At 39.3% G+C, this 61,917-nt stretch overlaps 1 protein-coding gene across 3 annotated transcripts; it reads right to left on the bottom strand.

The window, feature by feature from the left end:
- Window positions 1-25,507: 25,507 nt before the first annotated feature.
- Window positions 25,508-61,537, bottom strand: CEP78 (centrosomal protein 78). Of its 3 annotated transcripts, XM_053575743.1 has the most exons (16): window positions 61,083-61,537; window positions 58,264-58,436; window positions 58,096-58,168; window positions 56,955-57,058; window positions 51,695-51,869; window positions 48,932-49,045; window positions 47,080-47,144; window positions 46,544-46,655; window positions 42,655-42,790; window positions 41,300-41,339; window positions 38,995-39,123; window positions 30,016-30,093; window positions 28,483-28,649; window positions 27,306-27,477; window positions 26,952-26,999; window positions 25,508-26,123 (listed from the first exon to the last, which is right to left on the bottom strand). In XM_053575743.1, the coding sequence occupies exons 1-16, from the start codon at window positions 61,333-61,335 to the stop codon at window positions 25,575-25,577; spliced, it is 2,388 nt and encodes a 795-aa protein (XP_053431718.1). In that variant the 5' UTR covers window positions 61,336-61,537; the 3' UTR covers window positions 25,508-25,574. The 3 variants fall into 3 exon arrangements, with proteins under 3 accessions (XP_053431718.1, XP_053431725.1, XP_053431734.1); XM_053575750.1 differs by lacking the exon at window positions 26,952-26,999; XM_053575759.1 differs by lacking the exon at window positions 30,016-30,093.
- Window positions 61,538-61,917: the final 380 nt, after the last annotated feature.

Here is a 61,917-nt window from a genome sequence, read left to right as displayed (position 1 = left end):
GTGGCTATCGACTCATCTGCTAAGACATGCCCCACAGCCGCTCCTCACTTGTGTCCTACAATTTCCGTATTTCAGTGAGACAGGTCACACATACCCTCAGCCCCAAAACCCCAGGACCTCTGTCTCTTCCTGACAGCTCAGGGGAATCTCTTTTTCAGTCTCAAGAATCCATCTCCTTTTTTTCCACACTCTGTCCACGAACACCTTATACCACAGCCACAAACTCAAATGCCTCCCGGAGCCACTGAGGGATGTCAGACAAGTAGCAGGGACTATGGCAAGCCAAGTGCACATGCCCATTTGTGGCAGAGGTGCAAGTGTTCACCACACTCTTGTGGTCCCCTGGCCGTGGGTTAGAATTAGACAGGAAGTGGCTTCCCCGACAGGCTCCCCATTTCCTAGCTTCCTTTGCATCTGGGTGAGCCACACCACTGGGTCCTCCAGGGGAAGATGAACCAAATGAATGTGTTTCACTTTCAGGTCAAGACAATTGAGAAACGGGTGTGCTTCTCCACTTTCTTTCTCCCATTCCACAGGCCAAAAATGGAAGACTTGACCCTCGTGGATGGTGGAGATGAAGGATTACCTGCACTGGACATGGCATCTGTAAGTGAGAAATCAACTTCTTTTGTTATGCTGCTGATATCTGAGTAGCTATTTGTTACAGAGGCTCACATTATCCTAATTAATGTCATCCTCAATGCAACAGCTGCAGTTCAGCTCCAGCTGGTTTGTTGTCAAGTAGGTAAACACAGTTGCTTGAGCTATCATCACATTTTGAAAGAAAAGCCCGAAACCCAGATTATTATGTGAACTCTCCCAATTTTTAAACCTCTACAAATTTAAATTTCAGCAAAACATTATACAGATCAATATTGTGAGGGTCAAAACCCAGCTTATCTGAGGACTAGTTGAGCCTACAGGTCACAAACTCTCCTTGGGACTGTTTCCATAGTGTTCTGCCCCAAATTTCTCCCAGTTCAATAAGAAACATGCTCAGCTAAACTGTGTAAATGAAGAAATTGGAAAAGAGAAACTGTTAGGGGAAAGATAACTGAATCTCAAAATATTATTCTGTCTACCTTGCCTTTGGGCAGTGCAAATGTATAAAGACAGCCAGGGAGGCCTTGCATTTAGGGAGAGTCCCTCCGTAGATTCTCATTTAGCAGGTAAAAGAGGTTCCTTATGAACTATATATTTTGTAAAAAGGCAAAAGTTCAATTTTCACAGGTTTGTTTTATTAGAGACATGGTCTCTCTCTGTTGTCCAGGCTGGAGTGCAGTTGCAGGATCATAGCTCATCACAGCCTTGAACACCTGGGCTCAAGCAGAGAATACCTGTCTCAGCCTCCCAAGTAGTTAGGACTATAAGCATACCAACATGCTGGCTAATTTATTATTTTTATGAAGATGAGGTTTTGCTATGTTACCCAGGCTGGTTTTGAACGCCTGGCTTCAGGCAGTCCTCATGTCTCAGCCTCCCAAAGTGCTGGGATTACTGGTGTGAGCTGCACCCAGCCCACAGGTATCACTTATTGACTCTTTATTATAATGAAAGATGCCTGACCCTGCTGTGATTTTTTCAGTCAGGTTTGGCTGTTTTATTTAGACATGAGTAGGACAAAAAGATGGCCATACAGGCAGTGAAGAAAACCTATTTGGAATAAGACAAGATTATTTCTGCTGCCCTTTCTGTACTTAGAGCTAAAGATCCTTTTCCCGTATTGCTATTCCCAGAGAAAGTGAGGAGGGCGAGAGGAAATAATCATAGTTTACGTAGCCAAAAAGACACAAAAAGTCAAAATCTTATTGTATTCTTTATCTGAGCTCACCAGACAGGAAAAGATATCCATCCTACTCATTTTACCACCTCAGTTTATTTCCTTACCCTGACTCACTTCATTTTTTAAATTTGCAATAAAATATGCATAACATAAAATTTACCAGTTTCAAATATACAATTAAGTGGCATTAAATATATTCACTTTTTTGTACAACCTTCTCCGCCATCTACCTCCAGAGCTTTCATCATCCCGCAGTGAAACTTTGTACTGGTTAAATAATAACTCCTGCTTCCCCCAGTCCCAGCATGGCAACGACCATTCTCCTTTCTGTCTTAGGAAGTGGACTACCCTAAGTATCACCAGGAATCATAGAGAATTTATCTTTTTTTGACTGGCTTACTTCACTGAGCGTAATGTCTTTAGGGTTTATCCAGTCTTCTTTGTTGTTAAATCATGGGTATAGAGAGCTTTCCACTGTAAGTTTTACACAAATAAGGTCCCTACAGGGGTCTTTGAGATGACATGCTGTCTATGGACTAATGGGCAAAATTACACAGGGGACTGCCCACTGCTTCTATCTCTAAACATCCCCAAAAGATTCCAATATGGAAAAAGCATCACGATTTTCTTAAACATGAAAATATACTTTACTTTTTTCTTTTTTAAAGGAAAGGAGCACAGCTCCTGGCACCATCTGTGCAACACGCGCACCCACTGGTTTCCTCTGTCCCCAGCCCTGGTGTCCCTGCTCACATGTATTATCATATTCTGGACCAGCACTCCTCACCAGGGCTGCCTCATGGGAGGGTTCCCTGTGGAAATAGGACAGTCAGCCACAGAGTGCTTGTTTAATTATCTGTGCAAAGTCTGCACGCACTTCTTGGAGACAACCATCCAGCCTCAGCTTTAGAATGACTTTAATAAAGTTAATAATCTGTGAGCTGTGTAGTTCTTTCCTGTTCTTTGTGGGACCAGAGAAAATACTAAGGCAAAGGAAGGAGATAGAACAAATCCAGGGACAACAAGGGCAGAAGCCAGTTCAGAACTTGAAAATTCCTGCTTCTTCCTCTTATTTTTCCTACAACCCAAGCTAAGTTCCAAATCCAAAACCACACACATTGCTTCAGAGATAAGCAATTGCTTCAGTGATTGCTATTTGATTTTATTGTTTGGCTTACGTTTGGTACAGAAAGTCAGCAAGATTAATTAAAAAAAAAATACTCAACATCGTCACCATAGAAACAAATTGGGGAAGGGGAGGGGAGCTGAGTGGCTGGAGGGCAGCAATTGGGGTCAGGGGAGGCTGGCTTGGTATGTGGTGTGTGAGTATCAGGCATTTCCACACACTATTGACATGGGAATATGCTCCATAAGAAATACCAGAATGAAAATAAAAGCTGCTTCTCATCACCACAGCAATTAACCATCTCTGCACACAGCCAAAAATAACAATGATTCCCCCCCTAAAAACTTAAGCCCACTTCCTTGGAGTCACAATTCCTACTCAGACAGTAATTCACAGTCCCAGCCCAGAACATGAACCAATGTATTCAGATTCATTCATTCAACATTCATTCATTCACCAAAGACAGGCATGTGTTGCTTAACAATGGGTGTGTTGCTTAACAACGGGATTGGCTTCTGAGAAAGGGGTCCTTCGGCAACTTCATCTTTGTGTGAATATCAGAGTATACTTACACAAACCTAGATGGCGTGACCTACTGCACACCTAGGCTATACGGTATGCCCTGTTGCTCCTAGGCTACACACCTGACAGCAGGTTACTGTACTGAATACTGTAGGTAATTGGAACGTAATGTATTTGTGTAACCTAAAGAAAAGGGACCTAAAGAAAAGGGACCGTACAATATGGTGTTATAATCTTATGAGACCATTGGAGTTATGTGGTTTTTCATTGACTGAAATGTGACTGTATTGCACTCCTGCGATGTGGGATGAAGAAAGCAGCCATGCCCCCTGCCCTCCTGAAGCTGGTATATTATATAGAATTATTTCCTATTTTACAAATGCCATCCATTCAATGAGGCCTCCCCCGACTCTCTATTTAATACCACAACCTCCACCTCTAAACCTGGTCCTCTGGATTCCTCTTATCTGCTAACATTTTTCTTTCTTCCAAAGCATGAATCACCTTCTAACATGTTAATGATTAGTTCATGCATTACATGTATTATATGGTAGGTAGAATGGAAACTCTATGCTTTTTCCCACTTGGTTTGCTGATAATACCAAGAACAATGCCTAAGCCCAGCAAAGGCTTGTTGAATGAAAGCGTGAAGTTATAAATACTGTACGTATTGTGAAAATTTACCTAAAACAAAGAGAGGTCTGTCCCAAAGTTGAAGTCTTCACCTGTAGAGGCAGAAAACTGCTTGCCATTAGGTATTCTCCCTCTACCCCTTTGAGCAATGTTTCAAAAGAAATTTCTTTTTTTTTTTTTTTTTATTGTTGGGGATTCATTGAGGGTACAATAAGCCAGGTTACACTGATTGCAATTGTTAGGTAAAGTCCCTCTTGCAATCATGTCTTGCCCCCATAAAGTGTGACACACACCAAGGCCCTACCCCCTTCCCTCCGTCCCTCTTTCTGCTTTTCCTCCCCCCCCATAACCTTAATCAGAGGAAGTTTCATCTCTCATCATCATTATATCCAGTCTGTCCTACCCCAGAGCTTTCCTCCAATCCATCCATCCTCTTTCCATGATACCTGCCTTGTGGGAGCTCCTGAGACCCCTTCCTGACTCCGGGGCCTGGTCTCCTTGCATTGCCTTTCCCCCCCTTAGAATTCATTCTTCAAACAGCAACCACAGTCAACTTTTTGAAACATATGTAAAGTAGATCTTGGAAGACCTCTACTAAAGCCCTCTAACAGCTTCCTGTTATATTCAGAACAACCACCAAACTCCTAATGAGCCCACTAGACCATCCTCGCCCAGGTTCTTGGTCACCTCCTGGCTCAGCCCTGAACTATTTCTCATTACCTACCAGTCTCTGCAATGCAGCGTATTTATTGTCCATTTCCTCACTAGCACGTAAGTTCTCCATGAAACTGAGACTGTGTCTGCCTTGGTCACTGCTGTCTCCCCAGCATTGAGCATATTAAGTGCTAGTGAATGTACAGGGCAAGAAGAAGGAAATCAATGAAAATGCAAACAGTCTGTCACCCGGTCGCTAATTTTGAGAGTGGAGTAAAACCCTGAAGATCCAGGGATGCTGCTTTGCAACCTCAGTGAGCCTATGCCTGCCGAGGCCCTCTCCCAGCAAGACCTTTCTGCAAAAACTGAAGGCCTCATCAAGTACTAACATGTCATCATGTGATTAGAATTCTAGGTCAGTGCTTTTACTGACAAGTAATGCTACACATGGGAGCTTATCCAATCATCACTTCTATTCCACTCGCACTGGATCCAGTCACACTCCTCTGAATTTGCACAACCACTCAAAGTTTATAGCAGACCTTGGTGTTTACATGGTGGCATCTGTTTTGTGGAGGGAGAAGAGGTAGTTAGAGGGCCAGGGTGAAAGGGTTGTGTATGTTTGTTTCCCAGACTCACAGAGCTAAAAGCAATCTTGGAATATCATCTAGAATCTTCTACCCACACATTCCAGCCTCTCCCAGTATTGTCCTAAGGCAGTGGGGAGGAAAAATTACATTGCCTTGTAAATCACAGAAAGCCATTCCTGGATGACTGCCCAAGGACTCGGGTAGAGGCTTGCAGAAATAAGGAGTGGGATGAAATAATTTTTTAGATAATAATATGTATGCTGATTATATATCTTAGAATCCATTAACTTGCATCACCAAAACAGAACTCATAGATAATATAGAATGACTCAATGTCCCCAGACTGGCCCCATGTGTCTGAAATCTCTAAATGTGAATAAACTTCCTTGGACAGCTAAAGATGATGAATGAATTATAGTCAGATATTCCGACCATGTGGAAGTTTAGGAACCCAAAAACACTCTGCGTACATTCTGAACTCTAAGGGTAGAGATGGGAGAAAACCATAGAGTGCACTTATTCGAGAATGAAGTCAAAAGCACCCACTCTCTTTCAAACAATATAGGGTCCTTTTCATGTATCAAAATATAAAGTGTTTTCAATGTGTTTTACATGTATTTGGGGGTATTATGGAATTATTGAATTCACATCACAAATCTCAGGAATTCGGGGTCACGCCTTCACTTTCTGATGAAGAAAGTGGCCCAAGATGAATAAAAATGATGCTACCAGGATGGACTCTTCCATTTGGAGCTTCACAGGTATATCTCCTTTGCCCTTTTGGGAACATAGTTTCCCATTACATAGAAGGACAAACTGAAACCCACATCAAGGATTTGTTAGGGTCACCAAGAATTTGGAGGGAACCCCAAATCACTGTGTTTCTATTCCAGAGGATATAAGCCTTCCTGTTATGCACGCTGCCCTGTTTTCTTAATGTGATTTAAAGTTGTCCATAAGGTCATTTAAGTTGCCCCAGAAGAGAGTAAGCTCACAAGAATACAAGCTGAACCTGAGCAATCACATAAGATCTAGAAAGTAAAGGGTGTGAGCAGAGGGAGCCCTGCACAAGTGTGTGACATGCCCTCCCTTGCCCCGCTGCCTTAGAGGGATGCTGCCATTCCCTCAGAATGTTGTATCCCCGGCTCGGCACCTTGTAACTCAGTGGTTAGGGAGCCAGCCACATACATCTGGACTGGGCCAGTGGACACAGAGGCTCATGCTTGCAATCCTAGCACTCTGAGAGACCAAGGCAGGAGGATCCCTTGAGCTCTGGAGTTTAAGACCAGCTAAGCAAGAGCAAGACTTCATCTCTGCTTAAAAAATACAAAACAAATCAGTGGGGTGTCGTGGTGGGCACCTGTAGTCTCAGCTACTCAGAAGGCTGAGGCAAGAGGATTGCCTGAACCTAGGAGTGTGAGGTTGCTGTGATCTAGACTGACACCACAGCACTCTAGCCTGGGCAACCGTGTGAGACTCTGTCAAAAAGTTTGGAAGGAAGGAAGGGAGGGAGGGAGAGAAAGAGAAGGAAAAGTCCCTATTTCTGATAGATGAGAAGATCTTGTTTGAGAGATAGTAGCAGAAGGGGGGGGGCAGGTGAGCCCAACTCAGAGCCACACCAGCTCAGATGTGTGCCTTGTTTGTTCAGAAGACACCATGAGACCCGATTTTTTTTAGGGTCAACCAAAATTTGAGGTGTCTTTCCTCTTGAAGAAACTCTATCCTTTGATTCTTTCATCACAAGGAAACAGAAATCACAGCATACCAAGAGACAGAAATTTTCGTAACTATTAAATATAGTGTCAATACAAATAAAAAGAACTCACCCTCTGTCTGAGAATAAAACTTTTCAACAGTCCAGATCGTCCCAGGCTACCAAGCTAATGAAGTTCATTTCCCAGCCAACCATGAGTTTTGCTAAGAAGTTTAGCTGAACTTCTGAAAGCACAATTGTCCTGAGATATCTGACCCATTTCGTTATTTCTCTCAACATAAAAATTAAAAGTCCACTATATCAAGCAATCATAATCTTCTTAAGCTTCTTTTGGACTCATATACATGCCCCTTTCCAAGGAATAAGCAAGTATATTTTTCAAAGGAACTTAGTCCTTTCAAAAGATACCACATTATTCTCCGTCCCCACAACACAGACAAGATATTTTCTGAAAGGAACACAGAAACCCTGGTGTCTTTTCCTTAAGAGCAATAGTTCCAATCTTTGGATAGGATCTTACATGGTTATGTTAGAGGAACTCAGACTTACACAGGGCATTTTTCCCCAAGGTCTTCCATAACAGCAGCTCAAACCAACTCCTGACTACATCTCCCTTCTATCTTTGGCCACTTCTACCTCGTGGTAAAATATCATCCATCACAACATCCAAGCTTGAGACCAGAATATGCCAAGGACTATTGGACATCTGTTTATTTTGCCTTCTTTATGCTCTAGTATGCCAATAAATAGATATGTTTTCCTTATTAAATAGCTGAATGTTCAATTTAACTGGGGAGATATAGGGTTTGCTATGTTTTTCCTGTCTTTCCTCAACTAGTCAACTCAGGAAGGACAAAAGTTAAACCCTGTTGAAGGAATGAGGCCAGGTGTAGTGGCTTACACCTGTAATACCAGCACTTTGGGAGGCTGAAGCAGGAAGATTGCTTGAGACAAGGAGTGTGAGACCAGCCTGAGCAACATAATGAGATCCTGTCTATTAAAAAAAAAAAAAAATTAGCCTGCCTGTAGTCCCAGCTACTCAGGAGTCTGAAGCAGGATTGCTTGAGCTCAGGAGTCTGAGGTTGCTATGAACTATGACCTCTGCCAACTGTACTCCAGTTTGGGCAACAGAGCAAGACCCTCAAAAAAGTGTGGTGAGCAAGACTTGAGCAAAGAACTGAAAGCAAAGTTGGAGTAAAAACTAAGGGAAGACATGGGCAGCACCTGTGGCTCAAAGGAGTAGGGGACTGCCCCCATATGCTGGAGGTGGCAGGTTCAAGCCCAGCCCCAGCCAAAAACTGCAAAACAAAAAATAATAAAATAACTAAGGCAGGACTCAACAGCAAAAATCAAGTTGACATTTAAGTATTCAAAAGAATATCAGAGCTGAAAGTCCCCCTCAGATATTATCATTTAATTCCTCACTTTATAAGGGACTAGAAAGTAACTCACTCAAGATCAACCACACATTAACAGTAGGAGCAGAAACCAGATCTCTCTCCTTTTCTCTGTGCTTCTGCTACTCCGTGTTTTCTCATGAAGGGAAGGCAGCCACATAATTCTGTCACTACTCCATCTCCAGAGGGCCATCTCCCCTATACTGTTGGAATGCTGAGTGCCTGGTGCTTAATGTCCTGACCTGCACCCCTATACTCTTTTGATTGAAAGTAACAGAAATTCAACTCCAGCTAGCTCAGAGATAAATGGTTCCATTCATGGAACTTGGAACCAAACATCAGGACAAGGATAAGGCTACACTTTGGAGCCAACCAGAACTAAACACCCAGATGCTGGGAGGGGTGCATCCCCGCATGTCTTTCTTTTCTATCTTTGCTTTCCTTATCACATTATTTTATTCACTAGAACCAGCAGTCCCTTCAGCCCATAACCATAGCCAGCAGCTGTATCATCTTTGCCTTGAGAAGAGACCCTCTTCCCTTGCTTTGAGGTTGAAAACCACCTTGGAAGGACTCCAGTGCCTTTGGGTTGCACACCCACTCCTGCCCTCAGGGGTGAGAGCAGTAGGAGGGGCAGCACCTCCTGAACCAACTAACATGAGACAGAAATAGTTCAACCCCCATGGGAGGGGCTCTGAGGGAAGAAAGGCAGAGGACTGGGAAGGCAAATTCCAGACATCCACCCCACCTTTTTGCTCACCTCACTTTTTTTTGAAACAGAGTCTCACTATGTCACCCTTGGTAGACATAGCTGTGGCATCACAGCTTATAGCAACTTCTAACTCTTGGGCTTAAGCAATTCTCTTGCCTCAGCATCCCAAGTAGGTGGGACTACAGGCACCTGCCACAATGCCCAGCTTTTTTTTTTTTTTCGATGCAAAAGCAAAAGAGCCATTTTATTACAAGCTCGAGCTTGGGCTCCCAGGGACTCCGCTACAACAGATCCAAGCCAGGAGCCCCAAGCTCTGTAATAGGGGTATTTTATAGTGTAGCACAGCAAAGTGGTGTATACAATTTTAAAAAAGGGACTGCTTCTGGATTGGCTGCCACTGGTCCTGCCATATGGCCCACTCCAGAAGGCAGTTTCTGATTGGAGGCCGATGACTCAAGGTGAAAAACTGGCGACTCACGGTGACTCATCAATTTTGAACAAAAAGGCTGACAAAATGGCTGAACCCTTAAGATGGCGTTGATCTGGTTCTCTCACATGGTACCCAGTTTCTCTCTGAGAATGCCCAGCTATTTTTTTGTTGTTGTTGCAGTTGTCATTGTTGTTCAGCTGGCCCGGGCTGGGTTCAAACCTGCTAGCCTTGATATATGTGGCTGACACCCTAACCACTGTGCTGAGCCTCACCTCACTTTTGGGTGCTGAGCCTCACCTCACTTTTTTGAGAGTCTTGCTCTGTTGCCCAAGCTGGAGTACAGTGGCAGAGGTCATAGTTCACAGCTTTGTCCAGTGACCTCACCTCAATTTTTGTCAGCAATCAGAATCCTGAGATGTACCACTGATATATACTGTCTCCCAGACTTTCCAGCTCATCAGCCATGCAGGGAGACTACTTAGCATGAGTTACTATTGCAGCAGAAATCCTAGTTGCAACATAAAATCAATGATTAACATTGTATCCCAAACCAAATTGCTTGATGACATTACAAAAGCAAGAAATTTTTATATTAAAATTACTGAATTCTTATTGCTCTGGAATGCATATGACCTTAAAAGGCTGAACTCTGAAGACCATGTATCATTGAAAAATATTTACCATGCAAGAACACTCTGTCCTAGAGCTGCAGAAAAAAAAAAAGTCTGTCTTTCCTGCATTCCCTGTTCTGCCATTTCCCATTGAACCTCTGAGATTTATTAGTTTCATTTTTCTGACTGGTTTAGCTCAAAAAGGATAAATATTCCACCTTTTCTCTTTGTAAGAAAACCTCAGAATTGTTTCTCTGGCAAAAATCTCAATGGCTCTTCAGTTCCGTTTATGAATTTTATTGTCAAAGGTATTTTTCAGTCACAGGATTCCAGAGCTTTCCAGCTCACTAGTTTCAAATTCTATGAAGGCCAGCAGCAGTGGGCCGGATGCTCCTGTGTTCAGAGCTGACTCTTCCCATGGGCAACAAATGATTGCTTCAGGATCAGTCCCCTGATCCACATGGGCTATTTAAAAATCTTTCCCAGGATTTAAAAAAAAATTGTTGTAAAACACTAAATATTTATCATCTTAACCATTTTTAAGTGTATTGTTTACATTTCAGTAGTATTAAGCACATTTCCCTTTGTTGTGCTAGAACATTTTCATCTTGCAAAACTGAAACTCTTTACCCTTTAAACAATTCCCCATCTGTTCTTCCCCCAGTCCCTGCCAACCACCTTCTACTTTCTGTCTCTATGAATTTGACTACTCTAGGTACTTCCTATAAGTGTCTTTTGTGACTGTCTTATTTCAGTTGGCATAAGGGCCCCAAGGCTCATCCATGTAGCATGTGTCGGGACATCTTTCCTGTAAAGGCTGAATAACATTCCATTTGTATGTATAGACCACATAGAGTTTGTCCATTCATGCATCGGGGGACGCTTGGATTACTTCCACCTTTTGGCTATTGTGAATAATGATGCCATCAATATGAGTGTACAAATACTTCTTGAAGACCCTGATTTCACTTCTTTTGGATATGTACCCAGAGGTGGTATTGCAAAATCAAATAGTAATTCTATTTTTTAATTTTGAGGAAACCCCGTACTGTTTTCCACATGGCTGTACCATTTTACATTCCTATCAGCAGTGCACAAGTATACCAATTTCTTCATTTCTTTGTTATTTTCCGTTTTGTTTTGTTTTTGTTTATACCCAATACGTGTAAAGTTGTTTCCCCAGGCTTTTTAATTGGAACTAAGGGAGTCAAGTCTTTCCTATGGCAGAGCGATGCTGTGGAGGTGGAACTCCAGAGTTGTTTCTTATCAAGTGACAGTCTGCCTTGGGCTTTGGGGTACTAATTAACTCTATTCTTCTCCCTGCCCAAGTTCTGAACCCAGCTGAAGCCTGTTTGTGGAAGCCCAGTGGATTCTAATCAGGAAGGAACCAGCAGCTTCAGTACTTTTCAAGGTGGATGGCTGTCTATGACTGGAAGCCAAGTCCAGGCTCATCTTCCCGTTTCTCTCCCCCCAGCAAAAGGATTCACTCATGAGGGAATGGCAGAGCTGCTATGCCCCACCTTGCAACAGAGGCAGAGAGGCCCTGATGAATTCACTGCACAAAAAGGACAAGAGGGAAGACTGCATGCTGCCTGGGGACAGGCAAGATCCCACAGAGAACCAGAGGGGAGACCAGCATGCCTGGTAAACCTTTGCCAGTCTCACCAGCCTGAAGGATGTGTGTGTGCGTGGGGGCGGGGGGCGAATGTCCCTCTCCCTTGCTCCCTGATACCTCTAGCATTCGGCTTTCTTAACTCCCAGGGTGCAGCATGGCACACATTGGGAGGGAAGCTGAGGGTATGTGAGTGGTTCCTATGAGGCTGCGCCCAACGTCTTCTCAATTCCTTCAGAAGTCCCCCGAGGTCTGTGACTGGATCCTGAAGGTTCTGAAATGAGCCCAAATAGAACATTGGTTGAATTTACCGAAGGCCACACATGCCCTAGCCTGAAAGTTCACTCCCCGACTGTTTTCCATTTTGTCAGTTACGACATTCAATAGAGCTCATTGAAGATTATACGGTGAACTCAAATGAAGGCATAAAACTACTCCAAATAACAAATGCTAGCAATATTAAAATGCCCTGAGCTGAACTATATGAAATACTTTACAGTATTAAATTCTCAGCGAGGTATTAACGTCTAAAGAAAAATGACCTTTTTCTTGAGAGTTGAGGTCTAAAGAAATTAAAAGTCCAAATTCATTTCCTCTCCAATTTTTCATGATTCAGTCACAGGGGTCTCACGGCCTCTGCAGAAAAATCTTGGCTCAGGTTCTCCAGATGTCATTCTCTCAGGCAGTTGCAGAGTCCATGACTTGTGAACTTAACTGGGAGAAATCCAGTCTTGGAAGGTTAGCCCTGCCACTGTGCAGCCCTCCCCAAATCTGGCAGAAGTCCAAGCCTGCCTGTGGCCTGTGTTGCTTTTGTGACTGTCCTCTGCGACTCTCCTCTGGAGCTGCTTCTGCTCAAAACCATTTAAAGGAAACCCACCTCTAAGAGCATCTCTGCTGCTTGGAGGTAAGACTTTCCCAGCTCTAGCTGCACCTTACCTCTTCCACATGGTCTCTCAAGTCACCCATGAGGTGAAGCTATTTCTCATTTCCCTGTAGTCTCTCATGCTGGGGCTCCCAAGAAGAATGGCCAGTGCTTTCCAAAGAAAGGCCAAAGGCATGAGGCTCTTCTTCTAGAGAGAATGAGTGAGATGCTAGTCAGAGGGAGAAGAATCTTTGTACTGGAGAGGAATCATAGGTTTCTAACATTTGACCAAATCTGAGAAGCCTCTAAATGATTATAGATTTTGTGAATTGTGGAAAATTTGATCGTGGTCCTTTTTTAAAAAGCAATCAGTTGAAAAGCATGGGAAACTTATGGGCAATTGAAGGTCTTCAACCTGAAACTGTATTTTAACTTCCAGCAAGAGGTCTACTACGTTAACCTCCAGTACAGGATTCCGTGTAAATCTATTCCTGTTAGTGAGACACAACACCGAACAGTATCTGATCTGTTGTATGCAAAATCCAGACCCTTCAGACAGATGAGATGTCTCAACAAAAATTATAACAGACAAAAACTTTAGAAAAAATCTAGCCCTTAAGAACCATGGACCTCACTCGATAAGTGATTTCAGCAAAAAGTTATTTAGTTCAAAATTTTAAATATTTAACTTTTTTTTTTGTAGAGACATAGTCTCACTTTATGGCCCTTGGTAGAGTGCCATGGCATCACACAGCTCACAGCAACCTCCAGCTCCTGGGCTTAAGCGATTCTCTTGCCTCAGCCTCCCGAGTAAATATTTAACTTTTTAAAGACAAAAGCTAACGGAATGGAAGACTATACAAAAAATTTCAAGGCTTTCGCCAATTTAAACTCATAGTAATTGTATCAACTAAGTTAAGAAAGAAACTTTCCCAGCTTAAACAAAGTGACATAAGCCCAAGTTTCCATAAAGAACAGAAAGTCAGAAAAACATGTTTCTTAGCCTCACTTGCTATTCTAACCACACATAACGAAAATTGCCTGTAATTTACTGTAAGCACCAACACAGTCCAAGGTACGATTCCCAGCTGCAGCCCCTCTAGTGCACAGTTCCATCCTTTTCTTACAATCAGCAACAACAAATATTTGTGCAGCCCACACAGCCTGGGAAGAAAAACAGGTTTAGAAGTCAAACAAATTCTGTTTCCACCTCGTGCTACCTAAAGCCCCCCTAACCGAGTTAATCAATACTTTTTGGGCCTCATTTCTTCTTCTTAAAAATAACGATAACACCTTTTACACCTTATAAGTTTGCAAGACTTGAGATAATGTATGAAAGTGTCTCCTGTCTAGTATATGATAAAGCACTTGATTCTTAGGAAAGATTTAGGTAAAACTTGGGTTTGATATACAGGAATTAGAGCTAGTTAGCAAATTGATTTTAGTGTTTTCAAAACCTGCTCAAATCTTATCATTTAAGATATTGAACTAGGATTATCTAGCTTTAAGATTTTATGGCGTTTTATTGATTTTTTAAACAGATGAAAGCCTCCTCCACCTTTCAAGGACTTTGAGGACTATCTTTCTAAGACATTAAATAAACCAACTAATCTTCACTGGTCTCTCAGGAATGATGTTAATGATTGTTTAACCTATAGGCAATGTCTTCTTTATTTCTAACTGATCATTTTTTTTTTTTTTTTTTTGTAGAGACAGAGTCTCACTTTATGGCCCCGGTAGAGTGCTGTGGCCTCACACAGCTCACAGCAACCTCCAACTCCTAGGCTTAAGCCATTCTCTTGCCTTAGCCTCCCAAGTAGCTGGGACTACAGGAGCCCGCCACAACGCCCGGCTATTTTTTGGTTGCAGTTTGGCCAGGGCCGGGTTTGAACCCGCCACCCTTGGTATATGGGGCCGGCGCCTTACCGACTGAGCCACAGGCGCTGCCCTTTCTTTATTTCTAAATCACTTGGGTTTTGTGTTTTTAAATCCACACTGTTTTAAAATTGACATGGGCGTTCTCTGGCCCTTCTACCCCATCAGTCATGCATTTTGTGCCTCTGTGAGCAGCCAAGCTTACCAAGTGAGTACCTTCTGTCACAGGGCAACATCTTGTTTTCAACTTTTTAATCAAATGACATTTGAAAATTCTCAGGTAGATGTATCAGTTTTAAAACTCAGGGCCAGGCGCAGTGACTCATGCCTGTAATCCTAGCACTCTGGGAGGCCAAGGCAGGAGGATCGCTTGAACCCAAGAGCTTGAGGTTGCTGTGAGTTATGATGATCCCATGGCACTCTACCCAGGGAGACCGAGTGAGACGCTGTCTCAAAGAAATAAAATGAAATGAAAATTCAGGCTTTCAATGTCACTAAAGCATTTTTAAAAGGGAAATTTAATGCAAATCACCAGGGAACTATTGAGAGTTAAAGAGGTCAAGAAAGCTAGACTTTGGAAATAATGCTCTAATGTAGAAATGACTTTCAGCCAAAAAATAAAGCAAATGTGGGAATAGCAGCTTTGTTAGGGGTAGATGAAGCAAATATTTGAAACAAGTGTTTCCAAACAGTAGGGCATGACCCATTACTGGATTGTGAAACATACTTAGTGGGTTGAAGACAGAATTTTCTTTGAAGTAGCCATCCCTGGGAACCAGTTTCATGGAAGACAATTTTTCCTTGGATAGGGGGACAAGGAGGCAGAGCTCAGGTTGTGATGTAAGCAATTGAGTGGTGGCGGTTGGCTGTAAATACAGATGAAGCTTTACTTGCCCACCCACGGCTCACCTCCTGCCGGGTGGCCCAGTTCCTAACAGGCTTTGAATAATCTTTCTGGCACCAGAGACTAATTTCATGGAAGACAATTTTTCCATGGATAGGGGGTGGGAGTTGAGAGTGGGGAGGATGGGACAAGACAGAACTCGGGCAGCAATGCTGTGCACCTGTCTGTGGATAGGGCACTGGGGACTACACCTCTACAGGAGTGTAATAGAACAAAACGTGAGTCACTAGAAGTACAGTAAGAGTTGTTTGATGAAATTTTCCATTCCTTGTATGTACACAAAAGGAGGGTGGGGCCAGAACGATTATCTTTTACTTTGAAGAAAATACAATTTTTACTGCGGATTGTGGTTAAAAAAAAAATTGAATATGCTAGTAGGTGACTCGAACACTTCAGGAGTACAAAGGTCTGAGAGGAGGTTCCGTAGTGAAGCACATTTCCATTTACATAGAAAAGGAAATAGGAAAGACACATTTCAAAGAAAAAGTATGGACACAGATCGTACATTCTTTTTTTTTTTTTTTTTGTAGAGACAGAGTCTCACTTTCTGGCCCTTGGTAGAGTGCCGTGGCCTCACACAGCTCACAGCAACCTCCAGCTCCCGGGCTTAAGCGATTCTCTTGCCTCAGCCTCCCGAGTAGCTGGGACTACAGGCACCCGCCACAACGCCCAGCTATTTTTTGGTTGCAGTTTGGCCGGGGCCGGGTTTGAACCCGCCACCCTCGGTATATGGGGCCGGCGCCTTACCGACTGAGCCACAGGCGCCGCCCAGATTGTACATTCTTATTTTCTAAGTTTTCTATGACAAAGAGGAATTTAGAAAATTGCTTATTTATATATACTACATATATAAATAAGGTTTAACTATGCAAACGTAAAGAGAAATGTGCAGTTATGGTGCAACTTGTTTTCCTATCAATATGTCTTAGAAGTGTTTTCATATCCATGTTATAGAGCTATTGTTTTATATCTGCCATAGAGTATATGCCTTACATGGTAGGAATTAGTACATTAGTAAATCATTTAATTTCTGCATGTATGTACAATTATGATGTTTCTCATTTTTTATTATTTCAAAAAGTGTTTCACCGCACTTTTGTACTTGACTCTTCAGACACTTGTGTGACTATCTCTTATAGGCTGGATGCCTACAACTAAAGTTGTTAGATCAGAGGCTACCCATACCCTGCGTATCGATAGGCACTGCCAAGCTGCCCACCCAAAAAACTATCAATTTCTACTTCCTTCAACAATGACAGAGTACTAATTTCCTCACATCATCTCCAGCACTATTAACAATCCTTTAATATTTGCCATTTCAATGACTGAAATATAGTATTTCCTTATAACTTTAATTTTCCCTTATTGCTTATAAAGTTGAATGCTATTTGTCTATATTTCTTCTTCTTTATATTTTTATATCCTTTATCAATTTTTGTTTGTAGATGCTCTTTATGCTATTTTAATTTTGTTACATATTCCAATATTTTCCTAAACTTTGTCTTTTATTTCTGGTATCTAATTTTGTGTACAGACGTTTTCCTTTCTTTAAAATGTATGGCTCGGTGCCTGTGGCTCAAGCAGCTAAGGTGCTAGCCATAAACACCTGAGCTGACAGGTTCAAATCCAGCAACAACAATGACAGCTGCAACCAAAAAATAGCTGGGCATTGTGATAGGTGGCTGTAGTCCCAGGTACTTGGGAGGCAGAGGCAGGAGAATCACTTGAGCCCAGGAGTTGGAGGTTTCTGTGAGCTGTGATGCCTCAACACTTTACCCAGGGTGAGAGCTTGAGGCTCTGTCTTAAAAAAAAAAAAAAAAAAGTAATCAAACTATCTTTATTTTTTTTTTCTTTCATGGGTACTGGGTTTTGTGTCTTACTTAGGAATGCCTTTCTCACTCCACATTTATCAAACATTTTTTCCCAGGCCAGGCACAGTGGCTAACGCCTATAATCCTAGCACTTTGGGAGGCTGAGGTGGGTAGATTGCTTAAGCTCAGGAGTTCAAGACCAGGCTGAGCAATAGTGAGACCCTGTCTCTACTAAAAACAGAAAAACTAGCTGGGCACTGTGGCAGGTGCCTGTAGTTCCAGGTACTCAGGAGGCTGAGGCAAGAGGAGCTTTTGAGCTCAAGAGTTTGAGGTTGCTGTGAGCTATGATGCCACTGCACTCTACCCAGGGCAACAGAATGAGACTCTGTCTCAAAACAAAATAAAACAAAACAAACAAAACAAAACCATTTTCCCCAACATTTCCTTCTAGTTCTTTTTACATTGGCATGTTTAATTCATCTCAGTTTTACTATCTGTGATATGAAATAAGAAAATGTTCTCCAAGTAATCAATAGTCTCAGCCACACTGCTTGTTTCCTCACACACACTGCTCTGTTCCTATATTCTGTTCTTTACTGATGTGATTGTTCTTGTGCCAACAGTACATTTACCCTAGCTCCCTGGATAGCTTTGCCATCTAGTCAAAAATTTTTTGTGCATTATGTATTTCAGGTGAACATTTTATTTTATTTTATTTTAGAGATAGTCTCACTCGGTCACCCTCAGTAAAGTGCTGTGGTATCCAGCTCACAGCAACCTCAAACTCTTGGTCTTAAGCTATTCTCTTGCCTCTGCCTCCCAAGTAGCTGGGACTACAGACACCTGCCACAATGCCTTGCTATTGTTTTGTTGTTGTTGTCATTATTGTTTAACAGGCTTGGGCCGGGCTTGAACCCACTAGCCACAGTGCATGTGGCTGGCATCCTAACCACTGAGCTATGGGCGCCCGAGCTGTCAGGTGAACATTTTAATTAAGTGGTTACATCCATTTAAAATTTTTGCTATAATTGTATGAAATTGCTCTGAATTTATAAATTAATTTGCTAGAATGGATATATTCATTATGTTGGGTCTTCTTATACAGAAACATGGCATGCCTATTCTGGGGTTCTTTTTATACTCATCAGCGTAGATTGGTCATTTTATTCACACAGGCCTTACATTTCTCTTTTTAATCTTATTTCTGAATAATGTTCTTGCAAGCATTGTGAATGGTGCATGAAGATCTATTTCTTTTTTCTTTTTAAGACACGGAATCTTGCTATGCTGCCTCGGCTGGCTACAAACGATTGGGCTCAAGTAATCCACTTGCTTTGGCCTCCCAAGTAGCTAAGACTACTGGTACACCACGATGCCTTGCTCTATCCCCCCCTTACATTTTCTAATTGCTTATTGCTGGTATATACAAAATTGTTGACACTGATGTGTTGGTGTTGTGCCTAGCCTCCTTACTAAGTGTTCTCATTAGTTGTAGTAGCATGCCAATAATATCATGGGTTTCTTCTTGGTCCTCAAAAACCAAAAACCCACCCCTTACTTATAAACAATGACAGCGTTGTCTCATTTCCCATCTTGAATACTTTTTTTTTTTTTTAGAGACAGAGTCTCACTTTATTGCCCTCGTTAGAGTACCATGGCATCACAGCTCACATCAACCTCCAACTCGTGGGCTTAGGCAACTCTCTTGCCTTAGCCTCCCGAGTAGCTGGGACTATAGGTGCCCGCCACAATGCCCAGCTATTTCTTGTTGTTGTTGTTGCAGTTTGGCTGGGGCTGGGTTCAAACCCACCACCCTCAGTATATGTCGCTGGTGCCCTACTCACTGAACCACAGGTGCCACCCTATCATGAATACTTTTTAACACTATATTTTGTCTTAGCAAGAACTTATCACCAAGTTTGTTTCCTGTGGATTTCTGATAAGTACATTTAATCAAGCCAAGAAGCTAAACTAAGGAAATTTCCATCTATTTCTAGATTAGGAGTATCAGAGCATGGCCCAGGTGATGGCTCACACCTGTAATCTCAGCATTCTGGGAGGTCAAGGCAGGAGGATCCCTTGAGCTTAGGAATTTGAGACCTTGTCTCTCCTACAAATAGAAAAATTAATGTGGTGCTGCGGTGGTCACCTGTAGTCCCCACTACTGGGGAGGGTGAGGCAGGAGGATCACTTGAACCCATGACTTTGAGGTTGCTGTGAGTTAGGCTGACAACCTGGCACTCTAGCTAGGACAACAGAGTGAGCTTGGGTCTCAAAAAAAAAAAAATAGTACCTGAGGATGTTGAATTTAGCAAATACATTCACAGTATGTGAAGATCATTATATTATTCTTTAATCTGTTAATTTAGTGAGCTATAGTTACTTTTGACTCAATCTTGCGTAGTTTGGTATGAATCCTACTTGCTATCTAGTCCATATTGTTTTATTTTTATTTTTTTGAGACAGAGTTTCACTTGGTTGCCCCAGGCTAGAGTGCTCTTTAGTCATAGCTCACAGCAACCTCAAACTCTTGGGCTCAAGCAATCCTCTTGCCTTAAACTCCCAAGGAGCCAGTATTATAGGCACCCACCACAATGCCTGGTTAATTTTTCTATTTTAAGTAGAGATGGGATCTCACTTTTGCTCAGGCTGGTCTCAGACTCTTGAACTCAAGCAATCCGGCAGCCTTAACCTCTCAGAATGCTAGTATTACAAGCATAAGCCACCATGGTGGGCCTTGTTTTATTTATAATTGAAATTTCAATTTCCAGAAGCTCTAAATATTTTTCATAGCATCCTATTCTTTATGGACATCATATCCTTATGATGTCCATAAAGATTGCTGAAGATCTTAATTGTATTAATTTTAAAATTTCTTCTAGTAAGTATTTTTTAACAGGTTAATTTGTTTTAATTTCATGCTTCCTTTTATGTTACTGGTTTTCTTTCAAGGTGATGATTCTTAGCTGTCCATATTTATAAAGTAAAGTAAGAGTAAAGTTTGAAATTCTTTCTTCAGCTAAATGACAATTCCAGTTCATTTTTCATGATCACAAATTCTGATTACAGGCAACTCTGTTGATTATAAAGGGGAGTTGGCAGGTCAAGGTAGCCAGAGAGAGATAATGTGGGTGGCTTAACTTCAGTTCCTCCTTCTAGTCATTTTGGATAATGCTCTTATTCCCCAATCCCAGAGTTATCAGAGTGAGAACTTCCATTTCAGAAAGTCACTTTTTTAGCTTGGTAGCAAATTCTAGAACTAGATGCTCCAAAGATGAACAGGATAGCTGTTCTACTCTAATTGGCCCTTCAATAATCTGTGTTTTATCTTCTAGAAATTCCACATTACTCAATTTCTGGTTTTTCAACTCTGCTAATTTATTTTTAATGGTTCTCCAGTCATTTCAATGGGATTCTGGAAGAGTAAAAGAATGTGTTCAGTTATCCAGGTTAAATCATAAGTTGTAGCATTGTGGTTTGTCATCAAAATTTTTTAAAACAACCAATCATCTACTATCTTGCTGATCCTCTGAAAAATCAAGGGTTACTGTCTTGAGATTAGGAATTCTGTAAATGCCCGCTTGAAATTAGACTGATTAGTGGATATAATACTGATAGGCAAGCAAGTCTAATTTTTGATCCCTAGTAATTATGTGTGGATTTGAGGTAGGATAATAAGTTCTTTGCTATACAGTATCACATCTGACACTGTTAAGCTTGTTTGTTTTTAAAAGTTCTATTTACTCACAGATTGTTTATGTTTGCAAAACACTCAGCAAAGGTACATAGTAATTTCTCAGTAAAGGAAATGGCTTGTAATCTTCTCTAATCCAAAAGAAAATATTATTTTAATTAAGTGATATTACTTCTAGCATTGAAAGTTTAACACTTATTTGAAGGTCTAAAATTGTACGTTAAACAGCAAAATATCCATATTTATAATTCTTAATAGTTTTTAATTGATAACAACCTATGTAAAATATAGAAGAACTTTAAAACTATAATTATTTGTATGTATGTTTTTTAAAAATCTGTGAGTGAAGAAAACTGAGGCTCTCAAGTATAAACTCATTTAACTTCCAACTTTTCCCACCTTCATCTCCCTCCATACTTTAGCATCCTCTAATATTACATACAAATTTTTATATATTTTGCAATGTGACCCATCTCTGATATTTTTTCTTATCCATACTTCTGTTTCCCAGACTCTCCAAGTTACTTACCTAACCATTTTGTACGGCAGGTATGTAGGTGAGCCACGTCAAGTTCATTGAGAAATCTAAGAATCTATATTCCCATCTATTCAGATCTTTTTCTTTCGGTCTTAAGAACATTAACATTCTCATGCTCCCTCATCTGATTTCCTGCTGGATAAACAAGCATCTCCTTCTAAAACTGGTTCCATTCTTTCAACTTATAAACATTTAAGTCCCTCTACTTTTTTTTTTTTTTTAGAGACAGAGTCTCACTTTATCGCCCTCGGTAGAGTGCTGTGGCATCACAGCTCACAGCAACCTCCAACTTCTGGGCTTAGGTAATTCTCTTGCCTCAGCGTCCCAAGTAGCTGGGACTACAGGCACCCTCCACAACGTCTGGCTATTTTTGTTGCAGTTTGGCCAGGGCGGGTTCAAACCCGCCACTCTTGGCATATGGGGCTGGTGTCCTACCCACTGAACCACAAGTGCCGCCGGTTAAGTCCCTCTATTCTAAAACACTGTCCCTTTAGCTAACTTTGGAGGAGCCTATACCCACTGTTTTCACTGTCCCCTCAGTTTACTGCAATTTGGCTTTCTCATCAACCAATTCAGTGAATTGCTTTAAGGTTATCCTGGGACATAAATGCCAAATCCAATGGACACATCCTCTGTGGCGTGACATTGTATTCTACTTCCTTCCTGAAACTTCATAACTTCTCAGAATCCTCCCTTTGCTCACCCATTTTCATGATTTTAACTAGTGCTTTTAGGTGCTAATGACTTTAAAATTAATTGCTTTCCATGTCATCACATGAATATCTAATCACCTACCAGTCATCTCCTCCTGAATTGTACAGGTGCTTTAAAATTTAACATCTCCTAAACTCTTCTTTCCAAAATGGTTCTTTATGGCTTGGTGTCTGTAGATCAAGCGACTAGGGCATCAGCCACATAGACCGGAGCTGGCGGGTTCAAATCCAGCCTGGGCTCGCCAAACAACAATGACAACTATAACCAAAAAATAGCCGGGTTTTGGGCAGGCGCCTGTAGTCCCAGCTACTTGGAAGGCTGAGGCAAGAGAATTGCTGAAGCCCAAGAGTTTGAGGTTGCTGTGAGCTATGATGCCATAGCACTCTACCCAGGGCAACAGCTTGAGACTCTGACTCAAAAGAAAAAAAAAAAAGTTTTATCCCTTATTTCCAGCCTCAATGATACCACCACCCAAACTGTCACACAAAGGGGAGTCCACTCTCTGCTTCCTACTTCTTCTTCTTCCTTACTTTCCATAACCAATTACTAAGTTGTGCTTATTTTACTACTTAAATAAAATTCAAAATTTTGTCCTCCCTTTTTCTGTACCTTACTTCAGACACCTAGTCATAAGTTACCGAATTGGTGTTTAGTGGAACCAGTTGTTAGGTAGTTCTATTAAAGATGCAATCAAATACACATGTGTTTGAGAAGGCCTGCATATCACATGTCTGTCTTGAAGAATTTACATTAGCCTATAGCAGCCCTGAGAAGTCCTACTGTAAGGAAACCTGCTTTATTTTATTTAAGCCAGGGTTTCCCTAGTGTTTGTCAACCAAACCCTTTCAGTAAGATAAAAGTGCTAGTATAAATCCCATTTACAAATCTGAACAGACCAGGGGCAGTGGTTCATGCCTGTAATCTCAGCACTTTGGGAGGCTGAGTCAGAAGGACTGTTTGAGACCAAGAGATTGAGACCAGCCTAGGTAACACAGGAAGACCCCATCTCTCTAGGAAAAAAAACAAAGGTTTTCAAAGGAATATGGAAAACTGATCATGCTTCTTTAATCTATCTTTCATACTGACACTAATGATGTAAAGTAAAAATGCACCTGGAGCATCATTTCCATTCTTTATTAGCTCACTATTTCCTGAGGAAGAACCAACTCCACGCAACATGTATTATAAGACCTGCTATCATTCTTCTGGCAACCTACCAGAGCATCGTCCAGTGACATTTCAGTCACTCTAAGCTACTTGCTTGTGGTTCCCCAAAACTGTGGTTCCACAGTCACAGTCATGGCTCTGTACTTCAAATACTATTCCCTCTGCCCTGGGTATCCATTCCCTTCATCTCCTCATTCATCAGCTTCTAACGGGTTCTGTATGGCTTAGCTTAGGTATTAAAACAGATAATCTTTTGAAGATCTCTAGACTTTTTCTGATAACCATTCTTGGCCTCACAACTCCTTCTTTTTCCCCAAACACTGAATAAACTCCCTCAATATTCCCGTCACAGAACGTAGCATGTGGTATTAAGACATTTGCTTGTGTGTCGCCCTCCTTCCCTCTGATTACATCTTATTCATTGTTTTATTCCCGTAACACTCAATCCATGATTAATGAACTAAATAGTTGTATAGTAGCCCCTTTGGTAACATTCAGGCAGAACTGTCTAGAGGAAATCTGACACTCCAGCTTTTCTCTGATCTCATCTCTCAAGTCATGGGCTGGTTGTAGGAAAGGACTGACCCTATACATATGTTACCAGGGAGGGATATTTACCCAGAGATGTGTGTGTATAGTCTTACATACGCTGCCTTTTAAACACTACCCAGATTGGATAGGGAGACAGGTATACTTTCTGATTGTCCCTCTCTTTTGTACTTTTATTGTTCGTTGGCTTTCCTCTTGGCATCTTCCTTAAGAATTTTTTTTTTTTTTTGATTTTCACAGTCATCATGGGTAGAGTGCTGCGGCATCATCATAACTCACCTCATCCTCTTGGGATTAGGCAATCCTCTTGTCTCAGCCTCCCCAATAGCTGGGAGGACAGATGCCTGACACTACACCCACCTAGTTTTCTATTTTTTTTTTTTGTAGAGACAGAGTCTTACTTTATGGCCCTCGGTAGAGTGCTGTGGCATCACGCAGCTCACAGCAACCTCCAACTCCTGGGCTTAAGCGATTCTCTTGCCTCAGCCTCCCAAGTAGCTGGGACTACAGACGCCCGCCACAACGCCCAGCTATTTTTTGGTTGCAGTTCAGCTGGGGCTGGGCTTGAACCGCCACCCTCGGTATATGGGGCTGGCGCCTTACCGACTGAGCCACAGGCGCCGCCCTAGTTTTTCTATTTTTAATAGACACAGGATCTCGCTCTTGCTCAGGCTGGTCTCAGCAATCCACTGGCCTCAGCCTCCCAGAGTGCTAGGATTACAGACATGAGCCACCACCTGCCCTACCAGTTCCTTTCTTTTTTTTTTTTGAGACAGAGCCTCAAGCTATCGCCCTGGGTAGAGTGCTAGGCTATCATAGCTCACAGCAACCTCCAACTCCTGGGCTTAAACGATTCTCTTGCCTTAGCCTCCTGAGTAGCTGGGACTACAGGTGCCTGCCACAACACCTGGCTATTTTTTGGTTGTAGTTGTCGTTGTTTGGCAGGCCAGGGCCAGATTTGAACCCACCAGCTCTGGTGTATGTGGCTGGCGCCTTAGCCGCTTGAGCTACAAAGCGCTGAGCCACCAGTTCCTTTCTGAACAGTGAAACAGATTACTGATTAAGAGTGTGAGTTCTGGTTCAAATCCCTGCCCTACCAATTATTTATAGCTGTGTGACTTTGAGCAAGTCATGTATTTCCCCTCACACTCCTCATCTATAAAATAGGTATAATCATAGTTACCTATCTCAAAGGGTTATTGTAATCCATGTACATGGTTATGCATCTAGGTACATGTTTGCTGCTCTGGTTATGAATAAGGATGTCAGTGGCTTCTGTCCATCATATATATATTTATTCCCACATTTAATCAAATGGTAAAACTATTCCTTCATCCCTTTCTATTCACCTTAACCTGCTTTGTTCTTTTCTTTTTTCTCCCTCCAGAGGATATTTGTTCCATGAGGGTAAAAGCTTTGTTTTGTTCACTGCTGAAAGCCATAGCACCCACAAGTAGTATTGTTCAATTAGCCCCTCCACAAAAACTTGTTAAATGAATTATGCAGTGTCAAAGGAAAAATACACCAAAAGTTTCATTATAATAAAAAGTATAGATAAATCTTCCTTAATGGCTTCTAATCCTATATTTTAAGACACCAAATGTCATAATAAAAACATAAGAAAATTTATTAAAATTTAAAGGCAGAAACATAATTTCAAAAGATTTAGACCTATGTCAGGCGTGATAATGCATGTTTTCTTGAAATTCCAAATCAGATCCATGAGTATCACTTTCAGAATGTTCTAGTGGACTGGATTTACTACTACTTGTCTTGGATGAAACAGTCACTATTCTACTTTCTTTCTTGACAGAAAGGTATTTTTTCAAAGACTCACTTTTATTTGGTTCATTAACCAAAGAACAAGTTTCTCTGATTCCATTGCTTTTCCGGTTTACAGGAGAGTCAGAGTGGGAATGCAGGTCCTTTCCAGGTTGTTTCTTAGCAGAGTGTTTTTTAGTATGTTCACCGATTTTGGTTCTTTTTTCTGAAGATGATTTGCTATTTACGGAGACCTCCTCTTCTTTTCTTTGACTTCCTGTTCCAGAAACCACATCTGCTAAAGGAGAATGTGTTCTAGCAATGAATCCTTCCAAAGACTCCCGCTGCTGCTCGGTGGCCGGGAAGTTGTCTATGGAAGTTACTAAGGCCTCCTGAGTAGAAACTGGCACAGGGAAGGAGTCGAGAGCCAAAGGTATTCTAGCATCACTTGTAATTTTCTGAAACTAGAGGGAAAAACAAAAATTCAGTGAACAAAGCCAATCATTAAAATGTAGATTTACAAACTTCAATGTTACTCTGTGATCTTAGAATATTTTAGGATCTTTTTTCTCCTTAATATCTTGCCAAATGATTCCCAATTTGACTTAGCAATATCCAGGGTTAGGGCCACCACATTTTTAGATTTTTGTGTTTTACATAATTATTACCTATTTCTCTCTTGTTCATTAAAAAAAAAGAAAAAGAAAACCCTATTTCCTAAGAAAATTCTTTTCTATCCTGCATGAATATGTAAGCAGTATCCAATTTGTAACTAGCCTGAGTTCTCAAGTTGTCAGTTGCTGAGACCAGTCCAAGACTGGTTAAGATGAGAGATGAGGGCTCAGAGCCTGTGGCTCACCGGCTAGGGCGCCAACCACATATCCTGGTGCTGGCAGGTCTGAATCCAGCCCGGGCCTGCCAAACAACAATGACAACTACAACCAAAAAAATAGCCAGGCATTGTGGCGGGTGCCTGTGGTCCCAGCTACTTGGGAGGCTGAGGCAAGAGAATCGCTTAAACCCAAGCGTTTGAGGTTGATGTGATCTGTGGTTCCATGGCACTCTACTGAGGGTGACATAGTGAGACTCTGTCTCAAAAAAAAAAAAAAAAAAAAAAAAGATGGGAGGTGGGGGTTCCCAGTAAGGCCAGGGGAAAAGCAGCAGGGGCCTCCTGCAACAGACAGGGTCTCCCCTCCCATTCTCACAACTAGGTGATTGCCTGTAATGTACACTGCCTGTTAATTATGTCTGGACTACTTATTTTAAAAAATTATCTGTATCAGTACTTGTACCTTCATTAATGTTCCTTCATTGTAAGCTGACTGCATACAAATAGAAACCTAGATGAAATATGAATAGAACAGACATTTATAAAATTTAAAATTGGGAGTATTTTCTCTAATCATTCATTTTTTCACTGAGGATAGTCTGCTTTAAATTATAATCTTTCAAAAGAACTGCCAGTTTCCTTATTTGTAATAATACAGTATCATGAAATGGGCACAAACTGAGTTCAGACTTGGAAAGGACCCCAAAGAGGCTTGGCCCCCAACCATGTGAACAGACAATTATTATTTTCTCTGACTTAATAATTCCCTTTTTGCTAATCACTCTTAGAATCATTAAGTTCTAAGCTATTCACTTACTTGGATATTTTGCATTTGTCCTATGGTATTCTGCTTTGCTTCTGGTGTTTCTTCTTCAAGTGCCTTCTTTTCTTCTCTAGGTAGACTACTAACAGTAGAGTTCATCTGAGGAGGACCTAGTAAATGAAAATCTGACTGATCTATACCAGCCATTGTGGCAAGCTGCCCCAGCCTGTTCAAGAGAAGTAAAGGAGGAAAAGGCAAGGGTTACTATAATCACATAAGAACAGCTGAGGTTTCCCCACACTCAGAATCATAAAATACTTCTACAATGTTAAAAAGGCAATATTCTACTCCAGACCACACTTCCATCTCTCTCAATTTCTCTGATTTCCCCATATTCATGTTCTGGGGCCACATCAAATCATCCAATCCTCTAAGAACTCCCTCTTCTTCCAACAATGGATTATATTCCCCTTGACTTTATTTTCTTACATATTACCTCTCCATTTAAACACGGTCTCACTAGAAGCTTCAACTTCTACCACTACACCTAGTGCCTCTCCCCTCCTTCCCCACCTCTCCTACAGTTTTCAAGGATACGTTTGTTCCTTTCTTACCACACCAACCCATTCACCTATAAAACATCACTCTGTCAATTATCTAAACTCTCCGTTGGTATCTTCTTTTAGCAAAAACCATTCCCACTTGAGAACCATTATCTATATCTACTATGCAGGTTAATACCAATTTTAAGGTCTAGAAAAATAACTTTAATTGCAACCTACTGAATAAGCAAAATGAATAAAACAGAAAATTCCTATATATTCCTGAATATTTTCAATTAAAACCACATTCAATTCAGTCTTTACCGAGAATTATACCTACCAATTACTCTATCTACAGTTTTTTTTAAGAGTGAGGTTTCCCTATGTTGCCCAGACTGACCTCAAACTCCTCAAGCAGTCCTTCTACCTTGACCTATCAAGAAGTTGGGACTATAGGTACTAGTTACCACACCTGCCACAGGTTACTCTTTTATAATGGGGTCTCTATCAAGGCAGGTTTGCCATTTGCATTCCCTTTAAAATTAATCCCTCATTGAAAAAAATCAAGGGATTACTTACAATTACACATTAAGTACAACCTGAGGAAGCTATAAAGATTGCTCAAGTTCCTCAGCAAATGCCCATTAGAGTCACAGAAGAAAGAATGCCATAGAGAGAAACGAACTAACCCAGCATCTTTAAGGAGATCCAAGAAAGCATGGAACTTCTGAAAGGAATTCTCAATACTGCCCAAAACACCTTCATCATCCAGGATCATGTTTGTCAATGAGTGTGCATGAAGGGCTTCAGACAAAGAGAAATTTATATTTCTTAACTGGGCATTTTCATGTTCCAGCTATAAAAGATGATTAAAAATATGTAACATGACTTTTGCTCCTTATCATCAAAAGAAAAGTTTTTATATAACCAAACTACAACATTCAAAAACATTAATAGACCATATCACATAACAACCATATCGCATTAAGTTCAGTATACGTGCTGCCAAAGTGAGCACACAACCATATCACATAATAATCAAAACCTAGGAATACTGGACAAAATTTCCTGTATAACACTTAGGTAATATACAAACATTATTTCATTAATGATCTTCTAAAAAGATCACATTTATAACTGTTAAGTTCACGCTGAATCATTCTGTATTAAAAAATTAGCTACTTAAGATTTTTCTTAAATTAGAAAGTCAAAGAGTCTGATTTGAGCAAAGCCTATTAATATTACAGTTCTAAGTGTTAAGGATTAATTTTAGCCAGCACAATACGTAAAGTGTAGGTTTAAAAGCCCTAAGTCATACCCAATTTATTAACTGTACAATTACCAGTATTTCCCATTTGATCTCTTAAAAATATTTGCTACCCTCCACACTCCTCCCTTTATCAACTATTTATCTAATTCACATAAATGCCTAACTCTAGCATTTCTCGGAAAGGTCATTTTGTTCATGATGTTCCTGTTGCCTTATAAAATCAGATGCTCAACATGTATCAAATGAGTAAATCTCTTCCTAATACATACACTTTCAAAAAATTCTTCCTTAAACTTACTCTGTAATGATATTTATAAAGAACTTTCTAGCTCATGTCCTACGTTTATGCACATTAGCCTAATTCAATCCTTGTGGTATAGATTTTTATCTTTCATTTAGTTCAATGAAGGCATTCTTAAATTGAAGCATCATAAACAGAAAATAGCTCTAGTCAAATAAAAGAACAAAAAAACCTGTGGCTCAGTGAGTAGGGCACCGGCCCCATGTACTGAGGGTAGCGGGTTCGAACCTGGCCCTGGTCAAACTGCAACAACAACAACAACAACAAAACGGGTATTCTGTGGGCTCCTGTAGTCCCAGCTACTTGGGAGGCTGAGGCAAGAGAATCGCCTAAGCCCAGGAGTTGGAGGTTGCTGTGAGCTGTGATGCCATAGCACTCTACTCAGGGCAACAAAGTGAGACTCTGTCTCAAAAAAAAAAAAAAAAAAAAAAACCAACAAACTACAATTTTATATTTTTAAAAACATGGTTTCTGGAATGAAGATCAATCATATAGTCAGTAAGTGTAAGTAAATACAAAGGTTAACATGTACAACCAATTTGCAATATGCTACCTTTTCTCACTTTAAAGTTTATAAAGAGTATCCATGCACATGACTTAAAATCAAAGCAAAAACCAAAACTCTCAACATATAACAAAACTTGTACTGACCTCACTAACTCGTTTATCAGCCTTAAGCCTTGTCACTCTTTCCTCCTTTAGCTGCTTTAGGCACTCATCCAGTTTTTCCTAGTATGAAGTAATAAAGTAAATATTATAACTAATTCAGAATATGATCCCCAAAGTTCTTCAGCTATAGCTCTAAGTATTTAGGGTGAGAATCAGAAGTGAATTCAGATAATCAGCATTATAGTCTACTGCTTATATACTATTAAACCATGTTAGTGAAATTCATTATCAAAAACATACCAAATTAGCACGTGATAGATTTATTTAAATCCCACTCTTTCCAAAATAGAACTGTTGACAGCTAACCTTAAGAGGTGCATATAAATCATTATTGAATCTGAAATTAAAAATTAAGGCCATGAAAAATTCTATTCTTATTTGTGGGCCCCTTATAATAGGAAGCCCCAGTAGGAGACCTGAAGTAGATATTTGCAACTTAAAATGCCATGATTTTTTAAAGCAAATACTTTTTTTTTGGTTTTTGGCCGGGGCTAGGTTTGAACCTGCCACCTCCGGCATATGGGACCGGCACCCTACTCCTTGAGCCACAGGTGCCGCCCTAAAGCAAATACTTTTAAAGCACTTTGTTATATGGCATGTATTGTTCCAAGGCATTTTTTAGGTATTAATTAATTTAATCATCAAAACCCTACAAGGAAAATACTCCATGTTATTTTACAGATAAGAAAACTCAGGCGGAGACACATAGAGTAGCACACCAAGACCATATCATCAGTTATGTAGAAGAACCAGATTTTGAATGCAGGTGCCATTCCTGTTCAGAGAGGTGGTAATCTTCCTATTTAGCAAGGTCAATAAAATAGAATGGACAAGGGCAAACTCTCATATGACTTTTAAGAACTAAGACTCTAAGGTTCTTGAATGTAGGGGACACACCTTTTGGTAAGCAGAAGCCTAAAATGGCCTGCAAGGTCCCCTGGTGCTGGGGTACTTCCCTCTTATTAATCATCCAAACACTAAAGCAGGTATTTGGGAAGGGAAAGGACTTTGCAGATATAACTAAAGTCTCCAAATCAAATGACCTCAAGATAGAGACATTATCCTGGGGAGACATGGCCTAACCAAGCAACTAATAAAAAGGGACTTTCTCTTCCTGAAAAAGATTTCAAGTAAAAAGAAATTAGACCCAAGGGAGATTCTCCATTCCTGGCTTTTAAGAAGTAAAGTACAATGCTGTAGCCAGGAATGCAATGCAAGAAGGGAGGCGCTTAGAAGCTGAGAGCCAGGGAGGATATGGGAGACCTCAGTCCTACAACTACTGGAAATGAATTATGCCAACAACCTAAATAACTTGGAAGTAGATTTTTCCCAGAGCCTCCAGATGATATGCAGCTTGGCTGGCACTTGACTTTAGCTTTGTGGTGGTTGTTGTTGTTGCAGTTTGGCCGGGGCTGGGTTTGAACCTGCCACCCTTGGTATATGGTGCCGCCCCTACTTGACTTTAGCTTTATGAGATTCTGAGCAGAGAAGCCCATTAGGTACTGTCCAGATTTCTGACCTACAGAACTGTAAGCTAAAAAAATGAGTATTGTTTTAATAGAAGTTTGTAGTAATAGAAGATTAATACACTACTCAACTCCCAGGTTCATAACCAAAATAAACCATTATTATTGTTTTAAGCTACTATTTTGGGGTAGTTTCTTATGCAGCAGTAAACAGAACACTACTCTACTAAAACAGCAAGATACATTCATATATTTTATAGGCTTTTTAACACTCCCTGAAAGAATTTCAATATCAAGTTTAGTTTAACTCTGGTGTTTATATACATGTGTTGCGGGGAGGAACTCCACAATATACAGACATTAAGAGAGAAAATTGGTGCCACTTTCTGGAGTAATATTTAGTAAACATTTTATGTCTGGGAATTTGACCTAAGGAAATCATCAAAGATGTGGGCAATGATTTATTTACAAACATAATGCCAAATGGCCATTTAAAACTAAACCCTACAAAAGTGAGCTAAAAGCTTCCAAATTGTGATTGCTTTAAATAAAAATAGCATATCCATGTGAAGGAATGCTCTATGAAGCCTCTAAAAAACAGTGATAATGGTTTTAGGAATTGTACATTCAAAAATTTTCTATATATTCTCCTTGGGAGATGGTCAATAAGCTAAGTAAGATTCTCTGGTGTGGAAAAGTATTCAATGATATGACAAAATATTTTGATAACTTTTTGAGACAAAAGGGTAGATTACAAAACATCCAGGTGTATGTACATTCAGAGCTGGTTTTTACTTTCCTTACTATGTATCTCACTGTTTTCAAAAAGTTCCTCAGCGGGCATATATTTTATACCGTTTGAAAAACTAGTAAATGCTCTAGTATCTTAAAATTCTTCAATGTTTCATTATCAGTTAAAGCCAACCAACTTTTTTTTTTTCTTTTTGTTTTTTTGTAGAGACAGAGTCTCACTGTACCGCCCTCGGTAGAGTGCCGTGGCGTCACACGGCTCACAGCAACCTCTAACTCTTGGGCTTACGCGATTCTCTTGCCTCAGCCTCCCAAGCAGCTGGGACTACAGGCGCCTGCCACAATGCCCAGCTATTTTTTTGTTGCAGTTTGGCCGGGGCTAGGTTTGAACCCGCCACCCTCGGCATATGGGGCTGGTGCCCTACTCACTGAGCCACAGGCACCGCCCCAAAGCCAACCAACTTTTTATGGGAAAAAAGAAATTGCAAAATTCCTTTACTTACTATTTGCATGATAATTTTAATATTCAGAACTGATATCAGAGAAATCCTAAACAAACACACAAACAAAAACTCTCATCACAACCAACAAAAGGAGACTAAAATATATTCCATTCTTGACTGGCTCTAAACAGCACATCAAAGTGGAATTACATGTAATAGTGTGTCCAACTCAAGGGGAGGGAGTTAGAGCATGTTCTTTCTATAAAAAAGCATCCTCTCCCCCATTACTCCTTTAAGAAAGATTACTCCGGGTGGCGCCTGTGGCTCAAGGAGTAGGGCGCCGGTCCCATATGCCAGATGTGGCAGGTTCAAACCCAGCCCTGGCCAAAAAAAAAAAAAAAAAGAAAGATTACTCCTTAAAGGAAAAAAGAAAATAAAGAATCAAACAGTTAGTAAAATCTCAATATCCCACTAATACAACTAAAGATGATATTTTAGTGTAATTTTCCTTCCTGACATCTGTTCCCCCTCCTCCCTTCTATACACTGGCAAGTTGATTTTTTTCTGTAACATAGTTCTATATATTCCTATATATATATATTGATTCCCTATATACCAAATTTTATCCTGTATAGTTGAGCCTTGAACAAGGGCCCACTTATATGTGAATTTCTTTTATGAAACACAGCTCAAAAATACAGTATTCACAGGATGCAAAACCCACATCTATGGAGGACAGACTTTTCATATAAGTGAGATTCCACAGGCCAAACATGGGACTTGAGTACATGTGGATTTAGTATACACGAGGATCCTGGAACCTATTCCCATATACCAGCTTTGATCCTCTTTCAGCTCCTTGCCCACCTTCCAAACTTAGCTTTTACAATGTCAAAGTTAATATTTATAAGTATTCTATTTAATGTGCAGAGTTAAGCTGTTTTTGAGAAATATTATTGGTTTTATGAAAACAGCAGAAAGGCTGAGCTCAAATCCCTGATCCAATCCTAAATTAGGTACAGTGCAGACAAGTTCCTTCCCTGTTTTAACTTCTTTTTCTGAAATGTGGGAATGGTATTAACACCTACCACATAAGGTCACTCTGATGATTAAGTGAATTAATATCCACAAAACACTTAGGACAGTGCTTAGCACGTAAGTCCAATATAATAAGTTAGTTATTGCTATTTTGTGCAAATTGATAATAGCTACAAACCAAGATAGTATTTTCATTTTTATTAAAGTCTACTGCTGAGTTACACTGTGTCTCTGTGTACACACAGATTACACCACCTTTTACAGTTTCAGGGCCATAGTCCTTGAGTATGGTGAACACAAACGTCCAGTTGCCCTGAGTGTTCCAAGTTACACCCCCGTTGTGACGTTAGCATAGCTAGCACTTCCTTACACTACTAAAGTGATCTGCTTTGTTCAATGAATTAGGTATCATCTACTGCCGTGCCACTGTAAAGGGGGTAAGTTCAAGTAGATTCTTCCCTTTGTACACCTGTGGTAGCACAAAAATCTGCCATAGTTTAAATTGCTTTATGTTTGTGCCAAAGAGCTTTCTCCCCTCTCTGAAGTTTGATCCCTCCTCTTCCCTCTTTTTTACTTCTCTTCTCCCCTCCCTTCTAATAGTACCTACTACATATGTTATTAAGCATATTATGCCAGTAATATGCTTCAAGGTTTTTCAAAGCTCTCAAACTTGAACATTACCTTAGAATTGAAAACCATGTAACCTAAACATTTGTACCTTCATATTAATTTGAAATTAAAATAAAATTCTCAATCACACAATCAGTGCAAGCCTCACAAATCCAGACTAGATGCTCTCTGCACTGAATCCACTAGTCCCCTAAAGCCCTATTATCTTCCTTCTTGGTTTATTTTCTCATTTTGTTGGATTATGTTCTCAAATAACAAGTTGTAGCACAGGTAGTAAACTCCCAAATTTGTTTTTGTACAAATTGAGGGAAGTATACTTAAATATACTATTCAGCCCCTACGTACAACTAACTGACTAGACATGAAATACTTTCCAGATTTCACTGTAGCTGACAAGAAGTATGATAAAGTCTCATTTTTACTCTTTTTTTAGGTGGCCAGCATTTTTCTTTCTGGAATTTATCTCTTTTCTCACTACTGTGAAATTTCTTATTTTATTTTATTTATTTTTCACCATACACTGGTTTTATATACCATTTGACAAATTTTCATCACACTGGTTAACATAGCCTTCCTGGCATTTTCTTAGTTATTGTGTTCAGACATTTATTTTCTACATTTAGTAAGTTTCACATGTACCCTTGTAAGATGCACCGTAAGTGAGGTCCCACCAATTACCCTCCCTCCGCCCATCCTACTGTGAAATTTCACTATGAAGAATGTCTATTTCATCTTCCTCAATACATGGGTAGCCCTTTGCAATTTGTGGGCTGATGTCTACTTACAGCTAAGGGAAATTTTCTTATCTGTTTTTTTTTTGGTAATTTCTTTCCATCCATTTTTTTCCCTGTCCTCTCTGATACTTCTAGTAACATAATAGACCTCTTAGATGCAGTCTCTCTCCCATATCATTTCTGTCATGTTTTCCATTTCTTTTTCTTCTATCTACTGAGAAATTTCATTAATCTCTACTCAATTTATTTTAACAATTATACTTTAATTTCTAAGAGATCGTTTTTCCTTTATAAACAACATCCAATTATTATTTTACAGACACTGTACCTTTTTAAAACTCTCTAAGGATGCTAAGTAGGATATTTCCTTAAAGTATTTTCGTTCTCTTAATTACTTTCCGTCCTACCAAGACCTATATCTTTTTTTTTCTAGTCATGTTGTGAGTTCTTCAACTACTGGGTGAGCCTTGGTTATTTTCCACTTAATAAGATAGCAGAAGCTCTATGATGACTGGCTTCTCTTATGCATGAAGTGGGCAGGACATCCCCACAGGAGCTACCCTGGTTCCCCAAATAGTTTTCTGCTTTTCAAAGTCAAATTATCTCATTCCAGGAGGGTGAAGGTGGGGCTGGGAGCCAATTCTTCCATATAAAAATTGTCAATAAACTCTCTCTAGTCACACTTCTAATCCCCACCCTCTCTCCTACAGGCACATCTGAATATGGAGATGTTTCTAAATGAGAATTAGATCCAGTTTGAGCTGAAGGCTGCCTTGTCCATATTCTAAGTGATGGTTTTTCTGTTCTATAAGTCCAGTTTCATTTATGTCCATTTGTCTTCTGTATTTAAAAAATGTGTTGACATCTGTTTTCTCGATGGTTATGGTTTATATACTTAGAAAATTTCAATACCATCGTTTTATGGAGTTCTCAAAATGGAGAAGAGTTGAGTGTTCTCAGTGCATGTTGAAACAGAAATTTTCTAGTTACAGTTTCTAAACTCCTTGGTCTTCCCCAATGATTATCACCACTTTTAAAAATATAACCGCCTAGTACACTTGGGAAATAAATGAATACAACACCTGTAAAAGGACAATGAATGCCACTTGAATTATCTAGCATTTTGTCTTTTCTCTGCAACTTAGTAATAAGGTACTTAGGTGGTATAAATTGCCAGTGCTCATTTATAAGATGAAAGGGGTAACTCTACATGATCTATAGATTCCTTCCTAACATTTTATAATTTTGTAAGTACTTATGTTAAAGTTTCTCTGTATAAATATCAGTAATTTTAATTTAAAAAAAAAATGAAAATCTACCTAAATCTAGCTTTCTTTTCTGAAAATCAAATAGTGTGAAAAGATATATAAAATTAATCATATATTTCAAATTACAAACATAAAAATTCTGTTCCATCCATTATAATACACAATTATCATAAATATTACAAATATTTTATTTCTTTATTTTTGAGTCTCGAGCTGTTGCCCTGAGTGCCGTGTCATTACAACTCAAACAGCAACCTCCAACTCCTGGGCTTAAGCAATTCTCTTGCCTTAGCCTCCCAAGTAGCTGGAACTATAGGCACTCACACAACACCTGGTTATTTTTTGGTTGCAGTTGTCATTGTTGTTTGGTGGGCCCACGATGGATTCAAACCCACCAACTCTGGTGTATATTGCTGGTGTCCTAGCTGCTTGAGCTATAGGTGCTGAGCCATACAAACATTTTAAAGATAAATAAAGTTAGGCCAGGTGCAGCGGCTCACCCCTATAATCCTAGTACTCTGGGAGGCTGAGCTCAGGCGTTCAAGACCAGCCTCAGCTAAATAAGACTGAAAATAGCTGGGCATTGTGGTGGTCACCTGTAGTCCCAGCTACTCAGGAGGCTGAGGTAAGAGAATCACTTGAGCCCAAGAGTTCAAGGTTACCGTGAGCTAAGATGCCATAGCACTCTACTAAGGGTGACAAAGTAAGATTCTGTCTCAAAATAAATTAAGTAAAAATTAGAAAGCATTTAAAAAAAATAGTCAAACAGCGATTCCCAGAGTCACATAAAAATAAATAACTACCTTTCTACTATTTGACGACATAGTGAGAAGGTGCCATCTGTGAAACAGAAACTAGGCCCTTACTAAACTAGCAATTTGCTGGAAACTTGTTTGATCTAGGACTCTTTGACCTCCAGAACTATGAGAAATAAATTTCTGTTCTTTATAACCCTAACTCTCCCCCCTAAAGAGAAAGGAGGTAACTATTACCATACTTCAAAGTTTTATGCTAAAAGAAAAATTAAATGTAGAGCGGTGCCTGTGGCTCAGTGAGTGGGGCGCCGGCCCCATGTAACAAAGGTGGCAAGTGGCGGGTGGCGGGTTTGAACCTGGCCCTGGCCAAACTGCAACAAAAAAAGAAAAAAAGAAAAGAAAAATTAAATGTGGACTTTGTAGTGTATACAAAAAAGACAAAGCCTCCCCAAATACTGTTTCCCTTACTATAATTACATCATCTATGCATTAAAGTTGAATTAAAATAAAATACAGTATTTTTGAGGTGTAAAAATTTGTTTAAAAATAGATTTTTCTTTTCTGTCCATACAAACACATAAGTATGGAATGACTTTAGATGTCAGGTTCATAAAACAATGTAATAAAGCTCCTTGAAATTTTTTCTTTTGTGAAAAGAAAATAGCAGTATCAAACGTTTTTCAACTTTACTTCGATTAAAAACAAAGTTATAGGCGGGGTGTGGTGGCTCCCATCTGTAACCATAGCACTCTGGGAGGCCGAGACGAATGGACCACCTGAGCTCAGGAATTCGAGACCAGTCTGAGCAAAAGCAAGACCCAGTCTCTATTAAAAATAGAAAAACTAGCCAGACATTGTGGCAGATGCTTGTAGTCCCAGCTATTTGGCAGGCTGAGGCAAGAGAACCCCTTGAGCCCAAGAGTTTGAGGTTACTGTGAGCTATGATGTCATTGCACTCTATCCACGGCACAGAGTGAGAATCTGTCTTGAAAAGCAAACAAATAAATTTTAAAAAAGTTACATGTTCCTCTTATAAAAGCGAATTTAAACTGGGCAAGATGCTGAGCACCTATAGTCACAGCTACTCACAAGGCTGAGATCGGAGGATTGTTTGAGTCAGCCTGGGCAACCTAGTGAGATCTGGTCTCTAAAATAAAAATGAAAATAAAATCAAATATATTTATAAAGAATATGTATATATAAAAATAATTTTTTAAAAAGAAAGCTCAGCTATAACCATTCATTTCCTGGTCCATAAAAAGAGCCCTGAATTAGATGACTATATTCATTTAGAACTCAATTTCTTTGAATATGTCTTACAATACTTAAAGCTTTCTTAAATCTAGTATTTTATGATTCTAAAAATATAATAATATACTACTGATGACATTTCTTTTTTTAGACAGTCTCACTTTGTCAGTCTTGGTAGAGTTCTGTGGTGTCATAGCTCACAACAATCCCAAACTCTTGGGCTCAACAGATTCTCTTGCCTCAGCCTCCCAAGTAGCTAGGACCATAAACGCCCACCATAATGCCCAGCTGCTTTTAGAGATGAGGTCTCGCTCTGGCTCAGGCTGGTCTCGAACCTGTGAGGTCAGGCAATCCACCCACCTCTGCCTCCCAGAGTGCTAGGATTTAGGCGTCAGCCACCACACCGGCCATTGATGACATGTTTTGATTGTATTTCTTAGGGTTCAGATGTCCCCCTTTCACCTTGTTCTAAGATAAGGAGCCATTCAAGGGTATATAAGATCAAAGGAGGGAAAACAGAATCCTCACGCAAGCTGTCCAGTGTCAATTCATAATCAAGCTTCCACCAAATACTAAATACAGTTTGAAGTAATCCTCTCTGTATCTTTAAAGTGACAGCTCTGTACCTGTAACGCTTCTTGTTCTAAACTGGTTTTCTCAGGCACTTCATGAACACTTTCTGAAGAATCATCGACCTCTTCAATTTCTGAGGATGAAGGACTCTCCACTGTCACAGTCACAGGAAAACCTGGTTGCTTAAAGAGGACAAGATTGCATAAGTAATAATATAAACCAAATGCCAACTATTTATAAATTAATCAAAAGTGATCTTTCTGAAGTATCATTATCTACAAATGTCTTTCACTATTCCTTAGCCTAAAGCAATCAAAAACAAAGTAAAAAGACACTATTCTTGCTATGTCGAAATACAGAATTCTGTCATACATGGTTATGATTAATATTTGGGATTACTCAAATATTATTTAATTAAATTTCTTTCAAAAGAAAGAAATATTATATTATTTAATTAAATTTCTTTCACATAAACCAAGTGAGGAGCCAGGGTAAACATTTTTTTCTCAGATCAGCTTTACAGTACAGATGCAAAATGTATTCTCTACCATCAGACACAAAGACTCTGGAAGGAAGTATAATTTCTCATGCCTTCAACAAGAAAAATAAGAATTAAAATAATAATTAGAAAGTCAATGTAGCTAAACTATGAATGATAAAACTAGAATTGTTTTTAATAAATTGTGTACATACACACACACACACAACTAAAACTTACACAAGATAAATCTCAACTTTTCCTCATCCTTAAGCCACAACTAGTGAAATAACAACATAATTCTTTGGTCAAGTTTCACTGCCACTGGAATGTTGTTCAACATGATGTTTCCAAACATTTAATAATTGACCTGTGAACCTTATGTGAAAATAAAATTTCAGAATTCATAAATATTTATTGGATCACAAAAAGAAAATAATTGACTTGGTCACAATACCATAAAAAGTCTACAGATCAAAAAGAATGCTGGGTTTATGTAACTGTATAGAAGACAAGCCACCAGGATATTATTTCTATCACAAGCAGCAAGTGGCATGCAAGGGGCAACACAGTCACAGAGGGCGGACCTCTCTTGACCTCAGTAGTGCTATCTTTACAGAGAAATCAGTCTCCCAGGATAACTGGGAAGGAAATCCTGATACCATGACAGAATTAATTTGTTCCAACACTGCAAGGCAGTATGACAGGAAGAAAAGCTCTGAAAAAGCAGAGGCTTTGGCATTGGTTGCTTGGTTTTGGCTTTAGGATCTTGAAATTATACATTCATACACACACATACAAGGAATATACGAGGTCAGACAATTAAGTTCACGAACTCATCCTAGAAAAAGTGCTATATACCTCATTGCTGAATATCACTATGCTCATATTCGAAGTCTATCCTTGGGAAGCTATGCACTGATGCCAGGGCCTAGTCTACCTTTCAAAGAATTTTGGAACTCTTTCTGGAATGGCCATCAGAGCTGTCATTGTACAAGGGCTGACAACTAAGTTCATGAACTCATCCTAGAAAAAGTGCTACATTATCTCCTAAATATCACTATGACCACCTTTGAAGTACTCCCCTCAGCCCTCTGGTGACCACAGTGATATTCAGCAATGAAGTATGTAGCACATTTTCTAGGCTAAGTTTGTGAACATAATTGTCTGACCTCGTATATTCATAAAATAATATATATATATCCCTCAAAAAAATTTCTTAAAAAGTTAAGGTCATTCTTGACTATGATAGCTCCTTGTGTCAGTTCAGAAATAGTGGTCAAATTTGTTTTACTGGGCTACAGCTGATTCGTGGAAGAAATGGCATCCTTGTCTACATATGAAACCATAGGCCCCCACTGTGTAATATCACCCCACAATTGTACCACAGTAATGGGAGAGCACCTGGAAAATTTTAAATGGATTTATTTCAGGAAGGAAAATGTTTCCTGTAAGGCTCTGTTCAATTTAAAAAGCACTGAGGGTCAGATGGAGTGGCTCACGCCTGTAATCCTAGCACTCTTGGTAGCCAAGACAGGTGGATCACTTGACATGACTTCTGAGAACAGGCTGAGCAAGAGAAAGACCCCATCTCTACTAAAAAGAGAGAGAGAGAAAAAGGCAAAACAAAACAAAACAGAAAAATTAGCCAGTGTTGTGGCAGACACCTATAGTCCCAGCTACTTGGGAAGCTGAGGCAAGACAATTGCGCAAACCCAGCAGTTTGAGGTTGCCGTGACCTATGCTACTACGGCATCCTACCCAAAGCGAGAGTCAGACTCTGTCTCAAAAAAATAAAAAATATAAAAAATAAAAAGCACTGAGAATGATCATCCCACCCTTCCCCCTCTACCCGCCTACATACAAATATAATTACATACCTGATTATCTATATCACGAGTTTTAATTAATGGAAAGCCCCTAGAGAGACAGCAACAAATTGTTATATTTTGATGTAAATACAACACTAGCTAACATCAGTTAATAACACTTACTAGTATACTATCCATGTAGAACTGTGTATAGAAATAAATAACATCAAAATAAGGATATGGAAGCCTCTGCTGCTATAGAGGAAACAGAACAGAATTTAGCAGAGTGCTTTGTGATAATTCTCTGACCTGCCAAGAGACACATCTGGTTCCTATGTTCAGGATGGTTACAATTACCAATCTAATTTCTTTAACTGGTGATATTAATGGTTCTCTAATTTACAACTCCTCGTAACTAAGGTAAACTTGAAATTAATAAGTGTCTCAAGAAGATGATATGAAACCACAAAGTTATAAAAGTAAAGTGTAAAGACTAAGGCCTTGGCATTATAGTTTATATTAATGGTTCTCTAATTTACAACTCCTCGTAACTAAGGTAAACTTGAAATTAATAAGTGTCTCAAGAAGATGATATGAAACCACAAAGTTATAAAAGTAAAGTGTAAAGACTAAGGCCTTGGCATTATAGTTTATACAAGAATAGTTCATATTACAATCTGTGAAAAGTTTAGTGGTCAGTTGCCTAATGAAGATTACACATATCCATTTAACGTGACTAGATGGACAGATATTTTACAGAATACCTATTTGCTAGTCCTATTTAAAATCAATTCTCTTTATTTTCTTAAACAATTGTTAACCCCCAAATTCTTTAATACTACCAAGTCGTTCATTTGAGAATAATCTACTGTAACCTAATTCATTTAATAAGCCTAAAATAGTAACATTTTTTAAAGACAAAAATAACTATGAACAATCACTCCCTGGGTAAAATTGGCTAAAGCTAGTTAAATCTAGTTTGATTCATTACATACGATTCTCTGAAATTAGAGTTAGTCCAGTTCACTGTTACATTAAATCTAGTTCATATGCCTTATCCATTTTGCACTAAAGTATTTCCCATACTTAAAATGCCCTTTTCCACATTCCTACATACCCAAATTCCTACTTCTGTACTCTAGAGCTTAGTTTAATTACACATGCTTTAAATGAAACCTTTCCTCATCTGCAGAATTAGAGATCATTTTAGTTTCCTCTGGATTTTCACAGGTTTACAACTTGCTGTGACATTTAATAAGTAACCTAAAACCCCTAATTATAATTATTTTTCACTTTTCTTCCTTAAAGGACTCATGAGGCAGAAGCCATGTGAGTCTTCTTTCCCCCTATAGAAATAACCAGAGAACTTCCACATGATAGAAGCTCCAAAATAGAAGAATTCTGAATGACTAAGATGAAAATACCTCTTCCTTTTTGCACGTTCTGCAGTGCGCCATGGCAAGAAACCAGACACACCAGGTGGTAGAGGTGTCGGAGTGTAGTGTTCATTCCCAAGGGAGTGTTTCCTTCCATTACTTACAGGTTTCTTTGTAGCCAATCCTGTTTGAGAAAGTGTTAAAAAGAAAGAATACAGATGCACTTGAAGTCCATAGACTAATTATCATGTGTGCGTGCTCTTAAAGGACTTCATAATAATACAAAGCCATTAAAAAGATATAAATTTATATTTTAGAAATAGAAATTCTCAGCCTGGCTTTGGTGACTCACACCTGTAATCCTAGCACTCTGGGAGGCCAAGATGGATGGACTGTCTGAGCTCAGGAGTCTGAGACCAGCCTGAGCAAGAGTAAGATCTTGTCTTCTTAAAAAAAAAAAATAGCCAGGCATTGGGGCGGTGCCTATAATTCCAGCTACTGGGGAGGCTGAGGCAAGAGAATCACTTGAACCAGGGAGTTAGAGGTTGCTGTGAGGTATGATGCCACGGCATTCTACAGAGGGTGACCAAGTGAGACTCTATGTCAAAAAATATATATATATAAATATATATACACACACACACTCAAACACACATATATATAAGTTCTCTAGAGCAACAAGTTATCATTTTAATTAAAATACAGGTTGAATATATGAGACATGCAGAGCACACAAAAGTAAATAAAAGATAATAATCTCAAATTATGAAATATTAAACACAATACATTTCATTGTTTATAATGCAGAAATATTCAGTTTACTGAATCTTGGGACATCTTCAGCATTTTTGAATCTCAAAGACAGATAAACACAGATACAGTCACAACTCCTGCCAAACAGAACCATCTGAATTAGACCAGAATTCAATTTAGGCTTAATTTTACCATGTAAAAACTCTTAAAGACTGAAGGTTATAAGTCTGTTGACCTGCAGTGCTATTTAGTTTTATAGAAAACATAAGAAAAACAAATAAAACCTAGTGGATAAAAGAATGAAATATAGAGACTTATTTCAATATTAAAGAGTCAAGTATTTTTATAGAAAATATTTTTTATAGAAAATATAGCTAGACTTACATATTAACCTTTTATGTAGAACAAATCATATTAAAATTTACATTTAAATATTTGTCTCTAACATGAGTTTATTAAAATGATTCTTTTTGGAGGGTTTTTTTTAAGACAGAGTCTCACTCTGCTGCCCTGGGTAGAGTACCATAGCATCATAGCTCACAGCAACCTCAAACTCTTGGGCTCAAGTGATCCTCTTGCCTCAGTTTTTCTATTTTTAGTAGAGATGGGTCTCCCTATTGCTTAGGCTGTCTTGAATTCCAGAGCTCAAGCAATCCACCCCTCTTGGCCTCTCAGAGTGCTAGGATTACAGGCGTGAGCCACCGCGCCCAGTTGTATTAATGGTTATATTTATCCTTACAACCTATTTTACTACACAAGATCTACTTTAGCAGTATTAGGATGGCATTTAAAACAAAATGCATGTAGTAATACAGGAAAAATACTTCATATAGTGTAACTTATTGATAATCATCACATGGTTCCATGCAATTTCTCTGGACAAAGGCCTCTTAAAATACATAGGGCCTCAGTTCACCTCATGTTATTTCGTTTTTGTTTTTCAACTTAATTACCCTCAAAAGATGTTCCTGTGTATTATTTGTGTTTGTATACCTTCTCCTTCACTTTCAGAAATGAATGCAAATATATGTTTAACTTAAACCCACAGAATTTACATGTACATTATTAGGAGATGAAAAAATTCTAATAAAAGTTCCTATCTTTCTATAAACGTAATTGCAATATAAATGTGGCACAATTTACATAAATTATTTAATTCCCCAAACTCACTGAAATCTAACTACTAGCCAGACGCTGATTTGGCTTACCTCTATGTCTCCAAATAACTGAGACAAACACACACACACACAAAAAAAAAGCCCAAGAAATAAAATTATTCTCAAAATAGCTCAGTGAGCTTGTAAACATCAGTCACATTTCCATTTTCTTTAGTCATGCTAAATATGAAAACGTTTTGGTTTTTATTCTCATTCCATGGTATCCTGTTATATACCACCAGCTACCAAAATCACAGAATTTCTAATATGGCTTATATATTATATTAAGTTTTACAGCTTAACCATTTTTTACATGTATAGGTCAATGATACTAAGTCAAGCAACAATTTTTTAAATTTTTAGGTAGCTTCTAAATAGGAGATTATTTACTGTTAACTGGTGATCTTAATATATTTGGTATATAACTAAAGTTACCACAAACCTTTTTCTGGGAAACTGGTGGATTACAAACTTGAAAAATTTATTCTGTTTCCTCTATATTAGTCCTTCTGGTTTTACTATTTCAAAATTCAAAGTCACTTATAAGGAAAGGTGAGTTTCACATTTATTACATTCTGCCATTCATTCTTATCACATAAAAAAAGGTTATTTGTGACTAAAGGTAATGTCTTCTAGAAAATAAACATTAAGGCCTTTTTAGAAATAATACAAAAATACCAAAACTAGGTTATAACAAGTTTACATATTCAAGAGAATGTAAAATTTATGGCACTAGTTGCTAAAGAGTTTTTTCATTATACTCGGTCAGGAAATTACAGACTTAATTTTATCATTCTAGACTATCACATGGAAGATTATTATTTTACGGAGATTATATATATTTTAAGATTTTTTTTTAATCATCGAAAGAAGCAAGGTGTTAGCATAAGGGGAAAAAAGAGAACTGGAAAGAAATTTTGTTTCCTATAGCATGAAAGGATCATTCTTCATTTAAAACAAAACAAAACAAACGCTTGGTCAGGTGCAGTGTCTCAGGCTTATAATCTTATTTTTTTGAGACAGAGTCTCGCTTTGTCACCCTGAGTAGAGTACCATGGTGTCATAGCTCACAGCAACCTCAAACTCTTGGTCTCCAGCAATCCTCTTGCCTCAGTTTTTCATATTTAGTAGAGACAGGGGTCTCACTCTTGCTCAGGCTATTTATGAGCTAAAGCAATCCACTCACCTTGGCCTCCCAGAGAGCTAGGATTACAGGTGTGAGCCACTACACCCAGCCTCAGGCCTGTAATCTTAAGCACTTTGGGAAGTGGAGGCAGCATTGCTTGAGGCTAGGAGTTCAAGATCAATCTGGCCAATAGAGAGACCCCAAGTTTACAAAAAATATTTCAAAAAACTTAGCCAGGAGTGATGATGTGTATCTGGAGTCATCTCAGCTACTCAGGAGCTAAGGCAGGATTGCTTGAGCCAGCAGTTTGAGGTTGAGGTTACAGTGAGCTATGATGATGCCACTGCACTCTAGTCTTGGCAACAGAGCAAGATTTAAAAAAAAAAAATCTGTTTAAAAAAAAAAAAAAATCACTCAAAACGACTACTAAAACTGTCATCAAAGTCTATCCAGACCCAGCATGGTGGCTCACAAATGTAATCCTAGCACTCTGGTAGGCCAAGGTGGGTGGATTGCTTGAGTTCACAAGTTTGAGGCCAGCCTGAGCCAGAATGAGATTCTATCTCTACCAAAATTAGAAAAATGAGCCAGGTGTTGTGGCAGCCTGTAGTCCTAGCTACTCAGGAGGCTGAGGCAAGAGGATCCCTTGAGCCTAAGAGTTTGAGGTTGCTGTGAGCTGTGAGGCCACAGCCCTCTACCCAGGATGAGAAAGTGAGACTCTGTCTCAAAAATAATCATCAACCAGGAATCATATTCAAAATAATGCATATAAAAAACAAAGAACAATTATAGTTCTCAGAATATGCATGTGGTCAATATTGGTTCCTATTGTTGATACCACAGAATGAGAAGAGATTTTAACATACTAGAACACATAAAAAGCCAAGACAGAAAGGGTTACCAATTCTAATAGTAGCTTTTCCTTTTCGACTACTTCCTAGAATTATAGTTTTCTTTTTCTGTCTAGCAGTTTTGGATGGTTCCTTCACTGATGGAGAAGTTATCCATTGGTACTAGAAGAGAGATAGTAAATATTCCATTTTAGTTACAAGCCATTTCTGAGAGTTTATTCTTAACTATTAATAGAAATTATTAAGATATCCTAAGTTAATAAAAGGTTTGCAATCAGTTCTGGGACCCCAGATAAAAGAATCATATAATATTTTCAAACACAGAAAAGTCATTTTATTTGACTGAAAATGTTAAGACAGTAGGAAAATCCCTTAATTTTATTAAAAAGAGAAGAAGGGTCAGGCACAGTGGCATGCCCTTATAATCCCAGCTACTCAGAAGGCTGAGGTGGGAAGATTGCTTGAGCCTAGGAATTCAAGGCTAGCCCGAACAATACAGCAAGACCCCATCTCTTTAAAAAATAGAAACAGAAAAAAACAAACAATTAAAAAGAAATTCTTTCTAGAGGAATAAAACATGTTATACCTCAGACTTGGCACTTCTTCCATTCTGGAGAACTTTTTTGATAACTGCTTTCATCAGAGAATGATCTAAAGTAAAGTGAAAATTGAAAGTATAGTAATTGCTTCCTAATCAGCAGCTATTCCCACTTAAAATAAAAGCCAAGTGATTATTGCTTTTCCCATAAAATTAAATATGAAATATATATGTAATTGTATACCTATTTCCCTCTCTGAGCATTCTAACTTCTTCCTTAAAACCATAAGATTAAAGTATGCCACTTTACATATGGCCCTCAAAAGCTACCATTTTGGCAACAGCAAGACTAAATCTAAATTCTTTAAAACTGCCAAGGTCTAGATACCTTTGGATAAAAAACCAATATCCTGGACATTGTTCAGACACTTAGATACCTAAAACACATCTAATATAACCAAAGTCATGATACAGCTTCAAAGTTGCTCTTTCTCATATTCTCCTTTTCTTAGTAAATGGTACCACCCAGTTGTATACATAATAATTACTGCTTCCTTCATACCCCGCATGTAATCTATCTGCAAGTATTGTTAGCTATTCCTTGCTTCTACCACTTTTAACTACCTCCTATCTTCCATGCTAAGATAAGCCATAACCACCTCCCATTTGGACTACTTTGTTAAAGTCTCCTAAGTGGTCTTCTTGTTCTCTTTTGATTTGTTCCCTCATTCCCCAAATCTATTCTGTCCACCAGAGTCATCTGATTTGAAATACTACTTGGATCATGCTTTCTTTGCAAAATCCTTCCATCTCTTTTAGCTCATTTAGAAAACCTTACAAGACTGGCTCAGCGCTCATAGCACAGTGGTTACAGTGCCAGCCACACACACCACGGGTGGCGGGTTTGAACCCTGCCCGGGCTAGCTAAACAACAATGACAACTGCAACAAAAAAGAGCCGGTGCAGTGGCAGGTACCTGTAGTCCCAGCTACTCGGGAGGCTGAGGCAAGAGAATGGCTTAAGCCCAAGAGTTTAAGGCTGCTGTGAGCTGAGATGCTATGTTACTCTACCAAGGGCGACACAGTGAGACTCTGTCTCAACGACAACAAAAAAGAAATAGAAAAAGAAAACCTTTACAAGATCAGGCCCCTGGCTAACTGACACCACAGCATACAAGGCTCTCCTTCACTCAGTGCTCTGACCACGCTGGCCCTCTTGCTTTTCCTTAAATACTCCATCCACTACCTTACCACCTCCTCTATGTGCTCACTGCTTCCTCGTCCTGGAATGTACTTTCCGGGATGTTCCATGGCTTATTCCTTTCTTAAGACTCTACTCAAATGTCTTTTCTCCAGTTAAGCTGTTCCCAAACAAACCCATCTAATATAGTCCCACCTGCCCCCAGGCATCTTCTTATCCCATATTTTTGCATTTTCTACTATCTACATTAAATTACTTACCGATTTACTCATTTTTATGAGAACTCCCCCAATAGAATGTAAGCTTCATAAAGGGCAAGATTTTGTCTCGCTGATTCACTGCTATGTGCTCAGTGCAATGTCTGGCACATAGAAGTATGCAAAAAGTACTTGTCAAGTTAACAAATGAATGAAATACTCCTTCTAAGAATTCAGAGGTTCCACAAGAAAAAAGTAATGCTCTTTGTGGAAAAAGATTTATTTTCCAGGTTCACTTCTAGTCAGGGTAGCAGCCCAAAGCAAGGTACATGTATAACCCATTGTACTCAGTAATTATCTGCTAAAAACATAAGGAAGCTCAACATTAGAAAAGTGTTAAATTAGGAAAGTAAACACATTAAGTTTTAAAAATCATCCATACATGAACAAATTCTTTTTATTTTGCTATTTGTTAGTCAATTAAAACAACTGAGGTGACATACCAATAAGTGGATTTTTTCTTACATCCAGAACGACGAGAGTTCTATTGGTTTCAAGGGCTTTCAGTAAAGCCTTTGCTCCTTCATTGGTGAGGCCACACTGTTGCAGGTCAAGTGCTTTTGATGAAAAACAAAGAGTCACTTTATACTTCTGTATAGATTTAACATACTCTCACTTATTCCTGCCCAAGTCAGGGATTTCCAGGCATTCTACCCAGGTTTTTAATCTTGGGTATTGAAAAAGTAAAAATAGAAAAGCATGTGCACACACACAATCCAAAATAAGAAAACAAAAAGCCCTCTTCTTGTGTGTGCCATAATTATTCTCCCTTTCTACCAATTAATTATCCAACATATATGACTATTAAACAATCAAAAAGTAACTACATAATTTGGGAGAGAAAAACATTACAGGAGGAATATCAGTGCACAATCAGCAAGAATGCTAGTGGCAGTATAAATCTCATAGGCAAAAACTCTTTGGAGCTCAGAAATGGGGCTGTATTCATGAGGAAAACCTTGAATTTCAAAGAACTTTAACAAATTACATTAAAAAAGGAAAAGAAAATAGAAAACTTATAGCTTCAGAATAGAAATGACAAAGAAAGAACTCTAAGAGGATACAAATAATGAATCCAAAGACCATGTGAATAGAGATTTTGTGGTTTATGCTAAAGCCCATCTGCAAAGAACAATGGTCAAGAGGAACTCTCTCCCAGTAAAAGGTCAAAGAACTGGACAAATGCTCATGATTACCAGTAGCACTGAGGCTGACTGATTTAAACCCAAAGGGATCATTACAAAAGCACAGGTATAAAACAGGTTACATCAGAAAAGAATATCATATGAGCCTTTTAACAAAAATCATGTATACTATGACATTCAAATAACTGAAATCTTTCAAAACCTCATGTTATGGACAAGTTTGTGTCCCCTCAATATTAATGTTAAAACCCTTAATCCCGGGTGGCGCCTGTGGCTCAGTGAGTAGGGCGCCGGCCCCATATGCCGAGGGTGGCGGGTTCAAACCCAGCCCCGGCCAAACTGCAACCAAAAAATAGCCAGGCGTTGTGGCGGGCGCCTGTAGTCCCAGCTACTTGGGAGGCTGAGGCAAGAGAATCGCTTAAGCCCAGGAGTTGGAGGTTGCTGTGAGCCGTGTGACGCCACGGCACTCTACCCAAGGGCGGTACAGTGAGACTCTGTCTCTACAAAAAAAAAAAAAAACAAACCCTTAATCCCAAATTGAATGGTATTAGGAAGTAAGGCATTTGAGAGGTAATCAGATTTAGACGAGGTCTTGAGGGTAGAGCCCACACCATGGGATTAGTGTCCTTATTAGACAGAAAGAGACTAGAGCTCTCTCCCCACCACTTGAGGATACAAGAAGACAGATGTCTACAAGCCAGAAGAGTATCCTCGACAGACACTGGATCTACTGCTGCCTTGATCTTAGACTGGCCAGCCTCCAGAACTGTGAAAATTAAGTGTCTTCTCTTTACACCAGAAGACTGAACTAAGATACTCCACAACACAGAGAAATAAGTCAGATATATAAATGTGATGGTATATAGTATAATCTGTACAAACTAAACTCTCACCACACATGAGCATAGGATGTTAATTATCCAACTAGCCAAATTAATAAAAATAACCAGGTAATCTCATTGGTACTGCAAATGAATACAAATTAAAACCATGAAATGTGACTGTTGTCCTGTCAGATTAGGTCAAGATCGTACAACAAAAGCCTTTAAAATGTGCATACTCTGTTAACACAGTAACTTTTCTTCTAAGAATTTTCCAGAAATAAATAATTATAGACATGGGCAAGGATGTATATCAAAGTACTGTTTATAATAGTAAAAAACTGGAAATAGCTTATATATTTAATAGAATGAATAAACTAAGTGTAACATAATAGAACTTTTAACAATCACTAAAAATAATGTGATAGATATAAATTTATTGATTTGTTAAAATGCTCATGCTATATCGAGTAAAAACAGCTACATAATTTACAGAACAATCCCACCTGGATTAAAAAAAGCAGGGTGGGATGTTTCTCATCTTTGCAAAGTTTAATGTTTTAAAAATGACACAACCCAGTGTTTATGAAAGGGCAGCCCTCACATACACTGTTAGTGTAGACTACAAAATGACCTAATTTTCCAGAAGGCAATGTAGCAAAGTGTATCAAGTCTTTAAAAATAAATCATACTAAGTCATTACTCTGTAGGAATTTATCCTACAGAACTCACTTCAATGGACACAACGATCAGGTGTTTACCACACAGTCATTTATAATAGAGGGAAAGCACAGACTAACTATGGAATAGCAGGGAATTAATTAAACTACTATGCCTCAAAATAATGGAGTAAGATATGATACATTATTAAATAAAAAAAGCCGTAGAATTACAAAATAGTAAATACATTATGCTGTTTCTCTAATCTCTCAGTGTACATATGTATCTACTTAAAAAATACTTAAAGTATACATATCAAATGAACAGTGGTTATGTCTAGATATTAAGATTATAGGTAACATTGTTTCCTGTTACTATTTGTTTTCTATAAAAAATACATGTAACTTTTATAAAAGCTTAAATGCAAAATGGGAACTATTTGACAACTATTACAACAAAGGAACTTTTAAAAAATTTTTAAAAATTTTTAAAAAATTTGATATTAACTATGCTAAGAACTAAGCATAGTTAATATCAAAAAAATTCACTATTTTCCATGTTAGAAGTTCATTTAACTTACCTCTCAGCCATAAATCCTCACTGAGACAGTCTGCAAAAGCACATGCACCTAGGTCACCAATAAGCGTGTTGCAATTCAGTGTGATACGCCTCAAGCCCGCCATACAGTCAAGATCAGGTCTCCTATAACGAAGACTCTCAGCCCAGGTTTCTTCATGCCTTTTTATGGTCTGATACTTCAAAGATTTAATAAGATAAAAGTAAGAGCCTTGTATAGGGAAACAGGAACACTAAAAGGAACTAAATATGACTGATTATGTTAGAGATTTATACACACACATCCAGTAAATATATGACAGGAAAGTCAACTGGAGAGACCGATTAGACAGCAGATTCTGATCAGTTTAAGAGTCTCGTAACCCAGATCCTAGTCTGCCACTGATTAGTTGTATGACTCTAACCTGCTGATGATTATTTATGTAAACCAACCATTTAATTAACAAACAAGAATTTTATTTTCCTTATCTGCCAAAAAACAAAGAATGCTTCTAATCTTATCATCAGTGACCTTTTAAATTCTATCATGTCAAAAATTTGATTGGCCTTCAGGAAAGAACTAATTCCCATACTGCAGAAATTATTCCAAAAAATTGAGTAGGAGGGAATCTTCCCCAACATGTTCTACGAAGCAAGCATCACCCTGATACCAAAACCAGAAAAAGACCCAACTAAAAAGGAGAATTTCAGACCAATTTCATTAATGACTATACATGCAAAAATTCTCAACAAAATCCTAGCCAATAGATTACAGCTTATCAAAAAAGTCATACACCATGATCAAGTAGGTTTCATCCCAGGGATGCAAGGCTGGTTTAACATACTCAAGCCCATAAACGTTATCCACTATATTAACAGAAGCAAAAATAAAGACCATATGACTGATCCTCTCAATAGATGCAGAAAAAGCATTTGATAAAATCCAGCATCCTTTTCTTTTTTTTTTGGTTGCAGTTCGGCCAGGGCCGGGTTTGAACCCGCCACCCTCGGTATATGGGGCCGGCGCCTTACCGACTGAGCCACAGGAGCCGCCCAGCCAGCATCCTTTTCTAATTAGAACACTGAAGAGTATAGGCATAGTGGCACATTTCTAAAACTGACTGAAGCTATCTATGACAAACCCACAGCTAATATTTTATTAAATGCAGTAAAACTGAAAGCTTTTCCTCTTAGAATTGGAACCAGAAAATGGTGTCCTCTATCACCATTACTTTTCAACATAGTGCTGGAAGTTCTAGCCAATACAATTAGGCAAGACAAGGAAATAAAGGGAATGCAAATGGGAGCAGAGGAGGTCAAACTCTCTCTCTTTGCTGATGACATGATGTTATACTTAGAGAACCCCAAAGACTCACCCACAAGACTCTAGGAAGTCATCAAAAAATACAGTCATGTCTCAGGATATAAAATCAATGTCCACAAATCAGTTGCCTTTGTATATGCCAATAACAGTCAAGATGAGAGGCTAATTAAGGATGCAACTCCCTTCACCATAGCTTCAAAGAAAATGAAATACCTAGAAATATGCCTAACAAAGGAGGTGAAGGGCCTCTATAAAGAAAATTATGAAACCCTAAGAAAGGAAATAGCAGAGGATATTAACAAATGGAAGAGCATACCATGCTCATGGATGGGAAGAATCAACATTCTTAAAATGTCTATACTTTCCAAAGCAATCTACCTATTCAATGCCATTCCTGTTAAAATACCAACATCATACTTTCAAGATTTGGAAAAAATGATTTGGTGTTTTGCATGGAACCAGAATAAAACCCATATAGCTAAGGCAGTTATTGGTAAGAAAAATAAAGCTGGGGGCATCACCATAACAGCTTTTAGGCTGTACTTGACCACAGTGGTCAAGACAGCACGGTACTGGCACAAATATAGAGACATAGATATTTGGAATCGAATAGAAAACAGGAAATCCAACTAACATCTTACAACCACCTAATCTTCGATACACCTGACATGATCATACCTGGGGGAAAGACACCCTATTCAATAAATAGTGCTGGAAGAACTGGATATCCACATGTAAAAGACTGAAACTGGACCTACACCTTTCTCCACTCACAAAACTTGATTCAAGATGGATAAAGGACTTAAATTTAAGGCATGAAACAATGAAAATCCCCAAAGAAAGCATAGGAAAATCACTGGAAGACATTGGCTTGGGGAAAGACTTCATGAAGAAGACTGCCATGGCAACTGCAACAACAACAAACACAAACAAATGGGACTTCATTAAACTGAAAAGCTTCTGTACAGCTAAGGAGACAACAACCAAAGCCAATAGACAACCTACACAATGGGAAAGGATATTTGCATATTTTAAATCAGACAAAAGCTTGATAAGTGGAATCCATAGAGAACTCAAATTCATCTACATGAAGAAAGCCAACAATCCCATATATCAATGGGAAAGAGACATGAATAGAACCTTCTCTAAAGAAGACAGATGAATGGCTAAAAAATATATGAAAAAATGCTCATCATCCCTATTTATTAGAGAAATGCAAGTCAAAACCACCCTGAGATATCATCTAACCCCAGTGAGAATGGCCCACATCACAAAATCTCAAAACTGCAGATGCTGGCGTGGATGTGGAGAGAAGGGAACACTTTTACACTGCTGGTGGGACTGCAAACTAGTACAACCTTTCTGGAAGGAAGTATGGAGAACCCACAAAGCACTCAAGCTAGACCTCCCATTTGATCCTGCAATCCCACTGCTGAGCATCTACCCAGAAGGAAAAAAATCCTTTTATCATAAGGACACTTGTACTAGACTGTTTATTGCAGCTCAATTTACAATCGCCAAAGTTTGGAAACAGCCTACATGCCCACCAACCCAGGAATGGATTAACAAGCTGTGGTATATGTACACCATGGAATACTATTCAGCTATTAAAAAACAAATGGAGACTTTACATCCTTTCTATTAACCTGGATGGAAGTGGAACACATTATTCTTAGTAAAGCATCACAAGAATGGAGAAGCATGAATTCTATGCACTCAATTTTGATATGAGGACATTTAAGGTCATGGTGGGGGTGGGGGAAGGGGAGAGCAGAGAAAAAAGGAGGGGAGGTGGAGAAAGAAAGAGCAGAGAGAGGGAGGGAGGGAGGGTGGTGGGGCCTTGGTATGTGCCACACCTTTTGTGGTCAAGACAAGATTGTAAGACGGACTTTACCAAACAAATACAATCAGTGTAACCTGGTTTCTTATACACTCAGTGAATCCCCAACAATAAAAAAATAAATAAAAATAAAAAAATAAAAAATAAAAATTTGATTGGGCATGCTACTAGTAAACATTTTTTTTTTTTGTTTGTTTGTTTGTTTTTTTTGTAGAAACAGAGTCTCACTTTATGGCCCTCGGTAGAGTGCCGTGGCCTCACACAGCTCACAGCAACCTCCAACTCCTGGGCTTCAGCGATTCTCTTGCCTCAGCCTCCCAAGCAGCTGGGACTACAGGCGCCCGTCACAACGCCCGGCTATTTTTTGGTTGCAGTTTGGCCGGGGCCGGGTTTGAACCCGTCACCCTCAGTATATGGGGCCAGCGCCCTACCGACTGAGCCACAGGCGCCGCCCTGTAAACATTTTTTTGACATGTATCTTACTTATCAATAAATTATACACATGAAGTTCTATACATATATTTTATATACATTATAAACTATACAAAAACAATAGGTATTTTAAAAATGATACAAAAATCAATACACAGGTTCTAATATTTTCTTCTCTTAACCCAAGGGATGTTATATATTTCTTTGGGTATGTACACCAATTTTAGAGGCCTGGAATATGCAAAGCCAGAAATTGGTGGTTTGAATTTTAACAGCAAGTATTACCTTAATGACATACAATCAGTTTTCTACATTCATAAAGTAAATTTTGGTAACAGAGAACATTGACTTTAAAAGAGGAAAAATAGCCTTATTAACATTCTTAAACAAAAGTCTCACACCCCCATGACATTTTCAAAAGAAAATTGTGTCACTTTTTTACTAATAGTAACTACATAAAAACAAGAGGAAATAACAACACTTATTCAGTGCTTATTATATGCCAGGCACTATTTTATACACACTAGTTCATTTAATCCTCAAAATAACTAACAAAGTAGGTTTTCTCATTATACGTATTTTACAGATGAGGAAACTGAAGCACAGAAAGGGTAAGTAATTTGTCTGTGGTTACAAGATATTAAATGAGAGAGCTGGGATTTTAACCAAGGCTGTCTGGCTTCAGAATCCATGCTCTTGACTCTCATCTGTCTCAGGGATCAGTGGGTTTGCCCTATAAAGGCCCCAAAGTAAGCATTTTCAGCTATGTGAGTCATACAGTTTCTTTTGCAACCACTAAATTCTCCTGGTGTAGGGTGAAAGCAGCCACACTTAACTATGAAAACAAGTGGACATGGCTATGTTCAAAAATTTTATTTACAAAAATAAGTAATGGGCTAGATTTGGTCCATAGGCCTGCCTATCCCTGATCTATTATAACATCAAATTACTAAAAAGGCTTCATATCAAATCATAAGTAATTTTAGACCAAAACATAGCAGTTTTAACCACTATAAAATTAAGGCACCTTGGGCAGCGCCTGTGGCTCAGTGGGTAGGGCACCAGCCCCATATACCAAGGGTGGAGGGTTCAAACCCAGCCTCTGCCAAATTGCAACAACAACAAAAATAGCTGGGCGTTGTGGTGGGGGCCTGTAGTCCCAGCTACTCGGGAGGCTGAGGCAAGAGAATCACCTAAGCCCAAGAGTTGGAGGTTGCTGTGAGCTGTGACGCCACAGCACTCTACCGAGGGCGATAAAGTAAGACTCTGTCTGTACAAAAAAAAGAGAAAAAATTAAGGCACCTTAAAAATTATTGTCTTCAAAACTATATTATGTTAATATTGTGATTTTTATTAGTTTATATCTACAGTAGTTAATACATATTTGAGTCATTTTGAGGGCTGTAACAGCATACTTTCATTCAGTGCCATAATAAACATCTTCAAAAAGTATGCAAAAGTGTTGTTCATAAGGTATTATAGTTTAAATCTCTTATTTCTAAAATTAAGTACACTACCTTTACTAAATGGTAGAACCCCAAACTGAAAATTGGTCATGTTCATTCAACAAAACTGAAACTACAACTACCATACGCATCACAAGACAAACAAAATTGCCATCTTGTATCAAAATATTCATGTGCCTCAATCACATAATATGTTTTCGTGAAAATATGAACATAAAGTCACCTTTAAGATCTTGGCCATGTGATCCGCTCCCTGCCATGTCAGATTACAACCCGAGAAGTTGACTGTCTTAAGAGGGACAGAGCTCTTTATACCTTGACAAATAACTAAAAGGAAAAAAAGACCACATACACAATAAGATGAAGAGCCAATACAACCTTGATTTATTTGCTTTTCTGTGTAGTTTAGAGTTGTATTCTTAAAATCACCATCCAGAATCTTTCCAAGCAACTGATGGATTGGTGTATTCTAAAATATCTCAGTCATGACATGTTATTACATTTTATAATATAGTTTAACTCTACTTAGACACTAAAATGGAGAATCTGAACACTGCAAACTTACTCCCAGCCATACATAAAGTAGTATATACCTTTTGAGACATTTGAAATAAAAATAAAAATCTGAAAAGTGTAAGACTCTTCCTATTTTCATTTCCAACAACAGGACTTGATCTCATTTATCAATCAACAATTTAGTGTTAACAATAAACCCAGAATTTTATTGGGTGCTAGTAGATTCACCTAATCTACTAGAACAATAGAACACAGAGAACCTCAAACTTCTCTCTGTTCCCTCAAATTGAAACACAGACTTAATTTGCCCCTTCAGACCAGTATTCCACACAACGAACACACACTAATTCTTCAGGACCCCAATCAATAGTTACCTTCTGTGACTGCTTCCATGACTCCCCAACCCCATTTTTATATGCTTCTATAGCACTTTGCAAATATTTTCTATTTTGCTATATACCACAATGCATTAAAATTGTATATGTTTTATATATTTGTTTTAACTATCTAAAATAACGATTTTCTCTTTACATTTTGCTACTGTCCTTTCCATAAATACGTCTTTCAGAAAAATTTAAAAAGATGAACAAATATAAAAAACAGAGAATACCAAACAGTATATAGTATTTGCGTGGTCTGTGGCTTATCACAACCTTAACTAAAATTAGTTCAGAGAGTATTCAGCACGACAAGCTTTCATGGTAGATGTGAGACTGGACTAAGGTTTGAACAGGCACAGAAGGTAGTCTAGATAGAAGCAGCAGTAAGAAAAAGGAACAGACAGGAATTAACATGGCACTTAGGAAACCAGTCTGATGGGAAGAGAGTTAATTAAGATTTAAACTCACTTTCTAAACCTCCATCTCCAATTGGACAATTTGCAAGAGACAGGTGCACCAAAGAAGCCGATTTATTCAATCCCTTTAATGAGGGGAAAAAGTTAAAAATTTACTGAGTTTTTTTTCCCTCCAAAAGTAACTATCAAACGTTTGCAGACCACATTGGAGAAAGCTTACCTTTGTTAAAACAGTTAAATCTCTCTCTCTCAGAACTAGTCCATTTAGCTCCAGGTTCCTTAGCACACTTGATACATTTAAACAGCCTTTAAGAGCTTTACATAACTGGAAGGTCACATCTTTGAATCTTATTGCAGGAACACGACTTCTGCAAACTTTATTTATGTCAGAACCTAAAGCAAAATTATTGTAAAATTAGTGATTTCAATCATACGGTTTACCGTGCATGAAAAAGCTTCTGCTCTGTGCTTAGACACAGTTCTTTTAAAGTGGGTTACATGTAAATTCAAGCCACATGAGATATACACAAATTATATAGAGAGAGTTTCTTTTGGAAACAAGAAAGTTACAAGGAAACAAGGATAGCTTTAAAACTACCCTGAAGTTGAATATAGAAAAATGAGGATGACTACATGGGGGCGGAGTAAGTAATGCACTAACAATAGAGGGAGCAGCACACACAAAGGTATCCAAGCCTGACACCTGCAGGGCACAGCAAATACTGCAGGTGGAGATGACTAAAGCCCAGAGAACTGGGAAGAGTCAGAAAATCAAAGTAGGGAGGCGGAAGCAAGCCTGGGAGAGTTGGCTTTTATCTCATAGGTGATGAGGACCAGGGCTACCACTGACACATGAAGGGTGCCCCTAGCAGGTTAGAAAAACTTAGCTGCAGTACCAAATAAAGGTAATGATTAGAAAATTCACCCCTTCTTCAAGGCCAACTAACCCCAGGAGGCCTGGCAATGCACAGCTCAGATATCAGTGCTTCTGTGCAGATCACAAGCTGTGCAAACAATAGACACAGGTCCCATGAGGGTATGTCACCTTAAGCATATCTTTTCATTTCAGAAAGACCACTGGAACTAAATTAAGCAGATGAACTGAGAAAAATCTAGTTTAGAGGCAGCATAACCAGCTAGGAACGCCTGCAACAGTCCAGGCAAAATGACAATATTTAGGAAGTTAAACTCTACAATCTACACCCACTGGATGCAAGACATAAAGAAGGTTCAGTGAAACAGATCTGAAGAGAAATGGTCTGTAATACATTTTTCTTACATTCAGTGCAAAATACTAGGCAAGATCAAGTACTCTAGCCTTCACTCCGAAGTTCCTCCTAGCTTTAATTTATTTTGGTTTTGTTGAGACTTTGGTTAAACAAAGTCTCTTCAGAGGTACAGGGCAGTTCCTACACCTGAAAGAGATGTGGAGAATAAGCTGACTTCTCTTCACTGGGAGATGTGTTGAACTGTCCTTGCGGAAGAGATAATAGATGGTGCTAACCCAGAGACTAGAAAAGGAGCAGGCATATGACAAGTGATCAGGCTTTTTTTTTTTTTTTAATAAATCAAAAATTATTTCTCTCCTAATTCTTCACACCCTCTCTCAGCTTAAAATAAATATATTCCAGACTATACACTGAAAAAACACCTTTTAGACATACAGTGTTCTACATCTTCTTTGTGGGTAACTTTAGGTGCCTTCCATGCCTTCTAAGCTCAAATATGTGTATCTTGGGCCCAGACCTGCCTAGCAGACACATTAAGATGTCCCACAGGCCCCTCTTAAAATACTAAAGACTGATACCCTCTTTCCATCCCCAATCCCTTCCAGCTCTGCTGTGTCTCATGCAAGGATGCTGCTGTAATGTGTCACCCAAACATGCTGCCCTCCCTTATCTAACTGGTTACCAAGGCCCATCCCTTCTCTTAGATACATGCAATCTAGCCCTTCTTTTCCATTTCTTAATCTGGGCCATCAGATTACAACAATCCATCCTCCTCGCAATTTTAATTTGTCCTGTATATGGAAGTCCGAATGAGTTCCTGGGGAAAGTCCATCTCATCATCCATCAATGGTTCTCAAACTTCATGATAAACATCAAACTTCTTGACAAAACAAACATGGACACTTCCTATTTGACCCTCACTAGGTTTCCAGACTCAACTCTCCCTGCTCTTTCTCAAATCCTAAATTCCAGTCCTGTGCCTCGGCTTGCCATACTGTCCTAGTTCCAAGATTTTTGCACAAACTGTTCCCTCCTGTTATCTGGCTAGCTAGATAACAAAAAGGTGCCTCTACTGTGTACAAAATGCTATGCTAAGTGCTAGAAGGAATAAAAATCATTTTCTCCTATGTCATGATTTACCTGTTTTCCGAATAATCAGGGTGCTTGAATCCCTAATTATATCATCTTACACGTGTAAACTGGGTTATCTTTGTAAAGCACCCTTGAAAATTCCTAAGACACATTTCAAAAACGTAGACAAAGGCTGGGATGTATTGCTTAGTTCTCTATCAGGCAAATAAAGTTATTCGATAAAATAGGTAACATATTAATGTTTAATGTCACCCCAAATTGTGCTAAGAGCCACAACAAGCATCATTTCCTCTGGAAATCCTTACAATCATCGTAGAAATTAACACAGACATAGAAGATATCAAGAACGACAGAGGAGGTTCACTCAGCCGTTCATACAGCCCTTACTGAGTGTAGTGTCCATTTTTTAAAAAAAGAAATTGTCACCCATATCTCACTTTTACTCGTATCAATCAGTAAACCCCTTTAAAAACCATATGAGGTGGACCCTGTTAGTAAGCCCATGTTACGGTTCAGAACACTAAGGGCCAGGGACCTTCAGTGAATCGCCGAGGGTACCCTAACTAGCAAGTGTTCCAAGCCCCAAATCCCAAACCTCCTTTACTGCATACAGCCCGGCATTGGGCGCCTGATGTTAGGGCCCAGGCTCCACGTTGGACCTGCCCAAAACCCACTCGGCCGCACCGACCGAGAGACGCTGGAAGCGGGAACTACAAACCTATTTCTCCAAGCCACGGCTGGAAGAAGCTCTTGATAGAGATCAAGGGCAGGTCTTTATTAATCTTGAGGGTGCTCAGGAGAGGCGCCCAGTCCACCATGCGGAGACGGTCGGCATTGAAGTCCAGCACGCCCTCCCGGAGGCAGGAGCGCACCGCAGGGAGCGGCACCGAGTCCTGCAGCGCGCACAGGTACTCATAGTGCGAGAAGAAGTCCGTCGCGCCGTCGCGGCGCAGCTTCACCGAGTCGATCATGGCCAGAGGGCGACCTCGGGGGATGTCTGGCGCGGAGACAACGCCCCCACACCTGAGGAGTCTCGGGTCGCCGCCAGGCCGCTCTGGCACCCACGGCCTAGCGGCGGCGGCTGCCAACCCAGAAGACTCAAGCCAGGGGACCCAGGCGAGGCCGGCCCCTCAACGCCGCGCTCCCGCGCTGCTTCCCGCCCAGCGTCCCCGGCCGTTGGCGTCAGCCCCGTAGCTCCCTAGGGGCGGGGCTGCGGTTTGAGTCCAAGGGCGGGCACCGGCGGGGGGCGGAGCGCAAAACGTCAGCACGCTCGCCGTGCGCCAGTACGCAGACCCCTCCTCCATAGGCAGGCGAGGGCGCGGGACTGTGGTCTGGGCCCGACTTTAGGCTTTGTAAAGGGGTTTACTGATCGATCCGAGTAAAAGTAAAATACCGATGTGACAATTTCTATTTTTTCTTAAAACAGAGACTACACTCAATAAGGGAAGTATGAACGGCTGACGGAACTTCTGTCGTTCATGAAATCTATGGGTTAATTTCTACAAATAATATTTTCCGTAGTTTCTACATAGCCTCATACTGTTGTTGGCAAA

Source organism: Nycticebus coucang, chromosome 2 (genome assembly GCF_027406575.1).
Source record: "Nycticebus coucang isolate mNycCou1 chromosome 2, mNycCou1.pri, whole genome shotgun sequence".
In the NCBI taxonomy this organism is placed as follows: domain Eukaryota; kingdom Metazoa; phylum Chordata; class Mammalia; order Primates; family Lorisidae; genus Nycticebus; species Nycticebus coucang.
This window is presented reverse-complemented; position numbering and strand designations above follow the sequence as displayed.

What these genes read in the sequence shown, in the direction of transcription:
- CEP78 (XM_053575743.1), bottom strand. Translation starts at nt 61,335, where the DNA reads ATGATCGACTCGGTGAAGCTGCGCCGCGACGGCGCGACGGACTTCTTC. An exon ending in TGGAGATGGAGGTTTAGAAA is followed by an intron (nt 57,059 to 58,095) that starts GTGAGTTTAAAT and finishes TTTTCCTTTTAG; the next exon opens with TTATTTGTCAAGGTATAAAG. An exon ending in AAGAAAAAATCCACTTATTG is followed by an intron (nt 47,145 to 48,931) that starts GTATGTCACCTC and finishes ACTTTACTTTAG; the next exon opens with ATCATTCTCTGATGAAAGCA.